A 72,089-nucleotide genomic window follows, 5' to 3' on the forward strand; every position below is an offset into this window, starting at 1 on the left:
TCTTGCCTCTGCTTTGAATAATAAGAGTCCACATTTCTCTAGGGTTTCCATTATGGAGAGCATGAGACAGCAGTAGAGTCAGTAGGAAGAGCCAACCCCACTCAAGAGGTGGGTATGGCATTCTTAGTCCTACTCTCTTCTTGGGAATTTTCACCTACCTTCAGGTAACCATTTTCCCTGAAATTACTGCCACAGGTGGAGGCGATTATCTCTTCTGACCCATGGCCACCCCGCTGCTACAGCCCTCCCTATCACATCCAGTGACTAACCCAGCTAGGAATGACTCCATCTTGAATTGGTGGGCTTGTTCCTTTGAACTCACTGAGCAATATAAAAGGAAACAATTTTGAAAGACTTCAGAACTGATCCGTGCAGTGACCAGTTGACCCTGGAAGACTATTAATGAGGCCGGATTGTCACCTCTTGGTAGAAAAGTGATTGACTGGAGATGCAATGGACCATACTCGAGCCCTTCTCGCCTCTTCACAGGAGTGGGCTGGAGGCGTCTTCTCATCCTTGGGGTCATGCTTATTCTCTGTGATTTTGCAGGATTTTTTGGATGGTTTTGTAGTTGTTTTTTCCATGACATAATGTCGTTGTGTATATTTTTTCTTGGCTTTGATTCTCTCAGTATCAGCTCACATTAGCTGTCCCATGCTTCTCCATATTCATCATATACATTCTTTCAAGATGTTGCTCAGGCACCATATTTTGTACATGAAGCCTTTCCTGATCACTTTAGTCACTTTATTTTTAACTACCTTGTATTTGTTTGTATTTATTCTCTTTCTATCTGTATATAGTTATATAAATGCTTTATGTCACAGTTCCTTGAGGGGGGGATTGTTTCATTCTTTCTCTTCATACCCTGGAGTGCCTAACATAGTAACCTAACTCATAGTAGATGCTTACCTACTGTTTGTTGATGGACTGATTGAGGGCAGGGTCTCTTTAGCTTCTGTCTTTGTATGGTTAGTACCTAGCTTAGTGCCTGGAACATAAAAGATGCTTAATCATTGTTTGGTGAATGAATAAATGAAAGCCTGTGATGAATAATATGATAGAATCATATAATCTAGAGCAGGAAAGGAGATAAGAGATAACAAAGTCCAGTGCTTTCAACCCAATGATAGCACACTTTACCAATCTAATTCTGTCATTTTATATATTTGGAAACTGAGGTTCAGAGAGATTAAAAGATATCCCCAAGGCCATGCAGGTAGTAAATGGAAGAGCTGGTACTTCAGACCCTTTTCATTATGCTATCCTGCTTCTTACCTTGACGTTCTAATCGTTCTTTTCTTTAGTTGAGTTAATTCCATCTTTTCAAACTTTAAGGATGGTGGGGACTTGGTAAGTAATGACTCAGACTGGGTCTGCTGTGACTTATTTTAGTCCTGTAGAGAACAAAACTCTCTTCTTTCCAAAGCGCTATATCTTCTCCATTCTTCTTTGTCATTTCTGTTGAGGAATGACTCATATTCTTTTTTATTTGTCTTAGCATCTTTTTGCCTAGACCTTTCTTAAAAGCAAACATTACTTTCCTCTTTCTTAATGGAAAAAGGTACTGCTTATTAAAGGTACTGATAAGAGAAAATATTTTATTTAGAGCTGAAGTTTAAAAAGGAAGGGGGTTTCTTAACAAAAAATCTACTTGAATACCTAGGCTCCTGTTGCAAGCTTCAATGATGTCTTGCTCTCCACGGCCCAGGGCAGCCACTCAGGTACTCTGATCCAAAGTTTCTTTGCTTAAAAGTTAAAAAAAAAAATACAACTTTGTTCCGCAGATAGAAAATACAGTGATCTTTGAAACACGTTATATAACTAATGAGCCTAATCTTTACCTTGTTTGAGGAGAGAATCTGGCAGTAGAACAGGAGAATGATTTTCTCTCCAATATTGTGCTATTTTCAACAAACTCCACTTCCTCTTCATTTTTAATCAGTTGTCATTGGTGTAGTGGTCTGCTGATCTGGAGTTCCTACTTCCAGCAGTTGTTGGGACAGGTAGATGACTACCTGGAACACAACTATAAACTGGGAGTATGTAGGAAAATTTCCACATGAAAAATAGCTATGATAAAGCCCATATACTTTATTCTTAAGGAGACAGTTCTACCCTAAGGCCCTCATCCAGCAATATATCTATATCTCCATAGCTATATCCATATCTACACACACACACACACACATACATAATACATACATATAATATAAATATATTTTATTTTATATTTATATATAATGAATATATGTTTATATTTTATGGATCTATATAGAATACATTTTATTTTGCATATTACATATGAATACAATATAAACAAACTACTATTTTATATAAATGCATTTTTAGTCTGAATATGTATATATATATATATATATATAAACTTAATCTAATATACAGATATTATGTGTGTTAAGGGTAAGGATGGAGGTAAATCAATTAATCGCTTCTCCTAACTTAAAGTAACCAACAAAATACTCTAGTCAAGATAACTTTATTAAATGAGAACATCTCTATTGAATCAAATATCAATCACCCTACCACACTGAAAGTAGCTACCTTAAACAGGTGAGAATACCTCTATTGAATCAATCAATAGAATTAAAGTAGAGGGAAAGAGTCCTGGATCAATTTGGAGAAAATGAAGGCTATTATTAGATGAAGTGAAATATCCTTGCATAGGAAATGTATTGATATTGGCCAAGGAGATGACCTCTGGGTCTCATGTAAAACTAGCAAGGTCATTAGTATGCTGTAGGTAAGCCAGGTTTTGGAAAAGGGTTTTTGGTAAGCAGTTCCAAACAGAGGAAGACCCTGTGAACTTTGTATGGGTAGAAGATTTGGACTTTTGGACTTCTCAATGCAGCCAAGGATTGCAGCCAAGGAAAAATTAGATAAATTAAGAAAAATTCTTATCTACAAAGAGCACGGAAGACAGTAGACCAAGTCAAAGGGGAATCCCTTCTGTGAAGGTAAGAAAAAGGCCTCAAGTAAAATGACTTTCAGGACTCACGAGTTACCCCCTCTGCCACATGTGCTGTAAGCCTGAGCCCAATTTCCTCTTGACTCTATATGTATTGGAGGGGTGAATGTAGGAGTGGGGCAGCTGGGTGGTAGCGTGGACAGAGCCCCAGACCTAGAGTTGAGAAGACAACTTCCTGAATTCAAATCTGGCCTCAGACACTTACCAGCTGTGTGATCCTGGGAAAGTCATTTAACCTTGTTTGTTTCAGTTTCCTCATCTGTAAAATGAGCTGGAGAAGGAAATGGCAAGCCACTGTAGTAGGCTGGCCGAGAAAACCTCAAGTAGGGTCACAAAGAGTCAGACACAACTGAAATGACTCAACAATAACTGGTTCCCATACTTTTGAAGTTCAGAACTGGTTCATGAAGAGTCAGACATGGCTGAATAACTCTTCTTGAGTGCATCACAAACTTTTGGGGAAGTGTTCTGTCCTGACGATTCTACACTACTTTAACTAAACCTTAGTGTGTATAAACTGATTAAATCTGGCTGCATAATCTATATCAATGGATAATCCTAAGGGAAAGCAAGTCAGTGGGAGCTCATGACATTAGCTACAGAAACATTAAGACATCTCCTTACCAACACCCCAGAACAATGAAGGGAGATGTAGTCGGCATCCTCTGGGGGCCCAGACAGTCAGTGAGAGTGATGTTTGGGAGAGTGAGCACAGGGTAAGTACTGAACAGAGTAAATTAGAACAAGAGAGATTGACACTATTGAGAAAGATAAGCTTTATCTAACTAAATAACCCCTGAAAGCATTATTGCAGGATCACAAGATTTAGAGCTGTGTCAAAGAAAATAATCATCATTTGTTAGAAATAAATGTTATTAATTTATCATTAATCTAAACTCAAGTATTGTGTGTATTGAAAGAGAAATGACTAAATTGTCAGGGTCCCCCCGTGCTCTCAGACATGTTTCTAATAAGACATTTTAAAGTAACATTTATAGGAATCTTTAATAAGTGTCATAATATGCCAAAACTGAGCTCAGGGGTAACATTTTACTTCAACTCTATTAGATGGGTTATTTAATCTTGGGAAAGGCCCCTTGGAAAATCATTCTTCTAAAACCACTCAATCCCTCTTGTTTCACTGTCTTCAAGTGTTCTCCTTTCCCCCCAGCAGGTCACAGGCAAACTTCTCCCTCTTGGCAATACTCTAAAGCTGATATATCAAACATGGGGTGGGGGTGGGGGGATAGGGAATGGTGCATGTGGCCCACAATACCCTCAAAGATGGGTCAAATTAAAATTAAATTTAAAATGTAGTTCCTATCTGATTTTAATGTGTTGATGTATTAATAAAAAAGAAAAAATAAACATGTGATTTTCTAATTCAATAGGACCACAGGGATCCTTATTGTGGTTTGGTGGCCCCCAATTCTATCTGAACTCATGACCACCACCTTAATGCCTTCAGAGTAAAGAAGGTGATGATATTAACTAGATGAGATGGATTTCTTCCAAGTTTGCTTGCTGCTTTTAATTCGTTTTCTGAGGGGCATTCCTTTAATTTTTTTCTTATTTTTATTTCTTACTTTTTAATATATTTTCCTAAAACAAAGGGATTAGACCTAAGAGAAAGAAGGGACAAGATTTTAGTAGAGGGCATTATTATTTTGTTTTTAGAACTTTGATTAAGAACTGATAAAATTTCATTCTTTCAGGTAATTTGGAAAGGACTTTAGACTAGAGAAATATTTCTTTCTTAATAACTTTCCATTTAACCAAAAAGTTGTTCTTATTATGCTTCTATAGTATAAATTATATACTATAGTATATGATAGTATAAATCATAGTATAAATCATCTAGTCAGTACAGTTACTGATGTTTATAATGACTACCCTTGAATCACCAAGAGAAGGTAGATTATGTTCGGTATTCTCTATTTAATCAAACAAAGAAGCCTTAAGACTCTTTAGAAAGGTGCTAAAATAAAATTTTGGCATTTTAAAAGTTGTTTATTTCTGTTCATCCTTCATTCAGTTGTTTTCTGTTCTGACCAGAAACTCTGAGGGTCTTCTCCTCCCAGATTGATATTTAAAGGTTAGTGAACTCCAGAGGCACCTTGGACTAGTAGATAGAGCTGGGCTTGGAATTTAGGAAGATCTAGATTCAAATCATGCCTCTGAAACTACCTCTGTGACCCTGGACCAATCACTTAAATCTCTTTGAACTTCAGACAATGGGAAGAATTCTCCATCCTGCTAAAATCATAGCACTTCAGTTATTTGGAAAATTCATTCATCAAAGGCAATTCATTCCTGACAGTTGCATGGAAAAGAGCCCCAACTCCTGCTGCATAGCTGATACCTTCCATTTAGAAGAAAAAATATATCTATTCCATTCTTTAAGGTGGCTTCGAATTGTTAGTCTCATTTTATTCCTAAATAAGTATCTTTGGTTGGGAGGTAAAGTTTAAACAAATCACTTTTTTTCTCCCTGTTTTACAGAGGATTAAAAGAGAGGTTAAATGACCTTTAGCATGGAGACAAGAACACTATGTGACATGTAGAAGGCATGGGATCAGGAAACATGGATCACATTGCTTCTACTATAAAGTGGCTTGGGCAAACTGGTGGGGGGTGAATCCAGGGATTGCTAAGATCCCTTCCAACTCTAGAAAAGTCATAGACGCCTAGACTTTTAGAGTTGGTAAGAACTCAGAAATTTTAAATCACTTGCTTAGAGGCAGCTAGGTAATGTATGGGATAGAGCACTGGCCCTGGAGTCAGGAGGACCTGAGTTCAAATCCAGCCCCAGACACTTACTACCCTGGGCAAGTCACTTACTACCCTGGGCAAGTCACTTAACCCTGACTGTCTCCAAAAAAAAAAAGAATTTTTGCTTAAAGTCATACAGCTAGTTAGACGCATAGCTGAGACTAGAAAATAAGTCTCCTGCTTCCCAGCTTGTATGTTTTCAGTGAATCACAAGGAAATTTGGATTGCCTTTGTTATCATCATCATCATTAAAATGACCTGGATTTCTCTGCAGGATACTAGGCTTGCTGATGATTGTCCATCTATGGGCTACACAGACCCCAAATGGCATGACTTTCTCCTTTAACTTCCTTGCCTTGCAGGGTTGCTGTGATGATCCAACAAGATAATGTGTAAAGCACTCTGTAAATCTCAAAGTGCAATATAAAATTATTATTACCCAATTCACTTGCAAGTCGTGGCATCACCTTCCTGATGGCACGGCCCATTTTGAGAAGGAAAGACAAACAACAGCAATGATTGTTAGTAATAGTACATCCCCTTTACAGTTAGCCCTTCTTCTACCCAACCTCTCTACCTCAATCTCCCTTTCTCCTGCCCTGGAAACACATAAACACCCTAAACTATGGCTTTAGTATCTATTTCAATGGACCAGGGGAAACACTTCTTTTTTGATTTAGACTCTGGTTTCTTAGTGTAATGATTCCCATTGAAGAAACTCTTTTTGCTAATATATTGCCAGAATCTGATCCCAAGTACTCAGACTGCAAATTTTTATATCATATAGCCCTCTTGCCTTGAAGTTCTAATTATTCTTCTCTTTCATTGAGTGAGTTTTTTTATTTTAAAACTCCAAGGATTGTAGAGACTTTGTAAGGAAGGACTCAGGCATGGTTTTGTTGTTTTTGTTCAGTCGTTTCAATTGTGTCCAACTTTTCATGACCCCATTTGGGTCATGAAAACAGAGGTAAAAAGGGATAAGTGACTTGTCCAAAGTCACACAACTAGGAAATAAATGTCTGAGGCTGGATTTGAACTCAGGAAGATGAGTCTTCCTTACTTCAAGCCTGGTACTCTATCTGCTCTATCATCCCTCAGGCATGATAAATGTGGACAAAAAGACCAGATCTATCAGTCCACAATACTGGTGACAAGAGTTCAATCTATTCAATGGATAATCTAATGTAGGAAGCTCCTCGGATGTATGTCAGAAGTATGATGGGCCATGATTTTATCAGTTAATCACACTTTCAGTTAGTAGGTTGATTCCTGACTCACTGTATCTAAAAAACTTCATCCCTTGATGGGAAACCCTCTGGCGATGAGCCTTTCTAAATGTTTCAATTCTCTCTTTTGGGGACAGTCATCTTTCCCCATGTCGTCTGTCCCCATGTCCCATACATTCTAGCTCAGAAGAACCTGCTAGAGTGTATGCTCTGTTGGCATGGCCTCTAGAATCCAGGGTCATACAATGCCACAATGAGACATTGGAAGAGGACTTTTGTATGTCTTTATACAGAAGGTAGAAGAGGGGCTGATTGTGAAAGGGATCTAAAGGAGGGCTGTGCAGCCCCAATGCAGGGCTAGCATCCTAGAGTCCAAGACTCAGGTTTACAAAGAACTTTTGCATCTATTAATAGCCATGAAAGGTAAACAGAGCAAATAGTTTTATCCTCACTTTTTTGAAGTAGGAAAACTGAGGTCTTAGAAAACATTAGCAGCATGACAAAGGGAGAGAGCATCAATTCTAAAGTCAGAGGACATGGTTTCAAATCCCAGGTCTGACTCTGTCTTTGTGATCCTGGACTTTCCTCTTTTCTTCTACAGATTGAGAAGGTTGACCTCGATGGTCTCTGAGGTTCCATAGATGTGTGATTGTGTGGTCCTATGATTTACTCCACATTATGCCCCTGGCAGTGGCCAAGGCAGGACTCCTAATCCATAGCGCTTCCCACTACTCTCTGCTGTCTTTCTGGATTTTGTGCAGGCCTTTCTCAGCATACATCTGCCTCATAAGATTTGGAGCTGGCAAAGATCTTAGAGATCATCTAAAATCCAACCGTCACATTTTACAGAGGAGGAAAATGAGGCCCCAGAGAAGTGAACCTCATGCCATCTCACATCATCTTGCAAGTGTCTTAGCACTTTTCATTCCTGGGTGAAAAATGAATAAGCTGCTATTTGCCTGAAGGGTGAAATCATAAATAACACTTAATGTTGATAGCTTGTGGCATTGAGAAACAGTTAGGAATCTGAAGAGGGCGAGTTTTCTAAGAAAGAAAGAACTAGAAAGGAACACACTTCATCACGCATTGCAACTGAGGAGAGTCATCTCGGTTTACTGCCTGGGTGGTGTTTTCTTTGAATTCCAAAAAAGACTTATACTGTACAAATTAGCTACACCCTCTGGAGGTTATCCACAGCTGATCCACCCTGGATCTGGGGTTGTGTCATTAGTGAGTGAACAGTCACTTCCACATGATTAGGGGAGAACTGTCACTCTTTCCTCTGATCCATCTCTCCCTTTTTCCCAATCTCTTCTCTACTCGGTCTGCTATCTTCCACAGACAAGTTATTGACAAGAGAAGTTTGGAATGAAAAGACTTCAAGGTTACAGAAAGTTGTTCTTGAATCCCCACCCCAGGCTTGGACCATCGTCAATCTCCCAAGTTCTTCCTGGACATAATGCTTCATTCTACCCTTTGTCTTTTTTTGTGTAGAACTGAGACCAAGAACTTTTCCAATAGGGTTATAGGGCAGGACAGTCCAGTTTCTCCTTGAGTAGGTTTCATGTAGGTGACTTCAGAAGAAGCTGGCTAGTTCTTTAGAAACTATGGACCACATGGCTGGAATTTTTCTCTGAAATCTCTGAATTGTTGGATGCCCCTATCCAAATCTCTCTCCTCAGAGAGAAGGGACAGAATGAATATATAAAATCATGGAAGAGTGACTGTGTGATCAGGGTGAGATCACACGAATGACTCCTCAATCCCATGACCTCTGGTTCACTGAGAGACTCTTTTATCATTGTGGGTTTATAGAATCACAGAATTTGAGAGCTGGAAGGGAGGGGCACAACATAATGGAAAGAACACTTGATTTGAAGTCAAAGGATCTGACCCTGTTGCTTATTAGTTGTGTGATCTTTGGCAAACCTATTGACTTCTCTAGGCCTCAGTTATTCAGTTGAAGGATTTGACTAGATAAACTCTAAAGTCCCTTCAGATCTAAATCCCATAATCTGATCTAGTCTGTAATTCCCACATTTTACAGAGGTCCAGACATAGGATGTGACTATCCCCAAAACAGTCAATCACTTAGTCAATGCAGCTGGTGAAGGAGAGAGCTAGGGCTCAGAACTCAACATTCCAGGCCCTGGTCCTTTGTTCTTTCCACTGCATTAGAACAGTTTCTACTTGGGTCTAGAATCCTTGAACACACAACTAATTCTAGGTGGAGTCCCCTTCTTTCTTTAATATTAGCTTCAAGTTCCAAGACATAATGGACAGCAAGTTGGAATTGTAGTCAGCATGACCTGGAGTTTGACTCTTGCCTCAAATTCTAGCTAGATGACACCAGGAAAGCCACTAACCTTCTCTAATTTCCTCATTTGCAAAATGGATAATAATAATAGAACTTACCTCATTGGGTTTTTGTGAGGCTTAAATGAGATAATGTATATAAAGTACTTTTCAGATCTTACTCTCTAAATGTGAACTATTATTATTATTATTATTATTATTACTCACTGACTCTAGAGGACAGATTCACAAGAAAAACTTAGCTTAGTTAATCCTTTCCCTGACCATAAGTCACTTCTCTTTTTTGTTAATCTTTTCAGACCAGTTGAATGCCAGCAGGGATTTTTGAAGGGGCTTTAACATTGATTCTCTCAGCTTTTGTGGGTTATGGTCAGATTCATTTGTAACCTCAACTTTTTACTTTCATTTCCTTGGTTTATTTAAAGAAGTTTCTTTCTTTTCTTTTTTTTTTTTTAATAAGTGAAGGAGTATGGAACGGAAAGAGGGAGAAAGGGAGAGGTAGAGGAGAAAGAGGAAAGGAAGGAGAGACAGAGAGAGAGAGAAAGAGAGAGAGGGAAGAAAAAGAAAAGGAAGAGGAGGAAGGAGGAGAGAAGGGGAGAGGAGACAATGAAAGGAGGGATGGAAGAGAAAAAAAGAAATAGTCCTAAGACCTCTGAACTGGCAACAATATTAACAGCCAGTGATGGTAGGGAGGGAGGGGTCATGTGTCTGTGAAGCCATCTCTTTTAGGTGTGGATCATAAAATGACAGATTAAGGGCTAGAAGGTACCTCCGGGATCCTTTGGTCCAACTCCCACATTCCAGGGAGCGACAACCTACTCAAGGTCACACAAAAGTAAAAAGTGGCAGAGATGCCATTGGAACCCAGGTCCTCTGACTCCAAATCCACACCTTTTCCACTACTAAGTCCTTTTGCATGGCTGAGTCCTCATTAAGAGACTGGCACAAGGTGGTATTTACACTGTGAAGTTGGACACCCCTCTAGGGAGGATTACTACATGCAGTATAAAGCAGTTTACAGCATTTTCCTTTTAAATGCAGGATGTTTTCTGTGCACTTTCTATTTCAATGGCTCCAGAGTGGCTGTTGGGGATGATGGCATGAATTAAAATATTTTCCAAACTTGCTGTAGATTGAATTTCTCAGAAAAGAGGTAAAGGTAAAGCTGAAGCTACAAAGGCCCTTTGTGAACTTCCAGAATGGGAACAGTCTGACATTTTATTTGGCGCAGGATTAGGTTGGGGGTGGGGGTCTGGATTTGTGATTTCATCTAGTTGGGGGAACTACCAGTGCATAAAACCCCCTCCACTGGAGCAGATTGTCAGCTATCCTGCAATTTACAATATTAGAGAATTGCCTGAGACATTCAGTTTTTGAGTGACCTGCCTGAGTCAAAGGTGGTATTTCACAGGTAGGACATTTCCCCTGCTTGTTATACAGTCTGACCTAGTGCCTCTCTTGAAGTCACAACCACACCCAAGAACTCCCTGCTACTTAAGCAGGGTCTCTGACGCCTCTGCTCAAGCCATTCCTTGAGTCGGACTAATCTGGGTGACTGTCCTGGCCCTTCTGCTCTGGGGGAATATCTGTTCTATTGTAGCCAGGCATCTGGGAAGTGACTCAGGAAACTGGTGGGTAATGACAAGTGGTGCATGGAGAAGAACATACTAATAATAACAACAGTCACTCCTTTTTCCTGTGGCACTGAAGGTTTACAAAAAGCCTTCCTCACAACAACCCTGTGAGATGAGTTGTTCAAGGATTATCATCCCCATTTTAGAAATGAGGAAACCAGAGCTCAGGAAGATTACAGCGAGTTGCCCAAAGTGACCCAACTAGAAGGCTCAGAGTTGGGCCTCAGACCCAGGTGTGACATAGGTCTGTTTCTTTTCTTTTTTTTTTTTAGAGAGGGGAAGGTGGGCAATTGGGGTTAAGTGACTTACCCAAGGTCATACGGCTAGTAAGTGTTAAGTGTCTGAGGCCGGATTTGAACTCAGGCTCTCCCGACTCCAGGATCGGTGGTGCTCTATTCACTGTGCCACCTAGCCACCCTCTTTTTTTTTTCTATGACAACAAACTGACAGCTGAAGAAATCTGAGGTTCCCTGGGATACAAAAGAATCTACAATTAGGCCCATAAATTCCTCACACAGTCTATGAGATGGCTTTGCCACCTGGCCCGTAACAGAGGCAGAGTGGTAGGATTACCTGCCCCCTTTCCTTATAGATATAATTAATATATAATTCAATATAGATATAATTCAGGCTACTTAAGTACATACTAGGTTCTAAGTTAGTGTCAGTGTGGCACAGTGGGAAGAATGCTGGACATGAAGTCCAGAGGTTGGGGTTTGAACTTGGGCACTCTAAGTTGGTACAGTGAATACAATGCTCAGAGTCAGGAACACTCATCCTCCTGAGTTAAATCCGGTCTCAGACACTTACTAGCTGTGTGGCCCCGGGAAAGTCATTTAGCTCTCTTTACCTCAATTTCTTTATCTGTAGAATGAGCTGGAGAAGGAAATGGCAAACCACTCCTGTATCCCTGCCAAGAAAACCTCAAATGGGGTCATAAACAGTCGGACACAATTGAACAACAACTGGTCCTTGCTACCTTCTTGTCTTATGACCCTAAGCCTCAGTTTTCCCATCTTTAAAATAGGCACAATACTTATATGACCAACTCTTATCTTGTGGTTGGGAGGAAAATGCTGTGTAAATCTTAAAAGTGCTAAGCAAATGTGAGTCATTGAATTGGAGGAGTCTCTTTTGTGGAAGGCAACAAGGCACAATGGACCCAGAGCTGAGCCTGGAGTCAGGGAGACCTTTCCAGAAGTGGGATTCTAAAATGGGTTTCCCTAATGCCAAGCTCAGCCCTGTGTCCTACTTGGAATGCTTAATAATATAATAATAATAAATAATGCTTGGAATTGCTTAATAATAACCCTGAGCAAATCATTCAGCCTTTCTGATCCTCAGTTTCCTCATCAGTAAAATGGAGATGATAATTGTACCTGCTTCTCAGGGTTTCATGAGTATCAAATGTTAAGTGTTTTGCAAACCTCAAAATGTTATATAAATATCAGCTAGTGTTACTGTGACTTTCTTTTTCCTTTTTGAGGCTGCCTTTTAGCCAGATTTTACTACTTCACTAATATTTTGGAGGGAGGATGGAGGAAGAGGGGGGGTCAAATTGTTTAGACCCACAGACATGCAGCTGAGTGGTACAGTGGATAGAACACCAGATCTGCAAGGAGGAAGACCTGAGTTCAAATTTCACCTTAGATACTTACTCTCTGTGTGTGATCCTGGGTAAGTCATTTAACCTGTTTGCCTCGGTTTCTTCTTCCGTAAAATGGAGCCAATAAGAGTACTTACCTCCCAGGGTTGTTGTGAGGACCTCTTAGCACAGTGCCTGATTTGTACTAAGTGCTGTATAAATATTAATCATTATTACTACAGACAGAATGAACCTTAGGACATAAAATCATAGCTCTAGAGCTGGAAAGGCTCTCAGCCACCATCAAGTCAAACACCTTCATTTCATAGATTAGGAAGCTGACTCAGAGGCTCATGCCTTTTCTCACTGTGCCATGATGCTCTCAGCCCTGGTGGAGTAGCTGAGCCCAAGGATTCTCTACTCTTTCATAGCAACGAGATTGTTGCTGTTTGTCCTTTGTTCTGGAAGAAGATCCTTGACATCAGAAGGGCGATGTCTTGACTTGCAAGTGAATTGGATTTAAGTGATGGAGGACTGAGCAAAGTCGTCGGCCTCACTCTCTCCTCCAGGGTCAATTAGGAGTCCAGTGGCAAGGTATAGGTCGGGATGACTGGCAATGGCTGAAGATGCATTGGGGGACCTTGGATTTTTTAAGCTAGGTCTTTCCCAGGTCTGAGGCAACACCTATTTAGTGATTAAAGGCTAGGTAAGAACTGAGGCAAAAGATGGATCAATCTGGGAGGGGAAAATCTTCAGGGTTCCCACCCAGAACAGAAACAATTGCTATTTACATTCACTCTGAGCCATCAGAACCCAAATAAAGACCAACTGAGGCTTGGGTTAGGACCCAGTACTGGCCAATCAGTGAGAGCTGCATTGTTTTGGGTTTATAGGCTTAGTCAACTAGCTCTATTTGAATCCTAATAGGCTTTATCAAAGCCTGTTTTTCTAGAGTTATATTTCAAGAAATCAGGAATGAAAACTATATAAGGTAAAAGGGTTAATTGTTCCAGTTAAAAAAAAATTAAAAACAAAAAACAACAATGATAGAATAAATAGGTAGGAGAGAAAAAAATCTAGCCCCCAAACCCCAAGATACCTTATGAAGTATAAGGGATCAAAATTTATATTCCTTTGGATTGAGCACCCACATGTTAGGGTATGACCCTCCATGTGGGCAGAGAGAGAGGAGGAGGAGGAGGAGGGGAAGGAGAAGGGGAAGGAGGAGGAGAAGAAGAACAAGAAGAAGAGGAAGAAGGAAGGAAAGGAGGGAGGGAGTGAGGGAGGGAAGGAGAGAGGGAAGGAAGGAAGGAAGAAAGGAAAGAAGGAGGGAAGGAAGGAAATAGCAGCATTATCAATTGGAACTGGCTGTTGGGTCCCTAGTGGGGCAGGTACTACTACTCACAGATTGTTGTTCATCCTTCATTCTTAAATCCATTGGCAAGACGTAAGTCAGGATGAGTGACAAGAAATCAAAGGATCATAGCCCTAGGGCTGGGATAGACCTCAGTGGCCCTCTAGTCTTACTTCATTTTACAGATTCAGAGACTAAGGTCTGAGGAAGTTAAGCAACTCTTCTAAGATCATACAGGTAGTAAGCATTACATACGCAATATGAACCCACATTTTATGACTTCAGAGGTAATGCACTTGCCACTGTACCATGCTATCTCCCTAGCCTCATGGGACTCAGAGGTAGAGTAGCTTAAAATAAGGAATAAAAATTCCTTACTCCTTCATGATGGTAAGTAGGGGTATGCTGGTAAATGTTTAATAACCAGCTCCCTTCTCTCCCCCAAACTGTACACATGACACAATTTTAAATTTAATATGCATTATTGACATTTTCCCCATCACTTTCATAAGTCTAGAGTGACATTCAACAAAATGATAACTCAAACCCTGATTTGTAGCATTTGCCTATTTCCTAGCTGGAAATGCTCACACTGAAGATGTAACAAACCATTCTCCAGCACACCATTGGAGAGGTAGTCAGTAGGCTACATAGAAACTAGGGGAGAGATTTCTCTCTGCTGATTTAGCCAAAGCCAACAAATGCTGAAGTTTCTAACTCACTCTCTCTAGCAGGGGTTCTTAGCCTTTTTCTGTGTCATGGATTCCTTTGGCACCTTTGGTGTCTTTGTTCTTTTGGTCAGGCCTACAGATGAATCCCTTCTCAGAATTTTATCTATTTATTTGTTTGTTTGTGTGTGTGTACATACACAATACATATACACACATACACATACACACATATATAATTCTTGCAGGAAATGATACTTAATTGCAGTTAGAGGTTATTGAAAATAGACATGTAAATTTTTCCTCACATGAGTTCATGGGTTCCCTGAAATCTACTCATGGACCACTTATGAGTCCATGAACTCCATAGTGAGAACTCCCAATCTAAAGTTAAGGAGTAACATTCCCACTGTTCAGATAAGGAAACTGTGGTAGAAATAGGTGAATCACTTTATCCAAGAGTGTCCAATGAGTCAGGACGGGACTTTTGGAATTATAGTCCAACAGAATCTTCCAACAGCAAGGGTTTGTCATACACAGGGAACTCACTACTCTCTGGGCTAGAAGGAATGAGGACAAAAGAAATGAAGTGGGAGACATTATCCCTGGCTTTGAACATTAGCTAGATGAGAGATCAAATATGGAGAGACACATAAGATGACTTAAGAACCAGGCTCACTACTCTACTCACAACAGCCAAGGGACTGTGAACAGTATTAAACCCTCATTTTAGGCCCATGAACTTCAGCATGGAAAAGCATTAGGCCTCAGTGTCTACATGTTTTTCTTTCTTTGTTATGGAAGAAATTTAAGTAGATATGCTATTACCTCATCACCATTTTCTCCCACTTTCCCCTAGCACTAATTATAAAATGCTCCTTAAGAAAAGGAAAGTCATGTCTGGCCTCACACTCCATGTAAAAATAAAATAAAGTTAAAGAAGTCGCTCCAGCTTCATGACCTGGAGTGGTTGTCTTGTCCCTGCTCCTAAGAAAAGCAGGGCTGGGCTTGGAAGAAAGGCAGCAACAGTCAGAACGGACTCAGGGTGGTGCTGGATGAAGTGGGAGTGATTCACCAGTGGGGTTAGGTGACGAGAGCTCTCTGAGTCAGAACTCAGCCAGTGGTTTGGCCCGCTATGGGCTAAAGCGATAGACTTTTTTCTACTGGACTTTGGACCACTTGCACAATCATTCCCTGGGCAGGAGAGGTATGGACCCTCATAGAATAACCCTTACTAAAGGTCAATACCACTCTCCCTGGTTAATAACCACAACAGTAATGCTTTTGACACCTGTATAGCATTTTAATCTTCTCCCTAAAACACACATTTTTTTATTGGAGACAAAATATTCTGTGTAACTTTGTGTAGTAAATTTCTTCCCTTTTCTGAGTCTTAATTTCTTCCTCTGCAAAACAGGGATAAGGTGGGGGTGGGGAGAAGATTCATAGGGTCTAGATCAGGAAGTCTTTACCTGGAGTTTATGGACTCCTAGGGGTTTATGAATAGATAAAAGGAGTTTTGTCAAATTGAATGGGAAAAAAAATACTTCTTTCTTTCAAAATAATTGGTTTCTTGTGTAAACTTCTATATTCTACTTTAAATTTAAAAGTATTATTCTGAGAAAGGGACCATCAGCTTCCAGGTGCCAAAAGAGTCTGTGATAGAAAAAAAAAGGATTCCAGAAACCTTCTAATTCAATACCCTAATTTTACAGATGAGGAAACTGAGGCCCAGGAAGGTTGTGACTTATCAAAAGTCACACAGGTAGCAATTGTAAAAGGTGAGATTTGAATGCAGGAACCCAAGCTCCTGAGTGGATTTGTGGTTTTCTCTGAAGTCTAATCTTTCCTGGACTTTGAAATTTGTTACCATGATTATCCCAGCAATTGTGTGATCCAACACACTGATTAATTGTTGGAGTGTGAAAGATGAGGTCATGCCACACTCTCTTGGGGTTGTACTGTTACAGTGCCTGGTGTCCCTCTGCTTCCCCATGACTCTTCTCAGTCTAACCCACAAAGAGTAAACACATTGTGACACAGCAATATATGGAACTTAGGCCTTCTCCTGCCTGGTGTCACTCTGACTTTTATACATGGTGGAAAAAACTGTTTCACAGAGTGCAGAGGGTGCGGCCTTGGCACCGGGAGAGGCAGACTTTCTGGAAGGCCAGGTGTTTACAGGTCAAGTGGTATTAAGCAATCACTAGGTCTGGGAGATGGACTGGGGGGAAGTTGAGGCAATACAGTTATGTACATTACAGTGTTCTATTAGTGAACAGTCTAGAATCCTGATAGTCAGAAAAATCAAAGAGCAGCTCTATTTCAACACATTTAAATTGAGATAGTCTGTGACTTGACCATCTTAAAAAAGGAAGGAGCTCACACTCTGCTGCAGGGTCAGAGTCTGCAAAGGGGCTAATGAAAATTAGAGAAATCCACAGGACAGACTACAAAGTAATCAGTTACTCATATATTATTTTAATATAGTTCAATTCACATTGATATTCCTTCCATGTAAACATATGAAACCTATAATGGCTCATCCTTTTTACATAGATACACTGTTATGAGAGAAATGATTATTACTCTCTTATATTAAAAATCAATTATTGAACTAGGACCAAGATTTTTCTCCTTTTCTACTTTCTCATTCAGAAATAAGGCCCTGTAGATTATTCAGGCAACCTTTGAAGTGCAGAACTGATAATGAGAGGGAAAACTCAGTTATGTTCAGAAGATAAAGAAATTCTAGGTTATATGAATTCTGGTCTGTTGAATTTTACTCAGTAAATTCTCTCTTCGGTCTAGATTATCCTAGGTGGGGTGCTATGAGTATACATAAGTCTCTTTGACCAAGACTAAGTGATCAGAGTCACCATCTTCCAGAACCTCATGAGAATAAGCCTATCTCTCATTATAATATTCATTCTCTCATTACTTGTTAACCTATCAGAGTTGATTGCCACCCTCCGGAACACGAATTCTTCCAAGGGGATCCAGGTTTTGAGTGGGTTTCATGAGTAATCTTTGGCATTTGAGAATGCCTTTTATTATGTTCTAGCATGATTAATAAAATGATTTAATTACCCAGAAACTGTCTCTTGAACTTTTTATACATCACAGCAAAAAGATCTTAAATTCATCCAATCATTCTGGAAAACAATTTAGAATTATGATAAGAAAGTGTTTAAAGTGTTTATACCCTTTAATCTACAGATACCATTGCTAAGCATAAAATACAAAAGGAAGGAAAAGAAAGGTTGTATATACACTAAAAAACTGAGAGAAGAACTCTTTGCAGTAGCAAAGAATTGTAAATAAAGAAGATATTCATCCATTGGGCAAAGTCTGAATATTGTGGAATAGGAGTGTAACAGAGTATTATTTTGTCATAATGAATCTTAAGAATTCAGAGAGTCATGGGATGACTCATATGAATTGATGAAGGATGAAGTAAGCAGAACCAGGGAAACAATCAATCTCTCTCTCTGTATACACACACACACACACACACACACACATATATATGTATGTATGTGCATATATATATACACACACACATATATATGTATATATAATGACTATAAGTGAAAAGAACATAAAAAAATTCATTGAATGTTATATAATGACCAAACTTGTTCCTGAAGAAGAGATTTGAAAATGTACCTCCCTCTCTTCTTTACGAAGGTGGGGGATTATGGGTATGAAAGACTACTTATACTGTTATTTTCCAGTGATAAGTTGGTTGGTTTTGATGAATTGCTCCCCCTAATGCTTTCTTTTTTAAAGTTGGTAACAAGGGATAGCTCACTGGGTAACAGAGGGGTGAAGAAGACATTTGGAAATGAAGGTAATAGAAAATCAAAGAATCAAAAAATATTTAAAATTAGGGGAAAAATGGGGTTTTATTACAACCAAGAGAGAAAGAAGACATTAGGCTGTTGGGCTGTATAGGCGCAGACTTAAGAATGGATGGGGTCACCACAGGTCCAGGGTTTGGTCTTCAGCTTTTCAGGTTCAGGACCTTGTTTTTATCAGTTTACTCAGAGGAAAACCAGGCTCTGGGGTAATGACTTCAGTTTCCCCAAACTCACAAGATGAATCTGGCTAACTCTTTGCTTGAGAGATCTCAGCATCTTAAACTATTACCTCTGTGACATGACTCTGAAATTCACATCTTCAGCACCAAGCTCTTTCCTGAACTTGGGACCTTTACTTCCATATGTTTATTAGACACTAAACATCTGGAAGTCTAGCTTGCCAATCAATTAACAAGTCTTGTGGCTTTTACCCCTACAATTACATTTTATCTGTCCTTTTCTCTCTACTGACACAGCCACCACCCTAATTTAAGTCTTTACTCTTACCTGAACAGGCACTAGCCCTCTTATTAATTGATCTCCCTGCCTCAACCTCTCTTTTCTCTAACCCATCTTCCTCATAGCTGCCAAAGGGATTTTCCTAAAGCACTTCCTCAAAGTCTAAGCAAGTCACTCCCTTCATCAATAAATGCCATTGGCTCTCTGTTGTCTCCAGGATCATGATGCTTGCTTTTCAGTCTCAGACATCACTTGTTGAACTTTGACAAATAAATTTCCCTCTAATATTGGTGGGGTAGTGGCAGCTGTGATCTCTGGAGGTGAGATCCTACATCTGATGGGTGGTTGTTCCAGGTGGGGGAAAAGGGTGCAGCTGCAAGGCTGATAGCAAGATGCCTAGGGAAGGCCCTGATGTCCTAGCGGTGGGTGGCCCTTTGTCATCTGCTTATAAGCAGTCCAATGAGGAGAATTACAGATGTAAGATGGATACGTGAGCCCGAGCTAGGGATGCAGTGGATAGACTGTTGGGCCTGGAGTCAGGAAAACTCCTCTTCCTGAGTTCAAATCTGGTCACAACCACTTTCAAGCTGTGTGACTCTGAGCAAGTCACTTAACCTCTATTTGCCTTAATCCACTGGAGAAGGAAAGGGAAAACCATTCCAGTATCTTTGCCAAGAAAACCCTAGGGTGGTAATGGCATGCTAAGGTCTACAGAGTCACAAAGCTTTGGAAACAACTGAATGACAACTGTACCAAGTACTGGAGATACAAGTACACAGTCCCTGCCTTCAAGGACCTCACATTCTAATTGGGGAAAGACAACTATGTAAATACATATAAGATGGTCGGCTAGTTGTCACAGTGAATAGAGGGCTGGCCCTGCAGTCAGAAGGACCTGAGTTCAAATCCAGCCTCAGACACTTAACACTTACTAGCCGTTTTTGGGCAGGTCACTTAACCCCAACTGCCCTGTCTTCCAAAAAAAAAAAAAGCAAAAAATACATACAAGATATGGTCTATCCTCATTATTCACAGATTCTGTGTTTACAAATTCACCTACCTACTAAAATTTATGTTATTCCAAAATCCATATTCATGGTGCTTTTGAGGTCATTTGAAGTCATGGAAGGAGTGGTGGAAAAAATTTGAGTCGCGTGACAGTGTATAGTCCTAGTTGAGGTAGAATAAGGTGAAAATCTGCCCCCTTGTTTCAGTTCTCATGCTGTAAATAGGTGTCCTTTTCCAGGTCTATTTATTCTTGCTTACCCTTTCATGCCTCTCTTGAGTGTTATATTTGAAGAATAAATTTTCCGTTAAGCTCTTATCTATTCATCAGGAAAGTCTGGAAGTCCCCCATTTCATTGAATATCCATCTCCTTCTCTGAAAGATTATGCTCAATTCACTGGGTAGCTGATCCTTGGTTGTAATCCAAGCTCCTTTACCTTATAGAATATCAACATTCCAAGCCCTCCAATCTTTTAATGTAGAGGCTGCAAGGTCCTGCATAATTCTGACTGTTGTTTCACAATATTTGAATTGTTTCTTTCTGACTACTTGCAGTATTTTCTCCTTGATCTTGTCATTTGCAATTTGGGATCTCTTTCAGGAGGTGATTAGTGGATTCTTTTAATGACTATTTTACCCTCTAGTTCTAGGACCTCAGGGCAGTTTTCCTTGATGATTTCCTGAAAGATGCTGTCTAGGCCCTTTTTTTTATCATGGCTTTCAGGTAGACCAATAATTCTTCAATTATCTCTCCTGGATCTATTTCCCAGGTCAGTTGTTTTTCCAATGATGTATTTTACTTTTTCTTCTATTTTTTCATTCTTTTGATTTTGTTTGACTGGTTCTTGATGTCTCATAGAGTCATTAGCTTGGCCAATTCTAATTTTTAACAACTTGTTTTCTTCAGTTAGGTTTTGTACTTCCTTTTCTATTTGGCCAATTACATTTTTAAGGAGATGTTTTCTTCAGTGTACTTCCCCCCCCCCATTTTGTCAATTGTATTTTTAAAAGGAATTATTCAATTTTTCTTTTCCCTCTCTTATTTGATTTTTAAAATCCTTCTTGAGCTCTTCCAAGAAGGCTTTTTGGGCTTGAAACCAGTTTGTATTCCCTTTGAGGTTTTGGATGTGGGTGTATTGACAATTTTGTCCTTTCCTGAATTTGTGTTTTGATCTTCCCTGTCACCAAGATATTTCTCTATGATCATTGTTTTTCTTTGCTGCTTTTTGCTCATGTTGTTTGCCTTTTCTCTGGCTTTTAAATTTGGTCTCTACTTCTGGGGCCCAAGGGGCACTGTCCCAATCTTCTTGTGCTAGGGGCTAGGTCCTGGTTACCAGTTTTGTGTGCTGGGGCCTCAGGTGCTGGCAGCTGGAGGTTTAGTGGTCTGGCAGTTTACCTGGTGCTGAGCTGGAGCTGGTGGTGGCAATGGCTGGTGTGTGCCTCGTATTGGTGTTTGTCTGTTCCTTCACCCTGGGGCTCAGGATCTCCCACTTTCCATGGCTTGCTCAGACACTTCCTGTCCTGTACTGGTCCCCCCGCCCCTCCCCCAACCACAGCAAGAGGGGCCTTTCTGGTTAATCCCCCTAGCCTCCAGAGCTAAAGACTGATTTACCTTGTCTTTCTGTTGGCCCCACTATTCTAGGATTTTTCTTGGAGCAGTACTCTCTGGGCTTTTCAAGGTCAATAAGGGAGGGTGAGAGCAACTTACTGTTTAGTCCACCATCTTGGCTCCTGGAAGTTGAAATAGATCTCCAGGTCTCTTTTTTTAGTGACACATTTTTCACATTTTGGTGCATTTTGTTGGTGATTTAGCTGTCTAAAATGGCCCCCAACCATACTGCCGAAGTGCTGTCTAGTGTTCCTAAGCAAAAAAGGCTGTGACTTGCCTTAAGAAGAAAATATGTGTGTTAGATAAGCTTCATTCAGGCATGAGTTAGATAGTGTTATTTGCTGTGAGTTCAATGTTAAAGATTCAACAATATGGAACATCCAGAAAAAAAGAAGAGAAAATGTCCTGATCTATGTGAGGCTGTTCTAGAAACTACTAAAGTAAACTGTGACCAGAGGATTTTGGGAACCAAACCTGTATCTCCCCTAAGAGCAATGGTTCAGTATCCGTTAATTCAGGGTTTGCCACAACTTACTACCTTGAATAATGAGAACTGATGGTATTTATTACGTAAATTAATCTCAGAGGGAAGGTACTCGAAGTCTAGGAGATAGAAAGGGCCTCTTACAGATGGTGGGATTTGAGTTGAGTCTTGACAGGAAGATGGAGAAGCCAGGAGGTGGGGACCATAAGGGAGAGAATTCCAGGCATGATGAACAACTAGGGAAAATGCACTGAGAAAATGGAACTTTTGTGAAAAGAATAGGCCATTGTCACTGGATTGCTAAGCACACAGAAGGTGGCAAGGTATAAGAATGCTAGAAAAGAAGACTTTAAGGGGCAGCTAGGTGGCACAGTGAATAGAGCACCAGCCCTGGAGTCAGGAGGACCCGAGTTCAAATTTGGCCTCAGACACTTAACACAGAACTAGCCGTGTGACCTTGGGCAAATCACAACCCCAACTGCTCTACCTTTCCCCCTCTAAAAAGCAAAAAAAACCCCCCAAAAAACCCAAAACACACAAAGAAGACTTTAAAAGCCAAATAAAGCATTTATATGTGATCCTGGAATTTATTGAGTTTGGGGGAAGGGAGAGGAGGGTGACATGTTTGGGAAAATCGATTTGATAGAGACAATAATTAATATACAAGAACTTCTGCTTGGAAATAGATTGATACGGGCAGAGTTCTTGCTAATCAAAACTGTCTCTGACCCAACATATTTTATAGTAACCATGAAACAAAAGACATTTCACAATAAACTTTCTCAGTAGAATAAAATATAAGTTCATAGGTTTGGATTTCCTTTAATTGAACAGTAATTCTGTTTAAGTAAATCCAAAGTCTTGGAGAAGATCTTCCTGCTAGCAGCATCTCCCTCTTTAATGACTCTATCCAAGGTGAACAAAGCTTTAAATAATCTCTCTCAAGTGATCAATCAAAAGAGATTCCCATAGCCTAGTTTGGTCACCATAAACAAGACAAACTTTTTAAAAATAATCTTAGTTTCAGGGAATTAAGATCCCTTCTGAGAACTGAATATCTACCATTCAAAGAAGACTGACTGGGTCTTTAATTGAAGGGAGACTAAATGCTTTAGGACACTGCCACTGTATTATTTCTTAATATAATACAACTGAAGCCTGGGTCCTATATGCTTCTAAAAGGTATATGATGCCCAATAACAGTGTTAGAAAACATTCATTCAACATTTATTGAGTACCTGCTATGTACAAGGCACTGAACTTGGATGCTGTTCTGTATATGGTTCATTCTGTCATTTATGAAGCTTATTCTCTGTGCCAAACATTGTGCTAATTGCTGGGGATACAAAAGGCAAAGGGCAATCCCTACTCTTGAGGAACTAAGGGGTGTGTGTGTGGGGGGCTTGGAGGCCTAGTCCAAACTCTTTGGGGCCTTACAAAATGTTAAGTAGAAAAAACTGTTTCAGAGAATATACTAAATATTTTCTTACATTACAGAGGGAAAAGAGTATTATAATGATTATGCCATAAATAATGCCTAAGGTGTGGCTAGGTGGCACCGTGAATAGAGCACTGACCCTGGAGTCAGGAGGACCTGAGTTCAAATCTGACCTTAGACACTTAGCCGCAAGAGCACCCGCACACGCGCACCCACACCCACACCCACACACACACACACACACACACGCATGCACACAACTAGCTATGTGACCTTGGGCAATTCATTTAACCCCAATTGCCCTACCTTCCTCCTCCAAAAAGCAAAAAAAAAGAAAAAGAAATAATGCCTAAAACCTAGCCTGTATTAATTATGTACTGGGCCTCAGAGGAGGGAAGACTTATATTCAAGTCCTGCCTTTGACTCTTACTTGCTGTGTGACCCTGGACAAATCATTTCATCTCTCAACTTTCTGAAGCCAAAAGTTACAGAATAGTGACTGGAGCTGTTTTGTGGGTAAAGATTCCAAGCTTCCTCACCAGGAATTTCCTGGACCACCTTGTCATATCTTAGAAACCTTCTAGTACAATTCCCTCATTTTTATAAAGGAGGAAAGTTACTTTGTCTTCCCCATCAAAATTGTAGCTGAACCAGAATTCAAATCCAGTCACCTGACTCCTAGTTCATTGCTCTTTCTACCCTACCACAGCCTTTAGGGCCACTGGAATTGTTCTGCGCTGCTGGGAGCTCACAAGGATGCTAAAATAGAGAGAATAATATTTGCACTTTTTCACTTGTTCCTGTCTTTAAATGAGCTATGACCTGGACCTGGTTGAACAATGAATGGAACCTTTGACCATGGGGTTCAACCAATCCTAAGAATTTCTAGCATATAGAAAGCCCTGTAGCTTTATAGTTTTTATAGACAGCTGTGAATTCATTTCAACAAATATTTCCAGAGCATCTACTATGTATATATCCTCAAGGAATGTACCTTCATTCTACTGGAGGGGATAAACCCACACAGAGTTATAATACTTAACTGAGCTTTGTATACCTCTTACACATGGTCTTAGTCTTTGAGAATTCCAAAGTAGGGAGGGCTGACTTGTGGATAAGCTTTTGTAATGATAATGATGTCTACCTCGAAATACCAGTAAAATACAATGAAGCCATAAACTATAAACAAACTATAAGTTATATAGCAAGCTATGTGTGACAAGCTATAAACAATGACTTTCAAAGAGTTTTCTTTCTTTTTCTTCTTTTCTTATTGTTAACATGTTGGCATGGAGGGCTTTTCTGATTTTATATGAGCAATAGCTGGACTGGAAATAAATTTGAGAAAATTCCAACCTGAGATCTGTGCCCTGAACCTTTAGAAAAGAAACCCATCTGGGAGTTTCAATATGCGTAGGCACATTTGAACTCAGCCTGACATATGAAGTTGTATCCTGATGATCCAGCATTCAGTAAAACGACACAGAGGCCCGTTTGTGAAATCCCCAAAGAACAGTGGGGGAAGAAACCACAAAATGTTCTTAAAGTCCTGGGCACTAAGAGACATAGTGTTGTAATATTTACATACTGACCTAGTCCAGTAATACCAATTGCAGAAGTATGTACATATAATCAAAATGGAACTACAGGGGTTCAGGGGAGGGGAGGGGGAATAGGGAAGGACAAGTGCAGTTTTCTAAAAAGATAGAATGACAAAGCCAAAGGGAACTTGCAGAAACACTCATAAACCTGTGCTCCCTCCCCTTTCAAAGGCTGAACATGCAACCTTCTTTCTATTATTATAAAATTTAAGTGTCTCCAGGAAATTCGCCCCGGTTGTCCTAAGTCCGTTGGTCAAAGAGACTGTGAAGGCTTGTTTAAAAAAGCCACCCGCCCTTCAGTGTCCAGTGAGATGCCTGGCTGTCCTTCCTGGTCCTAGAGGCGGGTTTGGATCCCTGAGCTGCCGCATCTAGCACAATGAGGCTTCCTTCCCAATTCCATTCAATAGTAATAACGTTTAAGGTCTCCACGCCGAGAAACTAGATCCCCCAGACCGACGGTTGATTCAGGATCTAGACTCAGTGAATGAAAAGGACTCACTTTTGCTCCGAAGGAGCAAAATTACATATTTTCCTATAGATCACTAGCTTCCGTCGCTCTGTTGCTGCCACATCCCGAGCGGCTCCCAGAGGACGCGACCATGGGATTTTAGAGTTGGAAAGCTTGGGGAGAGACCGTTCATGTTACGGGTCAGGAACTGAGGTCACTGCCATAAAGTCGGGGCCCGGATCGGAACCGAAGCCGGGCCTTCTTCCTCCGCTCCCTCGCACGACTCCAGAGGAGAGCAGGTAAAACGGACCGCGTATTCTCAGCTCCCCCTTAGGTACATCTGATACCCTTTAATCAGCTCTGGGCGGGCGGGCAGCGGCCTCGCTTCCTCCGTCCCCTCCCCTTGTCCCCCCTGGGACTCCAGTACCAGGTTTCCTGCCCAAAGAGCGGGATGGGGGGGGGGGGGGGGGGGGGGGAGGCCCGGCTGGGGCTCTGGCGCCGTGTTGGCATAGAGTTGTCTTTGCTGCTAGGGCGATGACGTCTTCGCTTCTGGCACCGGGAGGGCTGAGCGCGGGCCTGGCCGGTGACGTCACCGCCCAACCACGTGATCCGGCCCCATTCAAACAAACAAACACACACTCACACACTATATAAGGCAGCTGGCCCGGCGTGCGCTCGGCAGAGAGCAGGGTGAGGGTGGCGGCTCCCCCCTGCCTGCTGAATAGGGAGGAAGGAGAAAGAAAGAAGAAAGAAAGAAAGAAAGAAACTCGGTTTGGATGTTTCTCTTCCCTTACCTCCTTCGAATACAAAAGTCTTAGGGAAGCTTATTTGGGCCCCAGACCGCGCTTTGTGCTAAAAGTGCTTTGTCTTCACTAGGGATCTCAGGAAACAGGAAAGCCCACGGCCCTGAGAAACAAAGAACTTTCCCCGAGTGGATTCCCACTTTGACGCCCCTCCCCCTTCTGTCGGTCCGCCGGCCGGCTGCCCTGGACAGCGCCCGCCGCTCTCCACGCTGCCACCTTCAGCGCGCCGCGGGGGCTCCCTCGAGCAATGGTCAACATGGAAGTCGGGGCCCTGGACTGCGAGAGCTTGAGAGCGCTGCTGCAGGAGCGGGCGGCCCAGTGCCTGGTTCTGGACTGCCGCTCTTTCTTCTCCTTCAACTCCTCGCACATCGCGGGCTCGGTCAATGTGCGCTTCAGCACCATCGTCCGGCGGCGCGCCAAGGGCGCCATGGGGCTGGAGCACATCGTGCCCAACGAGGAGCTGCGGGGCCGCTTGCTGGCTGGCCTCTACCACGCCGTGGTCCTTGTGGACGAGCGCAGCCCGGAGCTGGAGCTGGCGAAGAGGGACAGCACCCTTAGGCTGGCCGCCAGCGCCCTGTGTAGGGAGGCCCGAGCAGCGCGCATCTGCTTTCTCAAAGGTACGGACTGCCCTGGTGGCCGCTGCCAGGCTTTGGGGCTAGTGATGGCGACTCTGGAAAAGCCGCCGTCTTCCGGAGCTTTCTGCCTCGAATACCCCTGGCCCTCCTGTCCAACCCAGTTGGGAACCCTGTTAGACCAAAGCTCAGACGAAAAGCGGTGCGGCAGAGGGTCGTAAACCCACCCTAAAAAAGGCACATCAGGAATTTCTTTGCCTTCCTCTCCTGTTACAGTGTTTTCAGGCGGGGGAGAGAGCTAATGGGAGACGATGTCTATTTTGTATTTTCAGGAGGATATGAAGCTTTCTCCTCAGCCTGCTCGGAACTGTGCAGCAAGCAGTCGACACCTATGGGTCTGAGCCTACCTCTGAGCTCCAGCGTCCCCGGCAGTGCAGAATCCGGGTGCAGCTCTTGCGGCACACCGCTCTATGACCAGGTCAGTATAATGGGTGAGGGAGAAAGGCATAAAGCGCTATTACTAGGGACAAGGGGTATAGAAAATAGCCTGTAATGGGCATCAGGAATTTTAATTTTTTTTGTTTCCTTTCAGAGTTAAATGAATTGAGGTAGATAGGACCTTAGATGTTCAGGAAGTTGTCCACCCTCTAAGACAATGCCAATCATTCACTTTTATAGTGACTCAAAATGATTAATTAATCCTGTCTTCTCCCAACCCACCATTCCGTGTCTCTGCCTGTTAAATCAGCTCATTCTTTCTTCTGTAATCGTGCTTAGTGCATTGTCTCCCTCTCAGCCAATAACTTACCAAGAAAATCAGGCACCAGAAGGATTTTTAATGTTTTGCACATACTTCACATGGCATAATTTGGGGCTGTGTGTAATCGTCTTAAAAATTCTTGTATTGCAGGGTGGCCCAGTAGAGATCCTGCCTTTTCTGTACTTGGGCAGTGCGTATCATGCATCCAGGAAAGACATGCTGGATGCTCTGGGGATCACAGCCTTGATCAACGTCTCTGCAAATTGCCCCAACCATTTTGAGGACCACTACCAGTACAAAAGCATCCCTGTGGAGGACAACCACAAGGCCGATATAAGCTCCTGGTTCAACGAAGCCATTGACTTCATAGGTAAATAATCCTTGCAAATGTCTTTCGCTACATTGATTTTGAGTTGTGCTGGGAAGAAAACGCCCAGTTGTAAAAATGACACTTTTTTTTTTTTTTGGGTAAACGATTGTCCATTGTATGTATTCCAGACTCTATAAAGAATGCTGGAGGAAGGGTGTTCGTTCACTGTCAGGCTGGTATCTCCCGATCAGCCACCATCTGCCTAGCTTACCTCATGAGGACCAATCGGGTCAAACTGGATGAGGCCTTTGAGTTTGTGAAGCAAAGAAGAAGCATCATCTCCCCCAACTTCAGCTTTATGGGTCAGTTATTACAGTTCGAGTCCCAAGTCTTAGCTCCTCACTGTTCAGCAGAAGCGGGAAGTCCTGCCATGGCTGTACTTGACAGAGGGACCTCCACAACCACAGTCTTTAATTTCCCCGTCTCCATCCCCGTCCATTCTTCCTCTAATGCTTTGAACTACCTTCAGAGCCCAATGACCACTTCCCCAAGCTGCTGAGAGACTCAGGGAAGTTACTCGAGAACCACATAAGGAACTTGAGGCTCCTTCTGTCTAAAACAAAGTGCAATAACTCTGGGGGATAATGTCTCAGCATTGTTGTGTCATCTGGGTTCAACTCTTTCCTGAACTCCACACTTGAGAACAACATGGGTGAACTGGACTGAACTGATTCTAAGGTTCATTTGTGCTCAATTCCGAAGTGTCTTGGACCAATGTGTAGTTTGGTACATCAGGTTCCTTTGATGGAAAGAAGCAAAAGAAAAAGAGACTTGGATAGCTCACTTTGGGCTGATCCTAGTGGCCTCTCTTCTTAGAACTTTAGTCTTTGTGCTTGACAAACCTACCAGTATTACCATTTCTGGACACTTAGCCAGCAGAAGAGGCTGTTCCCCTTTGACGTCTATATATATATTTAAATATATATATATACACACACACATTCACACATATACAATGCAAAAGTTCCCATTATTTATTTGTGTAGATGTGTTCAGCTTTCACAAACCTCAGATTCCACTTCTAGAAAAACCAAATACCTCAATTTTTTTTTTTGTTGGGAGTACTGTAATCCTGTAAATACATCCTTAAACATTTGTTCTCTTAGCACTGACGGAAAAGCACCAGACAAGAGTGCTTTTTTGAGTTGCCAAGGTTGGTTGTATGTTTGCTGATTATTTATGATCTGAAATAATATATTTCTTCTTCTGAGAAGACATTTTGTTACTTAACGATGACTTTTTTTTATACAAGCAGAATAAATTATGACATTTCTATTGAAATTTAACTCTGCTCTTATCTCTTTTGTTTCCTTCCCTGCCTTCTCTAATTTCCCTCCCTCTCCCACAATCCCCAGTGAAATGTGACAAAGGAAAAACTTAGAGCAGTTACCAGCCCTGAGGGTTATTCCTTTGGGGGATGGGGGCTAAGCTTCATGAGCTTCTATGACTTTAGGGCAGATTTTGTTTAACATCTGCACAGTTACAAATGAGGTGGAAAATGAGAATCATTCTGGAAAGCCAGATGCTACATATGAATCAGTTGTTCAGGGTGAAATGACAAAGATCTGTTGCCAATACAACAGTACTGTACCTGTTTGTCAAATGAATGAACAGATATTCACGTTGGGCCAAATAAATGCTATCTGAGGGATTTAGAAATAGGGGAAAGGGGCTACAGTGACAGATTTGCATTGGATTTGGAATTAGACCTGCGTTCAAACTGGGGTTCTGTCACCTACCTAGTATGTGTGTGACCTTGAAGTCTGTTTTCTCACCAGTGAAATGGAGGTGTGGGGAAGGAGGCTTGGGCATTGTAGTGTAATGTAAAAAAGAATGATGGATTTTAAGTCAGGAGTTTGGAGGTTCTCCATTTGAATTCTGGTTGCCTCTAATAAGGCTAGGTAGTGCAGTGGATAGAGTGTAGGGCTTGGAGTCTTGGAAGACTCAGTTCAAATATGGCCTCAGGCAGCTACTAGCTGTGTGACCCTGGGCAAGTCACTTAGGCCTCTTGGCCTCAGTTTCCTCATCTGTCAAATGAGCTGGAGAAGGATATGGCAAGCCATTCCAGTATCTTTACCAAGAAAACCCCAAATGGGGTCATGGAAAGCCAGACACGACTGAACGATAATCTACCTCCTTTAGCTTCTGTGACCAAAGCCAAATCACTTACTCTCTTTGGGCCTAAGTTTCTCATCTAGAAAATGAAGGGACTGGACACAATGGCCTATAAAATCCCTCTTATTTTTAAGCCTATCATCTAATGATTAGATGATTTCTAAGGTCCCTTCCTGAGCTCTGAAATCCTGTGGTCCTTTATGGTATCACAGTCGAACACCCTAAGGTGTAGGAAGGATTGAAGACTGCTGTATCTTTGGAGATAGACTAGTATAATGAAAAAAGCAATGGTTTTGGAGTCAGAACCTGGGTTCTAGTGTTGACTCTGTCGTTTCCTCTCTGTACGACTTTGGGCAAGTCATTTCACAGTCTTTGGAGCTCAGTTCTCTCATCTGTGAAATGAGGGTGCTGGACTACATAGACCCTAAGGTTCCTAATAACCTTTAAAATATCATGACCCTATGATATGTTTCTACAATCTGGTTGTAGAGGCAAGGCTAACACATGAAACTGCAGGACCACAAATGTAGAGCTGGGAAGGACATAAAAGGTCATTTCCTCAGATATGGATGCTGAGGCCTAGAGAAGTTTTTCACCAACGTTATATAATTAGTAAGGTTAAGTTACTGGTTAGTAAGCTTCAGAGGCAAGATTTAAACTCAGGTCTCTTGACTTTATTACAAAAAGTACACTTTTCATTGAGATAAATGATAAGTTGTTGAGAGTCAAGAACATTAAAAAAATATTTTTCTCTCATGTAAAAACAGGTTAGAAGAGTTTGGTAGGGCTTTAGAGGACAGCTAGTCATGCAGCTAGCTTAGCTATATGGATAGATCATTGGACCTGGAGTCAGGAATATCTAGGTTAAAATCCTGCCCTAGACACTCACTATCTGTGAGAACCTGGGCAAATCACGTAACCTGTGCTTACCTCAGTTTCCTCATCTGTAAAATGGAGATAATAGCACCTACTTCCCAAGGTTGTAGTAAAGATCAAGGGAAATAATATTGGTAAAGCATTTAGTCTGGCACATTGTAGGTACTTAATAAATGTTTGTTTGCCCCCTTCCTAGGTTCCAGCCCTCATACTTGAGGAAATTAAAGTCCAGAGCAGGGAAATGACTTGGCTAAAGTTACACAGCAGCAAAGAAAGAACTAGAACTTGGGTCACACAGTCATCAGGCCAGTTGCCACCTACCTTCCTCCAAGAAGTCCATTGTAGCTTATTTCATCCATAATGGCAGCTTCACTTGATCACATGGTATCTTGCTGCCATTTTTTCTTCCTTGCTGCTGGATAAGCCAGTCCAAGATGGGGGGAGGGGGGAGGGAGGCAGTGGCTATGAGAAAACCAATTTGGAAAAGAAAACCTTCCTTTTGACATTGTTTAGGAGAAAGATTGTCCTTGAATGACCTCTTGCAATGTCCCAAATGGTGGATTTGTGGGTATCATTTGAACAGGTGGAGTACTTCATAGAGCTGCCCTTGACTCTACAAGTTCAAGTTTCCTGAACTGTAACCCGATGCCGATGGGCAGTGGTGAAAAGGATCAAAAGATCCCTATGTCCTAAGTGCTTACCTTGGCCTGTCAGTCTCATCCCATAAAGGAGCTCTGGATTGGAAAGGTATTCGAATTAGAACCTTTAAAACAAGACAGTCGCACATTGTTCTGCCAAGTCCTAGAAACTGACTATTGCCTTTGGACAGAAATGTACCAATGACTTCTCTCCTATGGCCTTTGCCTTCTGTCAGCTCTCCCTGTGGACTCAATACCATCTCTTTCTGCTTGGCAAGCAATAGCTGAGCTAAAATTAATCTTCAAAGTGCTCTATGGAGTGGAACAGTACAGACACTGCCTAATGGACCAATTGGTGAAAAGGGCTCAGTCATTTATCATAGCTCAAGCGGATTCTACCTCTCATCACTCCAGGAGAGGCTGAGCCCCAGCTCTGTCCTGACTCCTTTTTTTTTTTTCTTTGAAGGTAAACTACTTTTTGAAAAAGGTTTTATGGATAACTATTGTTTACATATCACTTCCCAATATCTCTCTCCTCACCCCCTATCATAACAAAGTACAAGAAAATCAATCGATACACTGTCTGGCAATTTCCTCAACTTTCTATTCCCATATCACCCCCTTTGTCTACTGAGAGAAAGTGATGTCTTTCCACCATCATCAGTCCTCTGGAATCAAAATTGATCCTTGCATTTAATCTGAATGATTTTGAATAGATATTGCATATGCTGTTTTCCTGGCGCTGCTTCATTCTGGATAAGCTCATGCAAGCCTCTTCATGTTTCTCATAATTCTCTCTGTCATTTTCTTCATCTTACCGTGATATTGCCTTACATTCATATCACACAGTTTTGGTTTGTTTGTTTTTTTCCCAGTCCCCCTCCCCATTTGATGGGCACCCATTTTTACTCCTAGTTTCTACCATCTCACAAAGAGCTTCGGTGAATGTTTTGGTATATGTGGGACCTTTCTTTCTGTTATTGGCCCTCCTGGGGTTTATGACTGAGTGTGGGAATTCTGGATCAAAGAATAAGAATGGTCGAGTGACTTTTCTTGTGTAACTACATATAATCTTCCAGAACAGCTGTGCCAAGTCACAGGTCTATCTACAGTGTGTCACAAAGCCTATCTTTTCCTAGTCCTTCCAACATCCACCATTTCCATCTTTTGTTATCTTTTCACTTTGAGGATTGTGAGGGAAAGGGGAGGATCTTTCAGAGTTGTTTTTAGTTTGTATTGACTTTAACTCTAATATTTGCTGACTGTGTGCATCCCTGCTTTTGAAAACCACTTATTCATCTCTTTTGGTCACTTATAAATCTTTTGGAGAATCCTACCTCATTTTCCCCCCAGCTCTGGGCATTTTCTCTGGCTGTCAATGCCTGGAATGTTTTCCCTCCTCATCTCCTTCTATTGGCTTCCTTTAAGTCTCAACTAAAATCCCATCTTCTACAAGAATTCTTTCCTACCCCTCTTAATCCTACTACCCCTCCCTCCTTTAATAATTCCTATTTATACTGCATATAGTTGATTTGTGCATATTTGTTTGCCTGTGGTCTCCCCCATTAGACTGAGTTCCCTAACGGCAGGGACTGTCTTTTGCCTTTTTTTTCAGTCGCTTAACAGATATTTATTGACTGACTGATTGACTTTTTGACTGATTGATTTTTTTCTGTTATTTCAGAAAATGTCACAGAAAACCGAAAGTCAATTTTCTTTACTTTCCTTAGTTAAACAACATCTTTTGGAAGAAAATTGGTATTTTCTGGTGAAGAGAACACTCCCTCAGTTGCGTTAATGTAATGTTCCAAGAGTGTCCTTTTTTGGTGGAAAATTGGAGCAGACGTCATGGAAGCAGAGACTGGAGTCAGGGAAGTTTTCTTTCCCAGCTAAAGTTGCTGAAGTAGTTTCATAGGCCGAGAATGCCTAATGCATGTTTGTCTCCTCCATTCTTCTCTACAGTTTCTGAGGCAATCTTCTAAGTTAGGGCCTGTGGTCATACTGCTCTTAGAAGGTAGAAACTGCGTATCTGTCTCCCAAACCTTAACCTCCTTGCTCAGCCCCATTTGTAGGCCTAGTAGTGTGTGTGCCTTTAAGATTATATAAATCTGTAATTATACAGTCGCATATATTCCCATAGCAACCCCTGGGAGTTTCCCTTTTGTGAGGAAGGCAGTAATGGTGCTTCCTGTTGCTGACAAATCAGTTTGTAGTTAAGTGATTAAAAAAAAAAAAACGGCAAGGGGGAGGGGGATGTCGTTGCTCAAAAATGCTGGCGCTGTGCTTTGCTCGTTACCAACACACACAGAGCAAACAATGGGGACGGCGGCTGTATCTGCAAGCCCCATCAGAGAGGTGAAAAAATCAGGAACCATCTCTAATGCAGTTTGCTGAATTGCTGCTAGTGAGTGGCTAGATTTGGTTCCCTTCCCCCCCAAACCACAAGCATATATGTGCTCTGGGCCTGGCCAAGCTGGTTAGACAGACCTGAGGTCATCCCCAAGGAGAGATGCAGCTTCTGCCTTTTTTTTTTTTTCCCCAAGTCAGCATTTCTGAAGGCAGGTGTGCAAAGGGTTTTGTACTCTCCCATGTAAACCACCTATGGGGAATTTCCCAGGGCCCTTCTGAGCCAAATCTTCCTAAGGCAGACTGAAAGAAAAAAAAAATCAAGTAGAGAAAAGAAAAAAAAGACTTGTCTAGATGAGAGCTCATTTTCTTTTCTTAAAGGCATCTATTACTCCATGGAAGGTCATATTTACTGAATTCAACAGAAATAGGGTTAGTGGCATAATGGAAAGGGCACTGGACTTGACAATCTGGATACGTAGATTCAGATCTTTACTCTGACGCTTGGTCACAACTAGCTGTGTGCCCCTTGGAAAGGAGTTGACTTCTCTGAGCCTCAGTTTCTCTATTTGTAAAATATCTACTCCACAGGATTGTGATGAAAGTGCTTTGTTAATCTTAAAAAGCTATAGAAATAGGAGTGGTTTTTAGATGGTGGTAGTATTTCAGGGAGCTATAATTTTGCTTGGTATGGGTACAGATACAGGTTGTAGAATATCGTAGGTGGTATTTGAGAGTTGTTGTGGTCTAAAGATTCATCACCCTCTCCAGTCAAGCTGGTTCTCTGCCTCTCCAAATTGTCCTAGGTCTGTCCCTGAATAGCAGGCACAAATTACTAGGCCTGTTCTCTAATTCTATCTAGTTCATTGAAGCTTGCTTTCCATTGACATGGCCTTTGAGAGACCAAAGTCTTCATGCTATGATAAAACATTGCCATGGTTTAGTGGAGGATAGTTCAGTTTAAGTCAACAAACACTGTATGCAAGGTATTGTGCTAGATTCTGGAAGATGATAACAATGTATATGAAAATGGTTTTCTATATAGAGCCCATCGAGAACCTTCTGGATCAGGAAGAACATTTGACCAAGATTTGGGAGAGCTTATCTCTAGTCATAGCCCTGCAACAAACTAAAATGTATATCCTTGGGCAAATCGCTTCCTCTATTTGGGACTCAGTTCTCTGTCCTCTGAAAGGAAGGCCTTGGAAGGGGGATGTCCAATTCCATTTTCTAGGGTGCTGTGACCTCTGGCTTCCCTTAACTAAATGGCCGATTGGCTGCTTACTGGCTGTTAGGCTTCTAGTCACAGCCCCTTTGATCAGAGAAAAGGGCCTCAGTTTCTCCCAAGAGACTTGGGGAATATGATCATCTTTGAAAACCAAACAAGAATTCAGACACTGTCAAAAGGCACTAATGCTTGCTCATTCATATGTAACTTATTCCTGGGTTGTCATCACATAGTTCAGAGAGGCTCTAGTAGACTAATCCTTATTCTCAGACTATTTTCTCTTTATTATTACAATAATTATAATAAAAAGCTCATATTTAAATAAAGAGTACTCTAAAATTATAGTGTGTTGCAGTCAAAAGAGTACGGAATTTGGAGTCTGAGAACCTGGATTCAGATCAGATTCTGATTGTGCCACTCATTACTTGTATGGCCTTGGGCAAACTACTCAGTTCCTCTGGATCTCAACTTCTTCCCTTGTGAAATGAGGAAGGGTGGACTAGATGACCTCTAAGATTCCTTGCAGGTCTAAAGCTATGATCCTATGATCCATTTATGTATGAAACTAATCTGTCCACAAACATTGATCAAGTATCTACTTATATTGTGTTAGGTATATAATGACAAAAATGAACAGTTCTTGCCCTCAATGAGCTTATATTCTATTGCTCCAAAGTTACTTCCTCTCTCTAGGTCTTAATTTTCCCATTTGTAAAATGAAGGTGTTGGATTAGATAATTCCTGAGGTTCCTTCTAGCTTTAAATCCATTATCCTATGAATTGATTTATTTTTCAACCAATCAATTTTCAATCAATAAACATGCATTAAGCACCTACTGTGTGCCAGTCACTGTGCTAAACACTGGAAATACTAAAAAGGGGTAAAAGACATTCCCTGCCCCTCAAGGAGCTCCTAATTCTGATTCTAATGGAAGAGACAACATGCGGACAAATATATGCAAAGCAAGCTATATGCAGTAAAAATAGGGAATCATTAGCAGGGAGGACACTGAGATGAAAAGGGGTTAGAGAACACTTCCAAAAAGAGAAGGGATTTCATTTGGGGCTTGAAGGAAACCAGGGAGAGAGTGGAGCAGAAGAGAGAGTGTTTCCAGGTCTGAGGGACAGCCAGAGAGAATGACATGAGCTGAGAGATATAGCATCTTGTTTGGAATAGCCAGGAAGTCATGGTCACTGGATTGAAGAATACATGTTGGGAATTAAGGTGTAAGAAGGCTGGAAAGGGCCACAGATGCCCATTTCTCCTGCTCCAGACAGAGCTTCCCTGGACCATAGCCAACACTGAGTGCACCTTCATTGCCATCAAGCCTGAGGGCATCCAGTGGGGCCTGGTCCCAGACATCATCAAAGGCTTTGAGCAGAAGGGATTCTGCCTCGTGGGCATGAAGTTCCTTAGGGCCTCAGAGGAACATCTGAAACAGCACTATGTTGACCTGAAGGACAGGCCATTTTCCCCTAGGCTTGTGAAATATATTAACTTGGGGCCTGTTGTAGCCATGGTTTGGGAGGGCTTGAATGTGGTGAAGACAGGCAGAGTGATGCTGGGAGAGACCAACACCATTCATGGGGACTTCTGCATTCAAGTTGGCAGGAACATCATTCATGGCAGTGATTCTGTAAAAAGTGCTGAGAAGGAGATCAGCCTGTGGTTTAAACCTGAAGAACAGGTCAATTATAAGTCTTGTGCTCGTGACTGGGTCTATAAATAAGAATTTGAAAAGTGGATATATACTGGACCTACTCCTTTTAGTAGCTGTGGTATTCATGTGTATGTCTTCATCACTGAGTGTGAGTGTGTGTATATGTTTGTATGTCTCCATCCCTGAATACAACATTTCATGCCAGGGGATTGAAAGGAATTGGAACCATCATCTTCTAAAACAACCCTGTAATCCTGTTCAATAAAACCTTGGAAATAAGGGGCAAAAAAAGAGACTGGAAAGGTAGAAAGGAGCTAGGTCAGGGATGGAGAACCTGCAGCCTCGAGGCCACATGTGGCCCTCTGGGTCCTCAAATCCTAAGGGGATTTATTCTGTGAAGTTTGGATTCAGTCAAAGGGCCTCACCTGATGTCCTAGAGGGTCACATGTGGCTTTGAGGTCGCAGGTTCCCCCACCCCTGGGCTAGGCTATAGAGGGCTTTGAAGGCCAAACAGAATAGTTTGTATTTATTTCTGCAGGTAATGGGGAGCCACTGGGGTTGTGTGTGTGTGACATATTAAGTACCTACTATGTATCAGGCACCATGTAAATACAAAAAATAAAGAGTGTTGGCTCTTGATCCTATACTCTGATGGAAAGGGAAGATAACATGAACATCCATAAATATGTACAAAGCAGATATAAAATAACCTTGAAGGGGAGGCAATAGGGGTTGGAAGGGCATCAGGAAAGGCCTCATACAGGTGGCACATATTATGGGTCTTTAAGGGAACCACGAACTCCAATGGTGATGAAAGAGCTTCCCAGGCATGGTAGACAGCCAATGAAAAGGCATGGTGATAGGAGGTGGGGTATAAAGGAAGAACAATAAGAGCTCAAGATGTCATCCAGGTTGCAAACCTGGTGATTGGAAGGATGGTTACACCTGGGACAGAAATGGGGTGGTCTTTAGAAGGGCTGGGTTCAGAGGGAAAGGGATGGGCTGTATTTTAGATAAGTTAAATTTGAGATGTTGATGGACGGTAAGTTCAAAATGTCCAGAAGAGCCTATGGATTTAGAAAATGCTTTCCTTAAAATTGAATTCCACTCAGCAAACATTTACTAATCATCTATTTTGTTTCAGGTACTGCAGCAATTTCTGGTGATAAACTAAAAAGAAACAATCCCTATCTTCAAGGTATTGGGAAAACGATATGTTCACAAATAAGAAAACACAAAATAGGTACAAGGTAATATCAGTATTGTAAGTAAGTTAGTATGCGATCAGTAAGATCAGTGTTGGCTTTCTATAGGAAACGGTATTTCCTCTGAGTGTTGAAGGAAGCCTGAGTTTCTGAGGCAGAGGTGACGAGGGAGTGCATTCTAAGTTTGAGGATATCCTGTATAAAAGTAGAGAGATGGAAGTTGGAACGTCTTGTTCAGGGAACAGTAGGCAAGCCAGTCTGGGTGGAATGCAGAGTACTTGGAAGAATGAGCTTCCTTTTGCTGATGTCCAGTGAAAACCATTCTTGGCCTCTATTTCAAGGAGACCCATCCTGTCCTCTCCTTTATTCCTGCATTCTTAGGATGCCTCCCTTTGGCATTCATAGTATCTATCTTTGCTCTAACTAGTAGATTACATCTTTTTTTTGGAAAGTACAAATCCCAAACAGACCAGGTGTAATGACAACCACAGCAGCATACCCAGGATGACTGCTATAGTGCAGGTTCTTTTATCTGCTTTACTAAGGAAAGACTGTTCAAAAACGTGTCATTAATCCTCTTTTAATTACATTCACTAGTTCAGCGGAGGGGTCAGCACCCTGAAGTTCAGAGAAAATATAAAGAAAACACAAGCAGGGAAATGAAGACCAACAGACAAGGCTTCTAACTGTCTGAGAAATTAGCACAGATCAACAGACCGATCCAACTTTCTGATCAAGGCAATGCATACATAGTTACCAGAGAAGGAAGCACCAACATCTGGGTTTTTCAAGCTGGGGGAGCTCCTAAAGGGCTACTCAGAGTCTCATGTGGTCAGATCCCAAGAACACTCTTCCAATGAGTGAGCCCCAAAGCAAAATGCTAACCTCAGAGTATATATCTTTTTTTTTTTATAGGGGAGAAGGTAGGGCAATTGGGGTTAAGTGATTTGCCCAAGTGCTAGTAAGTGTTGTGTGTCTGAGTTGAGTGTCTGAGGTCCGATTTGAACTCAGGTCCTCCTGTCTCCAGGGCCAGTGCTCTATTCACTGGTCACCTACCCACCCGAATATACCCTTTTTAGAACCAGAGGGCATCACAGTGCCTAATTAGAAATTAACAAAAGGTGTGAAAGCCTTCCTACAAGCAAGCCCCCCTTAAGCAATCTTCCCTTAATGGGCTCCATGTGAGGCCTCTTAAAAAGATCTTAAATTCCATTAACATTACACCAGGTTTCTATAATTCTCTAGCAGCACTTCCCTGTACAAGTCCTCCTGAGAAGGGTCATGGTGTCCTTATTCCACCTAGATGAAATCCACAATCACCTTCTGGAGTTTCACAGAACCTTGGGGTGAGTAGGCGGTGGGGAAGGGGGGTGTGTAGTCTTGAATGTCTAGAGTACTGGTGATGAGGTACAGGCTCTGGGAACTCTCTAGAACTCTGATTGAATCTTTCCATTTGATGAGGCAGTTGCATGAGGCCATAAGCCTTTCCTGGTGGCTCGGCCCAAATCTCTATCCCTCCTTTGTCCAGCAACTTCCCACCCTTCATCCTCCCAATACCCAAATCTCCAGGTAGCCTCCAGCAACTTCCCACCCTTCATCCTCCCAATACCCAAATCTCCAGGTAGCCTCCAGCAACTTCCCACCCTTAATCATTCATTTACTGGAGTCTGACCTCATTAACTCCTCCTGAAGACCCTCCCAAACTCATTACTGGAGTCTGACCTCATCTGACTCCTCCTGAAGACCCTCCCAAACTCATTACTGGAGTCTGACCTCATCTGACTCCTCCTGAAGACCATCCCCAAACTTTCCCCCCTAGACCACCCCTAGATTCCTCCTACAACTTTTCTGTATATAAGATCCCATCTTGTCTCCATGTGGTGTGAGAGCACCCTAGAATTTTCTAATGCAAATGTCACAGATACCGAGGCTCCTTAAGAGTCTACCCATTATGGTGAACTTTTAATAAACTTAAACTTTGCTTTTCTTTGGCTGAGAGAAGGCTTAAGTCAAATTCATTTGGTAGGACCCAGCATGTTGGTATTTTGGCATCTCGAGCACCCCTAACCCCTATACCTCATCATTTTATGACGACGCTCTTAACTGGGATCATTCCTTCCTCTTTGGCGCTCCTACCAATTGGAGAAGGGTACTGTGCTAAGTTGGAGATTCAAATAGAGTAGTAAGAGAGGTTCTGCTCTCAAGGAACTCACATTGTAATAGGGGAGTTTTAGCGGCAAGTTAGATTAGAAAGCCCAAGGGTTCTTAAGACAAGGTGGCAAGACATTTATCTTAGTTGGCTTCAGTTCAATTCAATGAATATTTATTATGTATATACTATGAGTATGCACCTAAGATTTTTTTTGTTTTTAAAAATTTATTGTTATAAGCATATCTCCTTCCCATCCTCCCCCCACCCCTAGCAATTAAAAACAAAACTAAAAACTCATACAAAAATATACATAGTCCAGCAAAATAAATGACCATGTTGGCCAGGTCCAAATATGCGTGTCTCATTCTGGATTTTGAACCCATCATCTCTCTGGCGGGAGATTGAGTCCTCTGGACTCATGGTTTATAATTCCACTTGTCAGAGTTCTAAAGACTTTCAAAGTTGTCTTTCTCTGTAATGTTGTCACTATGTAAATTGTTCTACTAGTTCTACTCACTTTGCTTTGCATCAGTTCACAGAAGTCTTCCTAGTTTCTTCTGAAATTTTCCATTCATCACCATTTATGGCATGATAATATTTCCTTATATTAATATACCCCATAGGTGGGCACTTCCTTAGTTTCTGGTTTGGGGTTCTTATGAAAAAAGCTGCTATAAAAATTTTGTACATATGGGTATAAAATCTCTTTGGAGTATTGGCTTGGTAGTAAAATAGATGGATCAAGGGGCATTCACAGTTTAATGACTTTTAGGGCATAGTTCCATATTGCTTTCCAGAATGACTTGAGCAATTTGTATCTCCACCATCAATGAATTAATATGCCTATTTTCCTTTCCAATATTTGTCATCTTTGCTACTCTGATTGTGTGAAATAGAACACCAGTGTTGTTTTAATTTACATTTGTCAAATTATTAGCAATTTGGAGCTTTTGTTCATATGGTTATTGATAGTTTGGATTTATTTCTATGAAAACTCCCTATTCATGTCCTTTGATCATTTATCTATTAAGGAATGACTTTTAGTCTTATAAATTGGAATCAACCCTATATATCTTGAATATGAGACCTTTATCAGAAAAATGTATTACAAAGTTGTTTCACCTTCAATTTTTTCTGAATTATGTATTTTGTGTTCAAAAACTTTTCAATTTTATAAAATCAAAATTGTCTTTTTTTTTTTTTACTGGGATCCTCTCTAATATTCTTATAATCATGAATTCTTTCCCTAGATCTGGAAGGTAATTTCTTCCTCAATTCTCTAATTTAATTATGATATAGATATTTTTGTCTAAGTTATGTATCTATTTGGATTTATTGGGGTATGCAGGGTGAGATGTTGGCCTCTCCTCAGTGTCTGCCAAACAGCTTTTGAGTTTTCTCAGTTTTTGTCAAATAGTGATCCCAGGACTGGGATCTTTGAGTTTATCAAATGCTATGTTACAATGTTCAATTGCTTCTGTATGCTGTATATCTAATCCATTCTATGATCACATGATGCTGGTCACTTCCTTCTGTTAATGATCTACAACTTATCATGTATATTTCTAATTTTCATGTGTCTCCTCCATTACACTGTGTGAGCTTCTTGGGAGCAAGGATTGTCTTCTGCCTTTCTCTGTATCCAATGTCTAATACATAGTAGGGGATTAGTCAAATTCTTCTTGATTGGCCAACTGCTATTTTTAAACTGGCGCCAAGCCATTGCAATAAATACTTAAATGCCTACTATGTTCTGGGCACTGTACTAGGTGCTAGAGATAACAGGAAAAAAAAGAAATAATTTTTGCCCTTAAGGCAAGGGAAGATACAATGTGAAAATATGTACACAAGTAAGTAAATAACAAAAATACAAAAAATAAGAATTTCAAGTGAGAAAGGGAACTTACAGCTAGCTGGAGGATTAGAAAAGGCTGTCTGTAGGAAGTAGCCCTGGAGTTATGCTTTGAAGGAAGCTAGGAGAGAGTATATCCACCACAGGATGGATCCCTTATATAAAGGCAAGGAGCCAGGAGATGGAGTATATTTTGGGGGGAACAGTTACCTGGCTGGCCAACTTGACTGGAACAGATAGCGTAGAAACGAGACTAATGTGAAATAAGACTGGGAGAGTAGATAGGAACTAGATTGTGGGGAGGCCTTTACATTCCAAGCTGGGTTTTAGAAGTAGGAGGAAGCCACTGAAGATTTCTGAGTGGTGTGTGCATGGGACAATATGGTGAGATTTAATTTTTTAGATAATATCAATTTGTCAGTTGTATTAAGGATGGATTTGAGAAGGGAAACATTGGAGGCAGGGGAAACAATTGCCTTAATAAGTCAAGACAAGTCATCAAGCATTTATTAAGTACATACTATATGTAAGTTGCTATTCAGTGAAGAGTCTGGAACTGGCAGAGAGGCTGTATGAGTAGAGAGAAGGGGATGTATGTGAGAGGTGTTAGGGAGGTAGGATTGATAAGACTGGGTAACTGTTTGGATATGGGAGTTATGGGGAATGTGGGCTATTAGAAGTTGAAATCGTAATCAAATTCATGTGCTTTGACTTTTCTCTAGGATGGATAATTGAAGCTTTTAAGCTCTAGATTACAGTATATATCTCAGTTGGTCACATCCTTTGGGATGTGACCCAGCTTACTTGTTATAACTGGTCAGAAATAAGTCATGTCCAGGCCAGATCCTTTCCATTATGGATTTCAGGAAAAATTTATCTATTTTGGACCCTGGCACCAGTAGTTTGTCGGTGTCTTTGGTGCCCTTGGAGTGGTGCCATAGCATAGTTAGTGACTATACCTTGGAGAAAAATATAGATAATGAGATCACTTTGAAAGGGAAAGATTCGTGGTGGTAACAGCAGCAGCCCAAGTATGCCAGTCCTCAGGTCATGGAGGTATAAACCTGAAAGTGAGTCTCTTGGCTGAGGTAGGGAGAGAAGTGACTGGAAGAGGCATTTAGTAATGGAGTCAGCATAGAAACAGTCAATCTCTTTCTTGCTGGGTGCAATAGAGGGAACACAGAGCTGGTAGGGGAGAATGTGGGGAAATAGGGTCTGGTGTTGCCTGGGTCCTAATCTCCTTATTGAGGTAGTTTTGTGGCAAAATACTAGGTGCATTTCAAAGTGGAAGCTCTCCAAAGAAAAAAATGTTTTGTATGTATGTATGTGTGTGTATGTATATGTATGTACCTATCTACATGAGTGTATATATACACACATATATAGTATGCACACATATGTTATACACACACACACACACACACATATATATATATTCCAATATGACCTTCATTTCTCAGTATATCCCATCTCTTACCCTTCCCAGAGAGCCAATCCTTATAATAAAGAATGAAAAAGAAAAAAGAATAGTTTAGCAAAAATAGCCAACACATAAACCGAGTTCAGCATTACATACCACATGGACCCCCCCCTTCACAAAGAAGGGAGATGCATTCTCATATTTTTTTTCTTTGAGACCAAACTTGACCTTTACAATTATACAGCCTTTAGTTTTGACTTTCATTGGTGTCGTCCTTTCCATTAACAATGTTATAGTCATTTTCTGGTTCTGTTGACTTCACTTTCTATCAGTTCATATAAATCTTCCAATATTTCTCTGCATTTCTGCATATTCATAACTTCTTAACAGGGTAGCAATATTCCATTAGCTGTTCCACAATATGTGGAGCATGTTAAATTTTGCTATTAGTCATTCTCTCTGTCACTACTAAACAAGGGTGGAAAGACTCATTGTCAAGTCAAAAGCCTTAGGAATGAGGCTTTTGCCTGAAATTCTCTAGGGTTATTCCTCTTATTAACAAAATTACTTTCGACCAGCCATTTAAAAAGAAAGAAATCATTTTGCAGAAAGGTGAGGTTGCTCAGAGCATAAACTAAAATAGTGTTTTAATGTTCCAAGGTGTTTCCCCCCAAAAAAAGCCTTGTGAGGCATGTGGTACAAGTACTATGCCCATTTTATAGAGGGGGAAACTGAGTTCAAGGGAGGTTAGCTATGTGATCATGGATATGCCAATTGATTCATGTCTCTGAGTCTCAGTTTCCTCTCCAAAAAAATAAAGATGATAATAATATTTGTACTACCTATCTTATTGGATTATTATGAGGAAAGCATTCTAGGGGTACCCTGAAGGGTCTGGGAATATAATAGTTTGTTTTTCTGTTTTCATTTACTTCACTCTGCATTGGTTCACATATCTTCCCGTTCTTCTCTATATTCCTAATATTCCTTGTTTCTTACAGAGCGGTAATATTCCATTATTTTCATGTGCCACAACTTGTTTAGTCATTCCCCAACTGATGGACATCACTTTGCTTACTACTACAAAAAGTGCTGCTATAAATATTTTGGTATATATGGGGTTATGATCTTGTTTCTTTTCAGCCCTGAGAAGGGCTGAGAAGTCTGTTTTTTCTTCTTAATTTCATCATGTTTCATTCTCTACTCTTTCCAGAGATCTCTCTCAGCTCTTCTAGTCCTGGAAAAAATAAAGACCTTCTTAAATTCCTGGTCTTAAGTTCCCCAAACCTTAGTTTCTCTTGTTTTTCAAATTTCTTCCCACTCTGCAAAACTAGTCACAACATCTCTCCCTTTTTGTGCCTTATTATAAAGTTTCATCTAACTTTCCATTATGGCCTGGAGGTGACCCAGGGTTTTCTTGAAGTCCTTGCTAGCAGAGCCTTGCTCTGGTAGGTCTTACCAATGTGGAAAAATATTGAGTGTGGCTTAGACACCAACAACAGATCATGTGTTTGTAATGCTAGGACCAGCCTAGCTAAGAATGGTGATGCTTGTCACCAGAAAGCACTTGTGAGTCAGTTTATTAAGGCATGGATGAATTGCCATAGAAGCATCAATTTAGACCTAGATGCCATATGCAATCAGTGGAAAGTACAACCTTCTCCACCTGCCTTCCCCCCACATTGAGGAAATCACAGATTCTTGAAGGATAGAGTTTCCTGACTATCTCTTTCCAAGCAGATGAGCCAGTCATTACAGACTTAAGAATCTGTAGTGAACTTCCATTACAATTACAAGATCATTTGATCATAGATTTGGAACTGGAAGGCTATCTAATTCAAAGCCTTCATTTTGTAGATAAGGAAAGTGAGACTTAGAAAAGTTAAGTGACTTGCCCAACATCACACAATTACAGTGTCCAAAGTGGGATTTGAATACAGGTCATCCAGACTTCAAACTCAGCATTCTATTTTTTTTTTTTTTAGCAATTGGGATTAAGTAACTTGCTCAAGGTTACACAGCCAGGTGTTTCTGGGTGGGTGCTAAGTGTCTGAGCCCGGGATTCGATCTCCAGGTCATCCCGATGCTGGAGCCGGTGCTCTTACTTGCTGTGCTACCTGGCCGCCCCTCAGCATTCTATTTACTATGCCATGCTCCTTTCTGAAACCTCATTAAGAAATGAAGGTTGGGGTAGCTAAGGTGACACAGTGAATAGAGCACCAGCCCTGGAGTCAGGGGAACCTGAGTTCAAATCCTGCCTCAGACACTTAACACTTACAAGGTCAGCTGGATGGTACCTTACTCCTGTGTGACCTTGGGCAAATCACTTAGCTCCAATTGCCCTGCCCTCCCCCCTCAAAAAAATTTTTTTAAAGAACAAACAAAAAAAGAAAGGAAGGCAGCCTGGATTCTCAAAGACTATGCCAGGGGAGTGAAAACTCTGGTAGTCCTCCAAAGATGGAAAGTCTTTTGAATTACTAGGTTACAGAATTAGGGCTGGAAGGGATCTTTGAGGACATTTAGACCAAGCCCTTGATTTTATAGGTAAGAAATTGAGGTCCATCAAAATAATTTACATTGATATAGTGTTATGGGGATAGGCATTTGAAAAACTCTACAAATATCTCATTTGATCCTCAGCACCCTCACAGAGATAAGTGCTGTTGTTATCCCCATTTTACAGATGTGGAAACCAAGACAGAAATGAAATGATTTGTCCAGGATCACCCAGCCAATAAGGATCTGAGGCTGGATTTGAACTCTGATCTAATGTCCAGTGATCTATCCACTATGCTACCTGGCTGCTGTTAAGTCACAAGACTTATTCAAGGTCACAAAAGGAACAAGTCACAGGGTCAGAATTTGAACCTAAGTTCTCCAAACCTCCAAATCCATAATACTTTCCATTATACGATGCTATCTTGTGTATAGGCCCAGTGACAGATTATTTCTGTTATCCAAGGGCCCACCTTTCTAAGGTGAGAAAGATGCATATTGAACTACAGCTCACTGAACACACTCAACTGGGGAGAGGTCCATTTATGCCAGCTTCTTTCCAGACTCACCACACCCATTCAATGACAAGACTGCCCATCACATGCTCCAGGATATAACCAAATTGACCCACTTACTGTTTTTCACACATGGTTTCTTATGTTCCATCCCCATGTCTCTGCACAGGCAGTGCCCATGCCAAAAATGGTCTCTCTCTTCACTTTCCCCTTACCCTTCTCCCCCACAAATAATCTCTATTTTCCTTCAGACTCAACTCAGATGCCATCTTTTATAGAAGATCTTCCCTGCTCCCATCCAGCTGGTAGTGCCTACTCTCAAATCACCTTGCATTTGCTTTGCATATTTTATATATTACTCATATAAGTATGTCTCTTCCTGCCGTATTTTTATTTTGTTTATTTTGCATATATTTACATACACATATCCTTATATGTATATGTTATGGAAATGGGAATTTGAAGATCTTTCCTGCCCCTTGGCCCCTTGATAGGCTTAAGTGACTCTGAGAACCTTCCCTGATTTGAAAATATACTCTGCCCCCAATAGGCTGAATTGGGTCACATGAAGCCTGTTGTGGGAGGCTTGTTTTTCAGGAATGCCCACACCTTGTTACTTTGTGATTGGGCAGTGGGTCAAGAGGGTTGTGACATTCTTTGACCCAGGAGAAGGCTATAGATACCCTGATGTGAGGTTTTGCTTTGGGGGTCCCTTTGGCAAGAGTTGTATGATTTGGCCAGTTGAGACTGTGGGCAGCCTTTGAGCTCCCCGGGTTTGAAAACCCAGATGTTGGTGCTTCCTTCTTTGGTAACTAACTAAGTATGGATGTAATGATCAGACAGCTGGAAGCCCTGTCTGCTGATCTGTTTCTCTGTCTGCTTGTAACTTCTGTTTGTATTCTCTGAAGTTCAGGGTGCTGACCTTTTCCCCCTCAACTAGGTAAATGACATATGTTTGATTAAAGTAAGATTGTTAACCCATTTTGAGTTGCTTTCCTTTAGAAAAGCAGATCTAAGAGCCTGTGCTAGCAGCCATCCTGGGGATGCTGCGGTGCTTGATGCTACAGGACATGTTGTTCCCCTCCTCCCCTGCCCCTACCCCAACTGAATGTAAGTTCACTGTGAACATAGACTATATATATATTAGGTTATACATGTACAATCATGTTAAATATATTTTCACTTTAGTCATGTTGTGAAAGAAGAATCATAACAAAAGAAAAACCACGATAAAGAAAACACAAAAACAAAAATTACAAGAGTAATAGGCTTTCCTCTGCTTTCAGACCCCATTCTTCTTTCTCTGGATATGGATCACATTTTCCATCATGAGTCTTTTGGAATTGTCTTGGATCATTGTATTGCTGAGAAGAGCTAAGTCAAACATAGTCGATTATCACACAATGTTGCTGTTACCAATTTACAATGTTCTCCTGGTTAGATTCACTTCACTCAGCATCAGTTCATGTAAGTCTTTCCAAGTTTTTTCTGAAATCCATCTGTGAGCAGGGACCCATTACTTTTTGTCTTTGTAGCCCTGGCACCTAGTGTAGTATCTGGCATATAGCAGATGTTTAATAATTGCATATTGGTTGGTTGATTGAATGACTGACCAAATGTCTGAAGATCTTTCTAGCCCTCTACCCTAATACCTTAATAATAGCAATAATAGTGACATCATAGGGGTGGCCAGGTGGCTCAGTGAGTAAGAGCACCGGCTCCAGTGTTGGGATGACCTGGAGATCGAATCCCAGGCTCAGACACTCAGCACCACACCCAGAAATAACTGGCCGTGTAACCTTGAGCAAGTTATTTAACCCTGATTGCTTAAAAAAAAAAATAGTGACATCATAATGAGGAGCAAGGAAGAAATTACCTTTAGGATCTTTGGCTAGGGAAAGAGTTTATGACCAAACAAGGGGTAGAGAGATACACACAGAAGACAAAGTGGACCATTTTGATTTTATAAAAATTGCAAATTTTTGTACAAATAAAACCAAGGCAGTTAAAATTAGAAGAGAAATAGTGACTGTGGGGGGGGGGGGGGGAGGGAGAAGCAAATCTTTGCAGCATTTGTCTGATAAAATCATATCAAGGAGCATTTAAGAGTCTACCACGTGCCAAGCACTGAGCACCCTGGGGCTACAAAGAAGTCCAAAACAATGCCGGCCATCCAGGAGCTTACAGTCTAACAGGGGAGACAATTATGTACAGATAAGAGATAGACAGGATAGAGCAGAGATAACCTCAAAGGCAAAGCATTAACAAGATGGGCTTTGAGCTGGGACTTGAAGAAAGACGGAAAAGGAGTGGAGATAAGGAAGCAGAACATTCTAGGAGTATGGGGCTCAGCTAATGAAAATGCACTGAGATTGGAGATGGAGGAATAATCATAATAGCTAACATTTATATAGCATTTTAATTTGTGCCAGGCACTTTACAATTATTATCACATTTGGTTTTCATGACAGCCCTAGGAAGTAGGTACTATTATTATACCCATTTTACAGATGAGGAAACTGAGGTAAACAGAGATTAAGTAACTTGCCCACGATCACACAACTAAGTGTCTGAGACTGGATTTGAATTCAGGTCTTCTTGATTCCAGGCCCTCACTCTAATCACTGTGCCACCTAAGTGCCCCCTAGGGACCACAGGAATGGGTAGTATCACTGATTGTTGAGTACCTGGAGGCACTAAGGTATTACATAAAGGTCTCATATCCAAGATATATATGGAATTAATTCAACTATATGAGAACAATAGTTATTCCCCGATAGGAAAATGGTCAAAAGATATGAACAGGCAGCTTTCAAAAGACAAAATCCAAGTCATAATCCCTGGTTCCACATCTTACTGGGACTGCAGCTCTTCCATGTTCTGACTTCGCCTAGTTTCAAATTAAAAGGCAAAAGCAGAAAGCAATTTTAGAGGGAAGACTTAAAGTAGAAAAGTCTGAAGGCTGGCAGAGCTCCACCCCTTTCAACTCCCACTCCCTGGTTCCTTCTGTGTTCTCAATGGAATTAAAAAAAATTTTTTTTTTCTTTCACCTTTCCCTAATCCTTCAGACCACAGCAGCCCCAGGAGCCCCAGATGACAAATAAGTCTTTCCCCAGTGGCTGGTCCCTGGTGATGATGGTGAGGAGGGAACCCCCTCGCTGTACTTTCCCAAGTCAGGGAGGGTAAAAGACGGAGCAGCAGTGAAGTGACCCAAGTTCTTGGCATTCTGGGGATGTGCACAGCATGCTCTAGGGAAGAAGCCCTTCCTTTCACGGAAGCTGAGCTGAGTCATATACAACTTCCTTACTAGTCCTTAGCCCCCCTAATCCTCTAGAACCTTGCCCCCTTTCTCAGCCCTCACTCTTTTTTCTGTTCCTCTGACATGATATTTTGTTATTAGGGTTGAGGTGGTAATTTCTAAAATAATATATTAGTGCTGTTGCCTTTTGTCTTTATGTCAGTAACTTCCTGATGTGCTCCCCTTTGTCACCGAGTCCTCCTTCATAACAACAATATCGAGAATTAAGCATCTGACAATGTGTGCGACATTCCACACTTGTAACCCCCACCTCTTTTTTTTTTTTTTTTAAGCAATCAGGGTTAAGTAACTTGCTCAAGGTTACATGGCCAGTTATTTCTGGGTATGGTGCTAAGTATCTGAGCCCGGATTTGATCCCCAGGTCATCTCGACACTGGGGCCGGTGCTCTTACTTACTGAGCCACCTGGCTGCCCCGCCCCCACCTCTTTTTCAAAAGAAAAAGTGAATTTCTTTACTCTGAAATGAATTGTGACGAGGTTTCTAAAGTACTTCTCAAAATTCCTGGGCAGAGCCAATTGTGGGGTTTGCACAGATGGTTCATTTTGTGGAAATGATTCCCTCCCCAGTACTGGAGAGCAGAGATTTCTGGAGGGGTTTAGTCCTGACTGGGAGGAAAAGGAGGCCCTTCTTGCATCACCACTCACTCCACATTTCACAATACCAAATCCCCCTTGGACAACTTCCAGCAACATACAAGGATGGCCTGGTTTACCCTGGGTTTAGTCTTTGTGATCCAGGATGCAAGGCTGGAAGCAGGAATAGGTAACTTTCAAGCAAGAGAGACCCCACGAGATTCTGGCACCCTGGGAAACTGCCTTTGTGCCTTGGTTCCCAGGCACAAGCCTCTCACCTCCCCTTTCCTTCCTTTTAGTCTGAAAAAGAATTCCCCATGCTGGGTAATTTAGAGTGGAGATGATGGAGTGGAGTGATTCATGGGAAAGTTGGCAGGGTTGCTGTGATTCACTGGTCCTGACCTAACAACAGAATTCTAAATCCCTGCTAATAATCTCCTGGAAACATGTACAAGGACCTGTGGTGCCTTCTAGTCATAGTTTAAGAGGGGCTATTCACTTCCAAGTTACCTCCCATAGAAAGGGTATTGATGAGGCAGCTAAGTGCATAGGGCATTGAGTTGGAGTCAGGAAGACCCAAGTTTCAATCCTGCCTCAGACACTTACTAAATGTGTGCCTTTGGGCAAGTCGTTTAAGTTGCCTCAGCCTCAGTTTCCTTATTTTTAAAAGAGATAATAATGGCACCTACCTCTGAGAGTTGTTGTAAGGATCAAATGAAACAACATATGTTAAGGACTTTGCAAACTTTTGAGGATTATATGAATGCTAACTATGGTGGTGATGATATTATGTTGTTTCCAGAGCTGGATTATGGGTAGGTTTTAGATGCAATTGGTGGTTGAAGGTGGTCTTTCTCTGAATTGAACTCCAGGAGCATCAGAGATGGGTCCTCTATTCCCAGGATTCCTCTGGAGCAGGTCAGCAGTTGTGTGACTTTTCTTAGATGTAGCCTTTTTCATGACAGTGGTCATGAAAAATTCACATAGTTTAAAGACAACTGAACTTGGATTCAGGGGATCCTTGGGTTCAAATCTTGTCTCCACTGAGTGCTAGGTATTTGACTATGGACATGTCAGACTCTCTGAGCCTTAGTTTTCTTATCTGTAAAACAGGGATATTAATAATGATTTTAAAAGGTCCTTTTGAGGACTCAGTGAGCTGATGTATGTATATGCAATTTGTAAATCTTAAAACACCATATAAAGTCATCAGTGATTATTCATGTTGTCCCGTGAGCTGGATGTAGAGATCACAGGTGGAATGGGTAGGTAGGGTTAGCTGCTTAGATCCAGCTCTAAGGTAAATGGACAGTCTGCAGCTAACCCACTCACTAGGCCACCAACTTTTGATACTCCGGCTCAACCTTTAATTATGAAGATCCTTGTGTCTCTTATCTAAAGTGCTCAAAATATGGTTTCATGGATTCCCCACAATATTCATTAGCTTCCATTTCAGAGTGGGAGAAACTGAGGCAGATGTGAAATAGTCACAGTGAATCCAGAGGGCAGGACTCAAGAATAAAACCTGCAACTCAAGAACAGGAACCTGAATTCAGGATATTTATTACCCTTAAACTGATGTCATCTGTGAATTGCCTTATAAAGAGTGTCTCATGAGACACACTCACATTGTGTCTCATGAGAACTTCCCAACAATCCTGAGAAGTAGACAGGGTAAGGATTAGAATTCCTCTTTTGTAGATGAAGAGATTAAGGAGTTAAGTAACTTGTCCAAGGTCACAACCAAGTTGGTGTTAGAGCTGGGACTCTCATTCCCTTGGTAGTTCATTCATTCACTCAATGAAATGCTAGAGAATTGACCATGTGCAAAGAGAGCACTCTCCTAGGTTTTGGGGGTACAAGGAAGACAACTGAGAAGCAGAGGGGCATAGCTGTGTTATATTTGAAAATTAAGGTAAACTTAGAGACAGTGGTCTGAGCATGATCAATTTATTAGTTAGGCTAGCAGTAATAATAAATTAAGGCAGCTAGCTGGTGCAGTGGCTAGATTGCTCAGGAAGGCCCATCTTCCTGAGTTCAAATCTGGCCTCAGACACTTAGTAACTGTGTGACCCTGGGCCAGTCACTTCACCCTGTTTGCCTTACTTTCCTCATCTGTCAAATGAGTTGGAGAGCAAAAGGGCAAACTACTCCAGTATCTTTGCCAAGAACACCCCAAATGTGGTCATGAATACAAATGGCATCACGAATGGTTGGACACAAACAAAAAAACTGAACAAACCAATAAATTGCTTCAACGGTCTATCTTAATGACTAAAGTCCCCAAAGAAGGGGAGTACAGAGTTGGGTAGGGGGGAAAGACAATGCCATTGGTTACAGAATAGACAGCATCATGGGGGTGGGGACAACATAATTCGTTGAAAATTGGAACGGGGGGGGGTTTAACAGTAACCCTCTCCTTACGTGCTGTGACTAAGAAATGTTCATTGTTAAGATTGGGGGTGAAACAAAGATGTCCATTATCACCACTGTTATTCAATATGGTACTAGAAATGTTAGCTTTACCAATAAGAGAAGAAAAAGAAATTGAAGGAATTAGAATAGGCAAAGAAGAGACAAAGCAATCACTCTGCAGATGATGTGATGATATATTTAGAGACTCAAGTAAAAGAATTAAGTAAAAAACGACTTGAAATAATAAACAACTTTAGCAAAGTTGTAGAATATAAAATAAACCCATATAAATCATTGGCATTTCTATATATGACTAACAAAGCCCAACAGCAAGAGATAGAGAAATTCCATTTAAAATTACTGTAGACTTTATAAAATATTTGGGAGCCCACCTGTCAAAACAAACCTAAGAACTTCATGAACACAATTACAAAACATTTTTCACACAAATAAAGTCAGACCTAAATACTTAGAAAGACATCAGTTGCTTATGGGTAGGCTGAGCTAATGTAATAAAAAGTGACAGTTCTACCTAAATTACTTATTCAGTGCCATACCAAAAGATTATTTGATAGAGCTAGAAAAAATAATAGCAAAATTCATCTAGAAGAACAAAAGATCCAGAAGATCAAGGGAAGTAATGAAAAGAAATACAAGGGAAGGTGACCTAGCCATACCAGATCTTAAATTGTGTTATAAAGCAGCATTCATCAAAACTACTCAGTGCTGGCTAAGAAATAGAGTGGTGGATCAGTGGAATAGATTAGGTACACAAGACTTAGCAGTCAATAGCTATAGTAATCTACTGCTTGATAAACACAAAGATTCCAGTTTCTGGGATAAGAACTCATTATTTGACAAAAATTCTGGGGAAACTGAAAAATAGTATGGCAGAAACTAGGCATAGACCAACATCTTATACTGTATACAAAAATAAAGTAAAAAAGGGTACATGATTTGGATATAAAGGCTAATACTATAAACAAACTGGGAGAATAAGGAATAGTTTACCTGTCAGATTTATGGAGAATGGAAGAATTCATGACCAAGACAGAGAACATTATGAAATGTAGAATGGATGATTTTGATTACATTAAATTGAAAAGTTTTTGTACAAACAAAGCCAATGCAACCAAGATTAGGAAGGAAGCAGAAAACTGGGAAAGAATTTTTATAACTAGTGTCTCTGATAAAGGCCTCATTTCTAAAATATATAGAGAACTGCATCAAATGTATAAGAATACAAGTTATTCCCCAGTTTATAAATGGTCAAAAGATATGAACAGGCAATTTTCAGATGAAGAAATTAGAGTTATCTATAGTCAAAGGAAAATTGCTCTAAATCACTATTGATTAGAGAAATGCAAATCTAAACAACTTTGAGATATCACATCACACATCAGATTGGCTAGCATGACAAAACAGGAAAATTGTTACAGCTGGCTCATGGTCAGGGGCAGCTGAGCCTTACTCTCTCTGGTACTTCTGCTGTGCAGTTGGGATGCAAACCAGCCACGTTCTCCAAGAATGGAGTCACGAGCCAGGAGAGTCAAAGAGTAGCAAGACTTTATTAGGCAGCTTCTTTTAGCAATCACATCTTAACTCCTAACTCCTCTTTGAGCTTCCCCACTTTTATCTCCCTTCTGACCCCCCTTCTCTTGAGAAAGAAGTTCCCACGGCACCAAGTCTGAGCTAAACTCAAGGACACAAGTCGGGAGGTAACGGAGCTCTCGTCCTGGTACAAAGCACTTCCCACAGAATATCTGAATTTCCTCCACAGTGTTATTCACCAGGGTCAGTATGCCATTATCACTGTAAAGTCAGCATATTCTGGGTCTCATTCCTCCAGGGGAACTGCATGTACACCCCCTAACAGAAAATAATAAATGTTGGAGAAGATGTGGGAAAATTGAAACACTAATGCTTTGTTGGTGGAGTTGTGAAGTGATCCAACCACTCTGGAGAGCAATTTTGGAACTATGCCCAAAGGACTATAAAACCGTGCATACCCTTTGATCCAGCAATACCACTTCTAGATCTGTATCCCAAAGAGATTATAGAAATGGGGAAAGGACCCATACATACAAAAATATTTATAGCAGTTCTTTTTGTGGTGGCAAAGAATTGGAAATTGTGGGGTGCTCATCAAATGGGGAATGGCTGAACAAGTTGTGGTACATGAATGTAATGTAATACTATTGTGCTGTAAGAAATGATGAGCAAGTAGACTTCAGAAAAACCTAGAAAGACTTATATGAACTGATGATGATTGAAGTGAGCAGAACCAGGAGAACATCATACACAGTAGCAGTCACATTGTGCGATGACTGACTTTGATAGAGCTAGTTATTCTAAGTAATGCAATGATTTAAGACAATTCCGAAAGACTCATGATAGAAAATGCTATCCACGTGTGGAGAAACAGCTATGGAGTCTGAATGCAGATGGAGGTATACTATTTGCTCTCCTTTTCTTTGGTTGTTTTGTTTCTTCTTTCTCATGGTTCCTTCCATTAGTTCTAATTCTTCTTTCACAACATGACTAATGTGAAAATATGTTTAATATGAATGCATAAGTATAGCTTCTATCAGATTGTATACCATCTTGGGGAGGAGAGAGGAGAAGGGGGAGAGAATTTGAAACTCAAAATCTTATGAAAGTGAATCCTAAAAACTAAAAATAAATAAATAAAAATTTTTTAAAAAAAGAAATGTTCATTGAATCCACCTGCAAAAACAGAGATATCAAATTGGACCTCTTTAGATAACAAATCAGCCATACTTGAAGGACAGCATGGTGGTATAAAGATACTAGATGAGACTCCCTGGTGTCTACCTGCCTCCTTGAATGGTAACAGATTACCTTGACACAATAACAGAACAGTGATTAACAAGAGAACTGGATTTCTAAAGTTAACTCGTTGTAGGACAGCTGAATTTCTGCATTAAGTTCAGAGACAAAGAACCATGACTTAAACAGTTATAGGACAAAATCAATTAACTCAAATAGGAGCAATTAAAAAAATACAAGAATCAGTCTAATAATTCCAGGGGAAATCTCATTAATTTTGGGGTTACAGGACCTTGGTTTAAATCTTGCTTTGTCATTATCTTCCTTTGTGATCTTTAGCAAATCATTGGGCCTCAATTTCCTCTCAAGGCCTTCTTCTCTTCATTGAATTTTTGTGCCTCTTTTACCATTTGGCCTATTCTGTTTTTTTTTAAGTTTTATTCTCTTCAGTATATTTTTGTGCGTCTTTTACCAAGCTGTTGACTTTTTTCCCATAATTTTCTTTTTTTAAAGAGACTTTTCAATTTATTTTTCAGTCTCACTTTTAAAAATATTTATTATTTATTTTTAGTTTTCAGCATTCATTTTTATAAGATTTTGAGTTCTAAATTTTTCACACCTCCTTCCCCTTCCCTCTCCCCAAGATGGCATGCAATCTGATATAGGCTATACATGTATAATCATATTAAACATATTTCCACATTAGTCAAGTTATGAAAAAAGAATCAGAGCAAAAGGGAAAGAAAAAACAAACAAAAAGAAAATAGTATGCTTCTATCTGCATTCTGGATGTGGATAGTTTTTTTTTTTTATTATGAGTCTTTTGGAATTGTCTTAGATCATTGCATTGCTCAGAAGAACTAAGTCTATCAAAGTCAGTCGCTACACACTGTGGTTGTTACTATGTACAGTGTTTTCCTGCTTTTGCTCACTTTAATCACCATTAGTCTGTGCAAGTCTTTCCAGGTTTTTCTGAAGTCCATCTGCTCACCATTTCTTATGGGACAATAGTATTCTATTGCATTCACATACCACGACTTGTTCAGCCATTCCCCTTTTGATGAGCACCCCCACAATTTCCAGTTCTTGACCACAACCAAAAGAACTGCTATAAATATTTTTATATGTGTGGGTCCTTTCTCCATTTTTATGATCTCTTTGGGATACAGATCTAGAAGTGGTATTGCTGGATCAAAGGGTATGCATGGTTTTATAGTCCTTTGGGCATAGTTCCAAATTGCTCTCCAGAATGATTGGATCACTTCACAACTCCACCAACAAAGCATTAGTGTTCTAATTTTCCCACATTTTCTCCAACATTTGTTATTTTCTTGTTTTACCATGTTAGCAATCTGATAGATGTGATGTGATACCTCAAAGTTGTTTTGATTTGAATGTCTCTAATCACTAGTGATTTAGAGCATTTTTTCATATGACTATAGATAGCTTTAGTTTCTTCATCTGAAAAACTGCCTGTTCATATCCTTTGACCATATATCAATTGGGGAATGACTTGTATTATTATTTTTTTTATTTTATTTTTTGCTTTTTGGAGGGGGGAAGGTAGGAAAATTGGGGTTAGGTGACTTGCTCAAGGTCACATGGCTAGTTTTTGTGTTGTGTCTGAGGCTGGATTTGAACTCAAGTGCTCCTGACTCTATGGTCGGTGCTCTATAGTCTCATTGGATACTCACATCAACCCTTAGAATAAGACTGTAAATTTAAGACTGGAAGGGCCATTAGAAGTCATCTGGTGCAATTTCTTTTTTTTTAAAATTTTTGGTTTTTATTAATTTGTTTGTTTACTTTTAGTTTATAAGATTCAATTCCACAATTCCTTGAGTTTCAGATTTTCTCCCCCTCGCCCTCGAATGACTTGTATTCTTAAAAATTCAACTTCGTTTTCTATATATCTTAGAAATGAGGTCTCTATCAGAGGTCTCTATATTTTTACTAGTTGTAAAAATTGTTTCCCAGATTTCTGTTTCCTTTCTAATCTTGACTGCATTGGCTTTGTTTGTGCAAACCCATTTTAATTTAATATGATCAAAATTATCCATTTTGCATTTCATAATGTTCTTTATCTCTTGTTTGGTCATGGTTTTCTTGTATCGCTATAATTTCTTTTCCCAATTTTTACTTTACCTCTTTTATTGATTTTAAAAATTCTTCCTAAGCTCTTTCAGGGCCTGAGACCAATTACTATTTTTCTTTGCATGTCGCAGTTTTGACTTTGTTGTTTTCTTCTGAATTTGTGTTTTGAGCTTTTCTGTCACCATAGTAACTTTTTATATTCAGGATCTGTTTCTGCTGTTTGCTCATTTTCCTGCCTATATCTTGGGTTTTTAACTCTATGCTAAAGTGATGCTCTGCTTCTCGAGTGGACGGGGCACTGTCCCAAGCTTTAGGGGTTTTGTGCAGCTGTTTTCAGAGATATTTCTGGGAACCTAGAAGTTTTCAGTTCTTCCAGGATAATATGATCTAAGGAGAGGTGTGTTCACTACTCTCCTGGCCTGTGCTCTGGTTTGTGACTGACCACAAGCCCTCTTTTCCATCTGGAGCTGGGACCAGGGTCCCAGCTCCCCTGTGGCCTCAAGCTCTGGTGTGCTAGCGTTCTTCCTCTCCCTGGGACTGTGACTCAGGACTGTGACCCGCATATAAGAATGTGTGATGTAATGGAGTTCTGCCTCTAGTGCCAGCAAAGGGACCCCTGGATTCTCCTTCTGATCAGTTTTTCAACTGGACTGAGAGGTCTGGAACCTGCACTGGACTGCACTACAGTCTTGGACTGATGCAACAGGTTGACCTTCTGAGTTGTCTTGGGCTGGAAAGTTCTTCTACCCCATTCTTTTGTGGGTTCTGCTGCTTCAGAATTTTTCTTGAGGCATTGAAGTTCTTTGATGGGGTTTTGGGGAGAGCTCAGGGGAGTTCCTGTCTTTGCTGTGCCATCTTGGGTCTGCCGTCTTGGATTCTTCTTCGCAATGGAGAAGCTGGACTAGCTGTTTTCTAAGGATCGTCCTAGCTCTAAATCTATGAACCAATGGAAATGTGCACGCCTTTCATGGATCTTATGATCTAGAGTGGGGATTGGGGAAAAGGAAGAAAGCAACAACATAGCGTATGCATGAATATTCATCTGTCAAACTCTGCAATAACATATAAAGTATAGAAGGCAACATGGTAGAGTGAAAAGGCACTGGATTTAGAGTTAGAGGTCTTGGGTGAATCCATGCATGATTTCAGGCAAGTCCTTTCCTTTTTGGGGTTTCAGTTTCCTCATCTACAAAGGTAATAGTTTGGACAAGATGACCTCTGAGGTCCCCTTCAGTTGTAAATGCTATGATCTTTTGATCCTATGAACTATACAATAATCACAGCACAGAATATAAAATGATGAGAGTGTAAGAAATAACAAATGTTAAGGAAGAGAAAGCAAAGATTATTTCTACCCCTGGGGGTATTTGTGAAGACTTTCCATATGCTGCCTCCAGGTCAGTCACAAAGGATTCATTCAACAAATATTTACTGAGTGCCTACTATTGTATAGTAGGGCAGTTAGGTGGTTTAGTGGATAGAGTGCCAGGCCTGGAATCAGGAGAACTTGAGTTCAAATCTGGCCTTATATACTTACTAGCTATGTATTCACTGAGGAATTCACTTAACCCTGTTTGCCTCAGTTTCCTTATCTGTAAAATGAGCTCGAGAAGGAAATGGCAAACCACTTCAGCATTTCTGCTAAGAAAACCCTGAAAGGGGTCACAGAGAGCTGGGCATGACTGAAACAACAAAAACTACATATGATGGAAAGCACCTGGGTGGGTGCTGTTCTTCAGGTGGAAGGCCCATTTGTACAGGTAATCAGGGAGGCAGTAAAGTGACAGACCAGACTAGTCTAGGCCCAGAGCAATAATGCAACTCCATGCAGGAACTAGCATAAGGAACCCAGACTATTAGGAGTAGTGAGTTCGAGAGACCTAAGTAGAAATGGTCTGCTCCCCAGGCTCACAAGAACCATCACCAAACCTTGGCTCTTGATCTGCAGACACAAGATGGGGCTCTTCTTGTAAAATTCTACACAGTGTTACATCTACAGATACAGAAGGGCACTGAAATGTCTATGCTAATAAGCTAGTCTGATGACATAAGTAAATGTGTCAGGGTTGAAAAAACAGCAATTCTAGGGGTGGCCAGGTGGCTCAGCGAGTAAGAGCACTGGCTCCAGTGTCAGGATGACCTGTGGATCGAATCCAGGCTCTGACACTCAGCACCACACCCAGAAAAAACTGGCCGTGTAACCTTGAGCAAGTTACTTAACCCTGATTGCTCATAAAAAAACAAACAAAAAAACCCCCCAGCAATTCTAACACCTGGGGCAAATTTGGTTGATTACAGGTCCAGGGGCTCAAGATATTGCCTTATGGTACATAACTGAAGCAGATTGTAATAGAGTTTATGGGCAGTTGGAATTGAGGACATTGAAGACTGGGGAAGCCTAGGTATTCAAAGAAATCTGGACTTGGTGTAGAGAAGGTTGTAAGCTAGATGCTGAATTTATTGAGGCAGAGGAACTGTAGACTGGGGGTCCAAAGATGATAGAAACAAGGATCTGGACAGGATGGAGTGGCCATCAAAGGCACAGAGGTAGTGGCTGAATGATGGTGGCAAAGGAAGGGTAGAAAATAGTGCTGGGGAGTGATGAACATGCCAATGCTTCTTTCTGGCTCTGTGTGTGAGAAAAGGGGCAGATACCTCAGCAAGGACATCAAGAAATGTATTGTCCTAAGGAGAAAGCTAAGAACCCCTTGGGGGTTGGGATGGCCCTAGGACCTGGGTCAAGGGGAGGGTCAATTAAGTGGCTGATGCTCCAAATGAAAAGAATGGAAAAGAAAGCATGGCCCTGGGACTGCTGATGCCTGAGGAAAGCCCTGGCTGCCCTTTGCTGGTTCTGACTCTTAATCCTGTTTGCCTCTATTATTGAAAGTGGAAGTGGGAGGAGAGTTGGCCAACACTTCCAAACTTTGCTGGCCCTGGCACAGTGAGAAGAGTCCAAGACTGGGAATTGGGAGGCCTGTTCTATTGGATACCCCATTTCCTCTCCTGGGCCTCAGGCCCCTTCTCTGTAAAGTGAGAGTATTGGATCAGATGGCCAATGATGTCCTGGCCGGCTCTCACAGTCTTCATTCTGTTCTAAGGCCCCTTGGAGCTCTGACATTGTATATTGTATAGTCTAATGTTCTGAGATCTTTTTGTTCTCACAGTTTATATTCTAACAATCCCTCCTAGCTCTGACCCTCTGGTCAAGATCCTTTTCAGTTCTGGTGTTCTATGCCCTAAGGTCCTTTCCACCCCTAAGAATCTCTGATTTTTCAGGATTCTAGTAGTGACAGAATGGGCCAAGGAAGTTTTTTCATACCCCCACTCCCAACACTGACCTGGCCTTACCATCTCCTTCTGCAAACTCCCCAACACTATCCCTACCTCCCCTTGAGGTGAAAAAAGGCAAATGAGAGTAGCAGTAGAAGGGGAGTGGACGAATTTGATTTGTTGGTTTGCGTAAGACAGGTAAACATGGACTCCCAACACCCTAATGCCAATGGCATCCTGTAATCTTTAGGCTAATTTCTGAAATATAGTCAAAAAGACGCTTTTCATTGCCAGAACAGTCCTTGAAGAGTTATTCCATCTCATTGGTTCTAGATAGGACAAATGGGTCAGGTCTCTCTTTTCTCTGAGGACTCTGACTGTGCTTTGCTATGTGGTCAGACCACATCTGGAATATAGTATGCAGTTGTGGGCACCACGTATTAGGGAGAATATCCACAAACTGGAGCATATTTGTTTTCTCTCCATGGAGAGAAGGACAACCAGAATGGTGAAGGACCAAAAGTTCACCTCCTATGAAGAATGATAGAAGGATCAGGAAACCTGGAAGACTTGGCAAGGAAGGGAGGCCCCATGATCTTATCTTCAAAATGCAGGAAAGGCTGTCATGTGGAAGAGGGAGAGATAGACAAAGGGAAGAAATGGGGGCAATGGGAATATGTGACAAAGAAAGAAATTTAGGTTTGTGATAAGGAAAGATTTTCTCAAAGTTAGAGCTATTCAAAAGTGGAATGAAGTGCCTTGTGAGGGAAGTCTCTCGTTAGAAGTCAAGCAAAAGCTGGCTGCCCATTTGTTGCGTACATTGTAGAAGGGATTCTTGTTCTGATAATGGTTGGCCTAAATGACCAGGAGTTCCCTTCCATTTCCAAGATTCTGTGACTTCACACCTCAGTTAATGAACACAATTCTCTTTGTTTATTATAGCTCAAATCCCAGAGCAGGGAGGAGTTTAACTTTTTTTGTACAATCTTGGCCTCTCCATATAAGGTTTCCTTTTGGTACAATTCATGAGATGCCAATCTGCATTGATAGAGGGAATTTCTTCAGCCAAGATTTCCCTCTGCCAATAAAATCACAATTCTAGTTCCTAATCTTCAACCCTCTAAATTTTACCAAAACACCACATCTTAATGGAGTGTAATCAACTCGAAGGCAGGGACTCTTTGTTGTTGTTACTGGGATTACAAACTCATAGATTTAGGTGTGAAGGGGATTGCAGAGGCTACAGAGCCCAATCTCCTCATTGTGTCAGGCCACACAAGTGATAAATGGCAAGGCCAGCATTAGAACCTAGGTCCTCTGACTCCATATCTAGCTAGCTTTCCATCCCCAGAACTTAACATGGAGCCTTGTAACTAGCAGACACATAATTAATATTTGTGTATTAAAGTGTTTGTCGAATTACATGCACCATGCCCACCACTAATCTTTCTTCTTTAGTAATGGGCCATTGTAAATGAGATCAACTGGTGTTGTTCAGATAGAAAGCTCCAAGCTGCCTTTTTCACTGTTTATTCCAGTTCCTGGGATCTGTAGAGCATGGGTTCTAGAGTAGCTCAGACCAACACAGACTCCCCAAGACCACTTCCACTTGCCACCACACCTAAGAAGGGTAGCGGGACCCAGCAGTAAACACTGCGGCTGCTGTGTGGTGCTTTCTGGCTTCAGCTAAATCACTCCTCTGAGTTTACCCTCACCATGTTATTTTTCTCTCCTCTATGTAAAGGCCAGATAGAACTAAAACACACCAGCTCCATCACCTGGGTCACCAAGGCAGTCCACTGTGTTTGGCTTTCACTGTTGGCTGCAGCCTCAGCATGACAGTGCCCCAGGGTAATCTCTGTATAAAGCAAGGGACTCTCTGACTTTCTCTGGCCTGGGGACCCACAATGCCCCATTGGACTTCCCAGCAAAGGGGGGGACAGGGCATGCAGAGCAATGCAAGGCAAGACTTCAGCCTTCGTGTTCATGGCCAATGTGCTCATCTTGCTCCTTATATTAGAGGTGCCCGGGGGTGATCAGAAAGCAGTAGGCAGCTCTGCATATCTCTATCTCTATTTAATTTATTTAGAACTTATGAAATGAAACAAGCATTTCCATAACATAGTAGAAAAAAGACTGCACATGAAACTGTAAATCTACAACCTACAACTTGCTATTCTGTTAGTATATAAGAAAGTTTTCATGTAAATTCCTTTTTTTCCCCTTTTTGTCTTTTCTCCTTATCCTTACCCTTTGCTCCCCTCCCTAGAGATGGCTACCATTAGACACAAATATGTGTAGACATGAAGAAGGCGCTGTAGCGAATATTATTATCATCCCAATTTTACAAATGTGGTTAAATGACTAGCCCACAGTCTCATAGCTAGTAAGTGTCAGGGGCTAAATTGGAACCCAAATCTTCCTGAATCCAAATTCAGTACTCTGTCCATGGTGTCATGCTGTGGCAGAAAGGGCATTGAACAGGGAATCTTTCAGCCCTGGTTTTTCCAATAATTTACTGTGTCATTTGAGTAAACTATTTAATTTGCCTCTGTCTCAATCTCTTCCTCTGTAAAATGGGTAGACAGTGGTGTTGAGTACAGTAGGCTAGCTGATCTCTAAGGCTCCTTCCAAACCAATTTTCTAAAAATTTTATGACACTCTCTGTAAGTTGAGGAACCTAACCCACCATTCCTAGATTCTGCTGTCCCTTGTCTTGCATCCCTAACCATTCCCTTCCTGTCAGTGCTCCAGACTGTTTCCTTGCTGGTAAAGCATAAGCAAATGGCTTTTTTATAATTTCACTTCATTCCTCTGTTTATAGCTCCTCTTCCAAGCTCTGGAGAGCATTGACGTCATCAGCCCTCACACTTGGGTCTGTGGTAGTCTCATCTGGCACTTGTACATTCCTTAAGCTCATGGAATGTGAAAGACAACATGAATTGCTTGTGTGGAGGACGTGGGGGTGGAGGTTAGGGGTGAAATGGGGGTAGAACGGAGTAGTTGAAGGAGTAGGGAGGAGGAAAGATCACTTGGAGAAGCAGCCCACGGGGTCAATCAATCTGGAGTCTTCAATGAAAGAAGGGGACTTGCATTCATGTCATTTGCCTAAGCAGGGTCAAATGGGAGAGCTGTCCTTGGGCTTGGTTGGGCAGCTGGATGTGGGAGCCACCATCCTGCTTTGGGAGCAGACAGTGAATTGTGGAACTTTGAGAGGTTCACTCAGAGCTATTTTTAATAGGTCTGGGCTAGCTCCCAAATACTGCTCATTTTATTTCTGGCACCAATAGATCATCCTAAAGGTTGTGGAAATTTTTCATGTTAAAAATGTCCACTTTCTCTCTGGCTTCAAGGAAACAGTGAATGGGGAAGAAACCACCCAACATGTGGAACAAGGATGGGGAGAGGGAAATAGGGGAGGGGTGGAAGGGATGGAGTACCTAGGCTTTCTAGACAAACCCATTACTCATTTCCCAGTCACTCCTTGGGAACTAAGAGGGCTTTTGGAGGGATGGGGGTGAGGTTTAGGGGTAACTCTGAGGGGCTGTGTTCCTAGCACAGTCACTCTTGAGAGCTGTCTGCTGACCTGGTGGGAGACAAGGTCATAACCTTTCCCAAAGGAGTAGTTTTGTTTGGATTTCTTGAAATACAAACTACATTCCAGTTCTAGACTATCTTGCCAGGAAGAAGGAGGAACTCAGAACCCTAGAATTAGAGAAAAGGAATTCAGATGTTATCTACTCCAACTTGTATGTGAACAAGGATTTCCTCTAGAACATCTTCAAAAAGTGGTACCCAGCTTCCACTGGTAGAATTCCAGTGATGGAAAACTTATTGCTTTCTGGAGGCAACATACACATGGGACCATTTTGAATTCTAAAGGGTCAAAAGAAGTAGAAGATGCAGAGACCCCACCATTGAATCTATCTAGAAGCTTCTTGAAGAACGGAAGTAGTACTAACAGTTTAATTGTTTGTGACATTATAGTTAAAAGAGATATACATTATCTCATTTAATCATCAACACTGTGAGTTCAAGCATAGCCATCCCCAATAACGATGCAATGACTTGTCCAAAGTGACTGTTGCCTGTCCTGTAACTGCTAAATTTTTTTTACATTATCTGGTTGGTGGTTTCCATGATGCTTCGTGCTATGTGTGCAGTACCCCCTCTGTGTTTACTCTCCCGTCTGATGCCTTATAGTTGTTATTTAAGGTCCTCCTAATGGCAACTGCAACTTGCAGGCTTTTAGGGGTCACTCTTGATAGCTGTGTCTGCTGACCTGGTGGGAGACAAGGCCATAACCTTTCCCATCACCTGACTTTCAGAGGTAGCTCAAAGTAGTCCTGTCTTCTGATAGTGGCAAAGGAAAGAGGGCAACAAAACAGGAGGTCAGTCTTTTTGTATGCCCACTGAATTCTGGCTCAGCCAGAGTCCTAAGATCTCTGCAGCTAATCAGAAGCCTTTTGTCACTGTGCAGTATACGTTCCCCAGCCCTCCTTGGCCAGAAGCAGGCTTCCTCCCCACTTTCTCCAAGTTTCCATGTGGTCATTTAGAACTGGAACCAGGCAGGAAATATCTGGGCATGTTTCAACAACAGGCCCCTATAGGTCAATTCATTACATATGTATTAAAATATGTTTGCATTTTAGAATTTTCTTACTGTGGGCACCATTTTTCTCCTGGGGGATATAAATGAATTAATATTGTTTGCTATATAATATACAAATGCATACACACATTTATACAGTCATATGAATAATTAAAGCCCCCTTTTTCTTTCCTTAGAATCTTTGTATATTAGAAAGTTATTCTTCCTTGCTATGGAATGCACTAACATTCATATGCAGAATTCCAACAGAAACAAACCTTTATAAGCACTTTCATAAGACCTTAGATTTTCGTTCCTGAAAATATGCCAAGGCTACATTCCTGAATTCTCTGGGAAGACTCTCTATTAATTAACTAGGATCTTATAAATATTAATTGTTAATTGCTTTCTTTACTTTTACCCTTAAAACCAGCTGAGGTTTGCTCCTCTTTCCTCAATTATAATTTCATAGATAAGAATCCATCTGGGCCCAGAGGAACCCATAACACCTGGCACCATAGAGAAGACCATGCAAACATCTCTGGTTAGATAACTAAGTAAACTGGGAGGCATTCCAATCATATACTGATGTTCTCTTTGACCAGTCATTGTGCTAGAAGATGCCAAAGCGAGGTCTGGAAGCATAAGGAGCAAATAAAAATTTTCTCTTCACCGATTACCATCTTGGGATCCCTGAAAAGGAGGAAGCATCTTTAACACATAAGGAATGAAATGTTTCCTATCCATTGCCACCACCCTGGTGCAGGCCTTCATCCCCCTCACAACCGAAATATTCCAACAGCCTATTTGTTGGTCTGCCTGCCAAAAACCTCTCCCCACTCCAGTCTATCCTCCATTTAGCTGCTAACGTGACTTCCCTAAAATACAAGTTCCAACCATGGTACCTCCACACTCAAACTCCGTCTCTCTGTCACTTCTAGGATCAAATACAAAATGCTCTGTTTGACATTCAAAGCCTTTTATAATGTCTCCCCCCCCCCCCCAGTCTTCCAGTTTTTGTACACCTCCTCCCCAAATACTCTTTGATCAAGTGACACTGGCCTCCTTGCTGTTCCCTGAACAAGATACTCCATCTTTCGCCTTGGAAGTATTTCTCTGGTTGTCCCCCATGCTCTTCCTCCTCAATGCTGCTTCCTGGCTTCCTTCAAAAATCCAGGAAACCTTTTCCAGTCCTTCTTCCTTGTAGTTCCTTTCCTTTCTGGTTAGTTCCTATTTATCCTGTATATATAAGTGCTGTATCGATCCTGTGTATAAGTTCTGTATCTGCATAGCTATTTGCACAGGACCAATGGGTCAGTTTATCTTCTCTGAGAGCTCTAACTATGCTTTGCTATGAGGTTAGAATATGTCTGGAGTATTGTATCCACTTTGGATGCCACATTTTAGGAAGAGCATCTATAAACTGGACATGTTTGCTTTCTCTCCATTGAGAGAAGGGGAACCAGAATGGTAAAGGGCTAAAAGATCATATCACATAAAGAATGATTGAAGGAACTGGAAACCTAGAAGAGAACAGGGTTAGGGTGGGGCTTGGGGGGAAGGGGAGTTTGACTAGTCAGGTTTTTTTTTTTTTACTCCAAGTCAAATATGCCCTATTTCATCTTCAGAGCTACCATACTTCCCGCACTATAACCTCCTCCACTCCCAATTTGAATGCAGATTTGGAGATCTACAACGCCCTATTACTTTCTCTCTGTCTCTCTTTTCAATTTTCATTTTATTTTTTCCAATTACTTGTAAAGACAAATTTTAACATTCATTTTTTAAATAAGGTTTTGAGTTCCAAATTTTTCTCACTTCCTCCCTTCCCTTTCCCCTAAGACAGTAAGCAATTTGAAATAGGTCATATATATGCAATCATGTAAGATGTATTTTCATATTAGTCATGTTGATCTCACTCTTTTCTCTAAACAATTATAAAGAATATCCTTTAGGATATGTAAGTTCTATGTGTGGGCCTTTTCCCTTCTTTCTCTCTCTGGTATAGACACAGGGTTATTACATTCTCATTCATTTGGAGAGGCATTTGCCACCAAATGTAGAAGTTGAAATGTGTAGGAGAAATAGGTCAAGTCTCCTTCTCCTTTGTAAACTCAAATTCGCAGAGTCCTCATTCCAATTGCTACAGTGAATGGTCCTAATTTAGTTACACAGATTATTAGTAGGTAGCATAGCTGAGACTTGGACCCAGTTCTCCTGACTCTGAGTCCAGGGCATTTTCCATGATATCACATGGAACCAAGCCCACCCTATTCTACGGCCTAGATGTCTGCTCTGCCCTGGCTAAACTACTACTTTGGCATAGTAGAAAGAATATTGGCTTGGGAATCAAAACATGTAGCTTCAGAGCTACCACTCATTTACTGTGTGACTTTGGGCCAGTCACTTCCCCTTTGTGGGACCCCGTTTGTTTATATTTAAAATAGGTGTTCAGACTGTTGATGAAGGTATGAATCGGTCCAACCATTCTGGAAAATAATTTAGAATTATTCAAGAAAAGTCACTAAACTGTTTATACCCTTTGACTTTGTATTCCCACTATTGGGCACATACCCTAAGTAGGTCATTAACAAAGAAAAATGTCCCATATATTAAAAAATTATTCATAGCAGTAGTCTTTGTGGTTTTAGAAACCTAGAAACAAAATGGCTATCCATCAACTGGGAAATGACTGAACAAATTCTGATATATAAATGTAATTGGGTGTTCCAGTAAATATTTAATAATTAACTTTTTTTTTAAAGGAAATGTCCTTTTTAGGTTTAATTTGCATTATTAACATTTTCTCCATCACTTTCTTCAATCTAGACAAACAAGAAAGGAATGAATCAAACCCTGATTTGTAATGTTTGTTGATTTCTGAGATGTAACTGTATACACTGAAAATTTAATCATCAGCTCTAGAGAGAGGGGTTCAAGCTGGATTCAACCCGCCCTTAAATATAATGGGATATTATTGCATTTAAAGAAATTGTGAATCCAAGGAGTTTAGAAAAACATGAGAAGAAATGTGTGAACTGATGTGGAGCAAAGAAAGAACCAAGACAACAATATACACAGTAATAACAACAACATAAATGGAAACAATGCTAAAATGGAGTTAAACTCAGATTCATCATAATGACAGATCCTGGTCCTGGAGAAAAGGGGAGGAAACACTCAAATCTTCTATTTGGTAGAGAGTGGGAGACTATGGGTAGGGAGTATTGCACATGCTGCCAAATGTGGTTGGTTCTGCTCAGATTTTCTTTATTATTGGGGAGTATTTAGTGTGTGTGTGTGTGTGTGTGTGTGTGTGTGTGTGTGAAGGTATCTTGAAATGATTGTGATGCTGCAAAAAAGGCATAGCTATGTTTGTGACAGGGGTGGGGGAGTGTTGTGGAAGAGGAGGTTAGATGTAGTGTGTATAAGGATGGGACTAGGAAGGATGAGTTGTCCCATAGGACATATGGGGAGCTGTGCCGGTTCCCTGGCCAGTTCCAATGACATGTGTACACTGGCTCAATGTGAAAGAACTTGCCCTTTGAACCAAAGTAAGAAACCCTTTTGGCATTGTGTTGGAAGGGCAGGGAGTTGGTATACAGAAGCCTGACCACTGAGTTGGGAAGCATCACCTACTCCACAGTCTTTAAAAGGAGAGAAATCCTCTCCCTTCCCCCTTTTGTTCCCAATCTGCCCCCCCCCCCCCCCTCACTTTGCTGGACCTATGAAGGGAAACTTGAAGAATCCTGACAGGCTCAAGATGTATGAAGAGAGAATGAAAGAGGGTACAGTAAGTCCTTTTAAAGCAGGGGTTCTTGAAATTTTCATGCCATGGCCCCCTCTGATAGTCTGGGGAAGCCCATGGACTGCTTCTTAGTATAATGTTTTAAAATGCATAACACAAATTAAATAGGAGTACAAAAGGAAACAAATTATGTAGAAATAAAAATATAATTTTTCCCTCCCATTCAAGTTCATGGGTCCCATGAAATTTGTTCACAGATCCCTTTATGAGGAAGGGGGGCGGGTCTATGGACCCTAGGTTTAAGAATCGCTGTTTAAAATCTTTTTTCTTCAGTTTTTATTTTCAGTTTCAAATTCTTTCCCCCAGTCCATCCTTCTTCCACCCATTGAGAAGGCAAGAAATAAGTTATTCATTATATATATGAAGTCAAGCGAAACATATTTTCATATTAGCTATGAGACAAAAAAGCAAGAAAATAAAGTGAAAAAAATTTATGCTTCAATCTGCAGTTAGATCATCAGTTCTCTCTCTGGGGTGTGAATAGCATTTTTTGTCGTGGGTCCTTCAGAATTGTCTTGCATCATTGTATTGATCAGAATAGTTAAGTCTTTCACAATTGATCATCATTACAATGTTGCTGTTATTGTGTACGATGTTATCCTGGTTCCGCTCACTTCACTTCACATCAGTTCACATCAATCTTCCAGGTTTTTCTAAAACTATCCCTCTTGTCACTTCTTATGGCACAATGATGTTTCATCACAACCATATACCACAGCTTGAAGAGGCCCTGTTTTAAAGACTCCTGAGTCAGTGGCTCTTCTGGTTCAGTGGCCAATCTGCTTTGACAAAGTCTCTTCTTTCTACCTCACCCCCACCCCACCACATTCCCCTTACTACAGGGACCAAAGGAATCATCAAGGGGCTTACTTGCTATGTCACCCCAATACACAAATCCTTCAGGGCTGAGCCAGAACAGAGCACATGGTGTCACTAGACATGCCAGGCTGAAGGCTCAGCTCAATGTGAAATGCCCCAGCTAGAACACATGTGTGATTAGAAGTAGCCAGAGAACAGACCTATCTCCACACAGGTTCCAGGGGGTATGCTCCAATATGACCCACCTGCTCTTAGAGTCACGAAAAAGTCAAATCCAGCCTCAGACATTTACCAACTCTGTGACCCTGGGCAAGTCATTTAACCCCTGTGTACCTCAGTTTCCTTGTATGTAAAATGGGAATAATAACAGCACTTACCTCCCAGGAACAAATGAAATCAGATGAAAAAATATTTGTAAAATGCTTAGCACAGTGCCTGATATAATAGGTACTTAATAAAGGCTTGTTCCTCTGCCTCCCCCTCCAAATTAAAGCTATCGAGAGGCAATGTGGATAGAACATCATCCTTGGGAAGAAACTGAGGCCCCTAGAGAATGAGTGACTTGGAGTCAGAAATATTGGGGTTCAAGTCTTGCCCCTGACACATGCTGACTGTGTGACCCTAGGCAAGTCACTTAATGTCTCAGTGTCCCAAGAAATTCTCCAAGAATATAAATTATGGAAGAGTTGTTGATCTGCTGCAGTGAATCGAATTTATCTTCTGGGAGTACCCTAAATTGATGGAATCACAGGCAGGTCTGAACCAAAAAAGTGATTAATCGAGAAAAACATTAACAAAGTGTGTGTGTAGGGGTTGAAACAAATGGTCTCCAAATACCCTGCTAGCTTGGTAGTTTTATGATTCTACCTCTTTCAAGGGATTAATAACTTCTGAGATGCGATGAACAAGATCATGCTAACCCTATCCATACCTACCCTGTCTATATTCTTTTGTTTTCCAGATGAATGACACAAATTATTTTCTGTTTCTTTCCATCCCTTTGGATCCTTTTAATTATTATTCTCTTGACTCTGACGTAGCATGGTATAATGGGAAAAGCACTAGATTTGCAGTCAGAAGGCCTGGGTTCAAATCCCAGTTCTGCCACTTATTAATTAACACCTGTGTTCTGTTAGGCGAACTATTTAATTTCTGTGTGCCTCGGTTTCCTCATGCATAAAGTGAAGGCACTTGTAGTCGACTCTTTTCTAGCCCTAAATCCTCTGCTTTTCTAAGATCTCATAGAGCCAGCATCAGTGCAGGGAGGAAATGTAGCTCACTCCTTGTTTTCTAGAGCAAAGAATTGAGGCCTTGGGAAGGGCAGTGATTTGCCTCAAGGTCAAATAGGACATATCTTGATTTGAACACAGCTGCATTTTATCATGGAGTAATTCTGTTGTCTTCGTCTTTGCCTCCTTTTCCAAAAAGGCCCCAAATCTAGAGATTCACTATTTAAATTAAAAAAAAGAAGAGAAAAGAAAAAGGAATGTAAGACCAGCTGCCCCTGGGACCTCTTGCTGGGAATGGACCTATGGGCCAGAGTGGGTCAGCCACAGGGGAGGGGGCTTAGGAGGTAAGGACGTGCAGGATACAGGCTTAACTATGAATGGAATGTATACAGCTCCCTCCAGGAACTTGCTGTTCCTTCCTGAGGTAGTAACGTCATTGCTTCCCTGAAAAAAAAAAAAAAGAAAAAAAACACCAATCCAGGCAGGAAGGGCAGGCTGGGGCCTTCAGGTTCCCACCCTTCTTTGCAATGGAGTTTGCTTTGCCCTCCCATAAACAATCCCCTCTTTCAGGAGCCTAGGGCAGCGGAAAGTACATGGAACAATGGTCTCTGGCTCCCCAGATCACTTGGCTTCTTGATTCTGGGAGATTAACCCCAACTACTCTGACAACTTTGGGTCAGGACTGCGGCTGATGCAGTAGCATCTTTTCTGAGGGGTTTCCAG

At 41.1% G+C, this 72,089-nt stretch overlaps 1 protein-coding gene and 1 pseudogene across 1 annotated transcript; both read left to right on the forward strand.

Moving 5' to 3' along the window:
- The first annotated feature begins 26,096 nt into the window (after positions 1-26,096).
- DUSP1 (dual specificity phosphatase 1) lies at positions 26,097-29,240 on the forward strand. Its single transcript, XM_069102364.1, has 4 exons — positions 26,097-26,869; positions 27,157-27,302; positions 27,735-27,954; positions 28,083-29,240. Exons 1-4 carry the CDS (start codon positions 26,500-26,502, stop codon positions 28,451-28,453), a joined length of 1,107 nt encoding a protein of 368 aa, XP_068958465.1. The 5' UTR covers positions 26,097-26,499; the 3' UTR covers positions 28,454-29,240.
- A 7,026-nt stretch (positions 29,241-36,266) lies between these two features.
- Positions 36,267-37,109, forward strand: LOC138172509 (nucleoside diphosphate kinase B pseudogene; annotated as a pseudogene).
- Positions 37,110-72,089: the final 34,980 nt, after the last annotated feature.

This window comes from Petaurus breviceps, unplaced genomic scaffold, assembly GCF_028583685.1.
Source record: "Petaurus breviceps papuanus isolate PSGF00001 unplaced genomic scaffold, PetGlider_PUasm1.0 551, whole genome shotgun sequence".
NCBI classification, from domain to species: Eukaryota; Metazoa; Chordata; class Mammalia; order Diprotodontia; family Petauridae; genus Petaurus; species Petaurus breviceps.

Excerpts from the sequence above, each read along its gene's own strand:
- DUSP1 (XM_069102364.1), top strand. The coding sequence starts at position 26,500 with ATGGTCAACATGGAAGTCGGGGCCCTGGACTGCGAGAGCTTGAGAGCG. Across the intron at positions 26,870-27,156 it reads GCGCATCTGCTTTCTCAAAG|GAGGATATGAAGCTTTCTCC; the intron begins GTACGGACTGCC and ends TTGTATTTTCAG. Across the intron at positions 27,303-27,734 it reads GCACACCGCTCTATGACCAG|GGTGGCCCAGTAGAGATCCT; the intron begins GTCAGTATAATG and ends CTTGTATTGCAG.